Raw genomic sequence first — 71,201 nt, forward strand, 5'->3', positions numbered from 1 at the left:
CACCGAGCCTGATATCTCGGAAAGAACTGAGCCTGGGGATAATTAAAGTGAAACCTAAAAATGAGAAGGCATACTATTCAACCTACTCCTGATAATCTTCACCTCAGCAGGCCTATACTCACTAACCAATCAAACGTGTTAATTTGGCTCGTTTGTGTATACTACTCCCCTTAGTGGAGGACGTATAGTTATAGTCAGAACTTGTCCTATATCTGATGAATGGAAATGGTCAATAATAACATATGAATTATACTGTACTGCAGCAACTGTGTGGTGTGAGTGTGTTTTTGTTCAACTATCCTTGTGGGTAGCCTCACAAGGATAGTAACACAAGGACATTTTGCCATCCCCATGTGGAAAAATACTATTTTAGGGTTAGAGTTACAATTAGGGTTAGGAGTTACAGTTAGGTAAAGTTTTAGAGTTAAGGGTTTGAGGTTAAGGGTTAAGGAAAATATGATTTTGGATGGGAATCAATTATTTGGTCCCAACAAGGATAGCAATACAAAACTGTTTGTGTAATGGGGTGTTTTTAATTGCACTGTATTTGTGTAGCTTGCTTTTTGTACCAAATGCTTTAAAAAATAGTTTTCACTCAATACACAGCTACTCATTTGAGTATCATGTTATTGTTTTACCCTTTGACTATCAATCATTTCTAACATTGATAAGCCACTAGCTTTAGTGGTCAACCATAAAGTCTCGCGGAGCGTTCAGCTGCAGCTGAATATCATGTTATTGTTTTACCTTTTGACTACCAATCATTTCTAACATTGATAAGCCACTGGCTTTAGTGGTCAACCATCAAGTCTCGAGGAGCGCTCAGCTGCAGCTGAATATCATGTTATTGTTTTACCTTTTGACTACCAATCATTTCTAACATTGATAAGCCACTGGCTTTAGTGGTCAACCATCAAGTCTCGAGGAGCGCTCAGCTGCAGCTGAATATCATGTTATTGTTTTACCTTTTGACTACCAATCATTTCTAACATTGATAAGCCACTGGCTTTAGTGGTCAACCATCAAGTCTCGAGGAGCGCTCAGCTGCAGCTGAATATCATGTTATTGTTTTACCTTTTGACTACCAATCATTTCTAACATTGATAAGCCACTGGCTTTAGTGGTCAACCATCAAGTCTCGAGGAGCGCTCAGCTGCCGCAGGTGAGTCACACTAGCAAGTGCAAGAATTAAACTTACGTCCAATTCGAGTCTAAAATGTATATTTTAGTTCTTACTATACGTAAACACTGTACATTGACAATAATCTAGCTACTTAGTCTTACAAGGCTGGAAAGTGCTTTCATAAACTATTCATACCCCTGGACTTATTGCACATTTTGTTGCATTACAGCCTGAATTAAATGTTTTTTACACAATACCCCATAATGAAAGTGAAAACCTTTTTAAAAAATGTTGCTAATTTATTGCAAATGAAATACAAAAATATCTAATTTACATATGTATTCACACGTTATAATTACCTTTGATAGTGAACACAGTTGTGAGTCTTTCTGGGTAAGTCTCTAAGAGCTTTGCACACCTGGATTGTACAATATTTGCTCATTATTCTTATAAAAAGTATTCAACCTCTATCAAGCAGGCTGTTGATCATTGCTAGACAGCAATTTGTCTTGCCATATATTTTCAAGCCGGTTTAAGTGTAAACTGTAACTAGGCCCTTAGGAACATTCAAAGTCATCCCATCTATATTTGGCCTTGTGTTTTAGGTTCTTGTCCTACTGAAAAGTTCATTTGTCTCTGTGTCTTTTGGAAAGTAGACTGAAACAGGTTTTCCTCTAGGATTTTACCTGTGCTTATTAGCTCTATTCCAATAGTTTAAAAAGTTTTTTACATTTTTTTCATCTCTTGCAGATGACAAGCATATTCAAAACATGATGCAGCCACCACCATGCTTGAAAATGTGAAGAGTGGTACTACGTGATCTGTTATGTTAGATTGGCCCCAAACATAATGCTTTAATTATATGACGTAGTTAATTTCTTTGTCACATTTGTTATTCTGTACCAGCTTCCTTCTTTTCAGAATGTATTGTGTCGTAACTCCAATGTTGTTGATCCACCTTCAGTTTTCTCCTATCACAGCCATTAAACTCTAACCGTTTTAGTCACCATTGGCCTCATGGTAAAATCCCTGAGTGGTTTGCTTCCTCTCCGGCAACTGAGTTAGACCGCTGCTCCACTCGGGAGCTTCCTAAGGCAGTGCATCTCAGTGCTAGAGGCGTCACTACAGACCCTGGTTTGATTCCAGGTTATATCACAACCGGCTGTGATTGGGAGTCCCATAGGGCGGCAGACAATTGGCCCAGCATCATCCAAGTTAGGCCGTCATTGTAAATAAGAATTTATTCTTAATTAACTGACTTGCCTACTTTAAAAAATATATAATGAAAGGATGACTATTTTTGTAGTGACTGGGTGTATTGATACACCATCCAAAGTGTAATTAATAACTTCATCATGCTCAAAGGGACATTCAATATCTGCTTTCTTTATATTGACCCATCTTCCAATAGGTGCCCTTTTTTGCGAGGCATTGGAAAATCTCCCTGGTCTTTGTGGTTGAATCTGTTTGATATTCACTGCTTGACTGAGGGACCTTGCAGATAATTGTATGGGTGGGGTACAGAGATGAGGTAGTCACTTAAGCGAGATCTTCCATAATATTTGGAACCAAGGACTGATCACCCCAATCCACAAAAAATGGGAGACAAATTTGAGCCAAATAATTGTGGGATATACATCAACAGCAGACGTGTACATTTCCTCAGTGAAAATGAATTGAGAAAATTTCAAATTACCGTACGACAGACCACGTATTCACCCTGCACATCCTAATTAACAAACAAAAAAAGTTAAGGTCTTCTCATGCTTCGTTGATTTCAAAAAAGCTTTTGACTCAATTTGCATTGTAGGATAAAATCCATGTACACAAATAATGTGGTCTTTCCACAAAGCAGTGGGGTGAGACAGTGATGCAGCTTAAACCCTACCCTCTTCAACATGTACAGTACCAGTCAACAGTTGACACACCATATTCAAGTTATTTTTTTTTACTACATTGTAGAATAGTGACTACATCAACTATGAAATCGTGTAGTAACCACAAATGTTAAACAAATCAAATTGTGTATTCTTCAAAGTAGCCATCCTTGGCATTCTCAACCAGCTTCATGAGGTAGTCACCTTGAATGCATTTGAATTAACAGGTGTGCCTTAAATTAATTTGTGGAATTTCTTTCAATGCATTTGAGACAATCAGATGTGACAAAGCAGGGCTATTTCATAAAAGACATCAAGAAAAACCCTTGAGTAGGGGTGTCCAAACTTTTGACTGGTACATATATTTAAATATAATATATATATATACAGTGGGGAGAACAAGTATTTTTGATACACCGCCGATTTTGCAGGTTTTCCTACATACAAAGCATGTAGAGGTCTGTCATTTTTTTAAATCATAGATGCACTTCATCTGTAAGAGATGGAATCTAAAACAAAAATTCAGAAAATCACATTGTATGATTTTTAAGTAATTCATTTGCATTTTATTGCATGACATAAGTATTTGATACATCAGAAAAGCAGAACTTAATATTTGGTACAGAAACCTTTGTTTGCAATTACAGAGATCATACGTTTCCAGTAGTTCTTGACCAGGTTTGCACACACTGCAGCGGGGATTTTGGCCCACTCCTCCATACAGACCTCCAGATCCTTCAGGTTTGGGGGCTGTCGCTGGGCAATACAGACTTTCAGCTCCCTCCAAAGATTTTCTATTGGGTTCAGGTCTGGAGACTGGCTAGACCACTCCAGGACCTTGAGATAATTCTTACGGAGCCACTCCTTAGTTGCCCTGGCTGTGTGTTTTGGGTCGTTGTCATGCTGGAAGACCCAGCCACGACCCATCTTCAATGCTCTTACTGAGGGAAGGAGGTTGTGGCCAAGATCTCGCGATAAATGGCCCCATCCATCCTCCCCTCAATACGGTGCAGTCGTCCTGTCCCCTTTGCAGAAAAGCATCCCCAAAGAATGATGTTTCCACCTCCATGCTTCACGGTTGGGATGGTGTTCTTGGGGTTGAACTCCTCCTTCTTCTTCCTCCAAACACGGAGAGTAGAGTTTAGACCAAAAAGCTCTATTTTTATCTCATCAGACCACATGATCTTCTCCGATTCCTCCTCTGGATCATCCAGATGGTCATTGGCAAACTTCAGACGGGCCTGGACATGCGCTGGCTTGAGCAGGGGGACCTTGCGTACGCTGCAGGATTTTAATCCATGACGGCGTAGTGTGTTACTAATGGTTTTCTTTGAGACTGTGGTCCCAGCTCTCTTCAGGTCATTGACCAGGTCCTGCCGTGTAGTTCTGGGCTAATCCCTCAGCTTCCTCATGATCATTGATGCCCCACGAGGTGAGATCTTGCATGGAGCCCCAGACCGAGGGTGATTGACCGTCATCTTGAACTTCTTCCATTTTCTAATAATTGCATAACAGTTGTTGCCTTCTCACCAAGCTGCTTGCCTATTGTCCTGTAGCCAATCCCAGCCTTGTGCAGGTCTACAATTTTTTCCCTGGTGTCTAACAGGTCTGTGAGAGCCGGAATTCTTACTGGTTGGTAGGTGATCAAACACTTGTCATGCAATAAAATGCAAATTAATGTCTCACAGTTGAAGTGTACCTATGATAAAAATGACAGAACTCTACATGCTTTGTAAGTAGGAAAACCTGCAAAATCGGCAGTGTATCAAATACTTGTTCTTCCCACTGTATACACACTACCGTTCAAAAGTTTGGGGTCACCTAGAAATGTCCATTGAAATACAGTGTAGACATTGTAGATGGAAATGGTTTATTTATGGAACATCTACAGAGGCCCATTAACAACCACCACTCCTGTGTTACCTAATCTGCCATTGGAACACAACATATCATTAAATAAAGTTGTTTTTTTAAACTAGCTGTTGTAAATGTGTCAAATGCTGTGTGTGGGGGGAATACATTTAGGGGGTTGTCTGTAAATTAATTAAATGGCCAAAGCATTTAACAATAATGCCATTTGCTGAAAATGTAACATTAGCAATGTATAGAAACTACATGTTGAACTGTAATGGCTACAATTGTTGGCTGGATTAAAAAGGGTGACTTTCATGAGGTGGGTACTTAAAACAAAAATAAATCATATATATATATATATATATATATATATATATATATATATATATATATATATACACTACCATTCAAAAGTTTAGAGCCACTAAGAAATGTCCATGTTTTTTGAAATATATAAAAAAAATGTCCATTTAAAATAACATCAAATTGATTGTTGTAAGTGACTATGTCGCTGATTTAAAAAATAAATATATATATATATTTATCAACATAGGCCCATTATCAGCAACCACCACTCCTGTGTTCCAATGGCACGTTGTTAGCTATTCCAAGTTTATCCTTTTAAAAGGCTACTTGATCATTAGAAAACCCTTGTTAGCACAGCTAAACTGTTCTCCTGATTTAATGACGTGATAACTAGTTGAGTATCTGGAGCATCAGTATTTGTGGGTTTGATTATAGGCTCAAAATGGCCAGAAACAGAACTTCTGAAACTTGTCAGTCTATTCTTGTTCTGAGAAATTAAGGTTATTCCATGTGAGAAAATGCCAACAAACTGAAGATTTTGTACAACACTGTACTACTCCCTTCACAGAACAGAGCAAACTGGCTCTAACCAGAATAGAACGAGTGAGATGCTCCGGTGCACAACTGAGCAAGTACATTAGTGTCTAGTTTGAGAAACAGATGCCTCACAAGTCCTCAACTGGTAGCTTCATTAAATAGTACCCACAAAACACCTGTCTCAATGTCAACAGTGAAGAGGAAACTCCAGGATGCTGGCCTTCTAGGCAGAGTTCCTCTGCCCATCTTTTCTTTTTATAGGCCAGTCTGAGATGGCCTTTTCTTTGCAGTTATGCCTAAAAGGCCAGCATCCTGGAGTTGCCTCTTCACTGTTGACGTTGAGATTGGTGTAGGCGGGTACTACTTAATGAAGCTGCTAGTTGAGGACTTGCTTGAGACTCCTCACTAGACACTAATTTACTTGTCCTCTTGCTCAGTTGTGCACCGGGGCCTCCCACTCTATTCTAGTTAGAGCCAGTTTGTGCTGTTCTGTGAAGGGAGTAGCACACAGCATTGTACGAGATCTTCAGTTTCTTGTCAATTTCTCAGAACAAGAATAGATTGACGAGTTGCAGAAGAAAGTCCTGGCCATTTTAAGCCTGTAATCGAACCCACACATTTTGATGCTCCAGATACTCAACTAGTCAAAAGAAGGCCAGTTTTATTGCTTCTTCAATCACAACAGTTTTCATTTGTGCTAACAATTGCAAAATGGCTCTAACTTATGTCTGCATCCCTTGTTCTCAATTTCCATCTGAAGACATACCCTTATCTAACTGCCTGTAGCTCAACCCCAGAGGCAAGTACAGTGGGCAAAAAAAGTATTTAGTCAGCCACCAATTGTGCAAGTTCTCCCACTTAAAAAGATGAGGCCTGTAATTATCACCATAGGTACACTTCAACTATGACAGACAAAATGAGAAAAAAAATCCAGAAAAACACATTGTAGGATTTTTTATGAATTTATTTGCAAATGATGGTGGAAAATAAGTATTTGGTCACCTACAAACAAGCAAGATTTCTGGCTCTCACAGACCTGTAACTTCTTTAAGAGGCTCCTCTGTCCTCCACTCGTTACCTGTATTAATGGCACCTTTTAGAACTTATCAGTATAAAAGACACCTGTCCACAACCTCAAACAGTCACACTCCAAACTCCACTATGGCCAAGACCAAAGAGCTGTCAAAGGACACTGGAAACAAAATTGTAGACCTGCACCAGGCTGGGAAGACTGAATCTGCAATAGGTAAGCAGTTTGGTTTGAAGACATCAACTGTGGGAGCAATTATTAGGAAATGGAAGACATACAAGACCACTGATAATCTCCCTCGATCTGGGGCTCCACACAAGATCTCACCCCGTGGGGTCAAAATGATCACAAGAACGGTGAGCAAAAATCCCAGAACCACACCTAGTGTATGACCTGCAGAGCGCTGGGACCAAAGTAACAAAGCCTACCATCAGTAACACACTACGCCGCCAGGGACTCAAATCCTGCAGTGCCAGACGTGTTCCCGTGCTTAAGCCAGTACATGTCCAGGCCCGTCTGAAGTTTGCTAGAGAGCATTTGGATGTTCCAGAAGAAGATTGGGAGAATGTCATATGGTCAGATGAAACCAAAATATAACTTTTTGGTAAAAACTCAACTCGTCGTGTTTGGAGGACAAAGAATGCCGAGTTGCATCCAAAGAACACCATACCTACTGTGAAGCATGGGAGTGGAAACATCATGCTTTGGGGCTGTTTTTCTGCAAAGGGACCAGGACGACTGATCCGTGTAATGGAAACAATGAATGGGGCCATGTATCGTGAGATTTTGAGTGAAAACCTCCCTCCATCAGTAAGGGGATTGAAGATGAAATGTGACTGGGTCTTTCAGCATGACAATGATCCCAAACACACGCCCGGGCAACGAAGGAGTGGCTTTGTAAGAAGCATGTCAAGGTCCTTGAGTGGCCTCGCCAGTTTCGAGATCTCAACCCCATAGAAAATCTTTGGAGGGAGTTGAAAGTCTGTGTTGCCCAGCAACAACCCCAAAACATCACTGCTCTAGAGGAGATCTGCATGGAATGGGCCAAAATACCAGCAACAGTGTGTGAAAACCTTGTGAAGACTTACAGAAAACGTTTGACCTCTGTCATTGCCAACAAAGGGTATATAACAAAGTATTGAGATAAACTTTTGTTATTGACCAAATACTTATTTTCCACCATAATTTGCAAATAAATTCATTAAAAATCCTACAATGTGATTTTCTGGATTTTTTTTTTCTAATTTTGTCTGTCATAGTTGAAGTGTACCTATGATGAAAATTACAGGCCTCTCATATTTTTAAGTGGGAGAACTTGCACAATTGGTGGCTGACTAAATACTTTTTTGCCCCACTGTATATGCATATTCTTGGTATCATTTGAATGGAAACATTCTGAAGTTTGTGGAAATGTTAATTGAATGTAGGAGAATATAACAGTAGATCTGGTGGAAGAAAAGATAAAGAGCATACGTTTTCTGTGTTTTATTGTTGTAGCATCATCTTTGACATGTACTAGAATAGCCACAGGGAGATCATTTTGATGGATAACACAAGAGGGCAACTGTAGGTGTGCAAAATTTCAGACGAATAACTTCAGGAATGGGTGAGCTACATGACTGTTACGGATACAAGTATCCTGTGTGTGTGTTTCTTTTCTCTCCTTCTCCCCTCACAGGTGAAAATCATCACTCCCCAATCATCAATCAGAAGACACACCTCCTCCTGTTTCCTACCCAATCACCGTTCCTTTCCCTTTGTTTAAAAACCCTGTCAGTTGTTTGCTGTAGAGCTAAATCTCTCTGTAGATCTCTCTGTTTCACTCTCTTTATGCTATCTTTTGTTTGAGCACCGCCATATCACTTTGTCCTCAACTGTGTATTGTTTTTGGTTATGGTGTTTGTGTTTGTTTGCTGGTGGGAAAAGCAGGAACCAAGACAAGTCGCCCATTGGCATACACTACCCGTAGGTAAACTTTGTTAAATACCCTAGTTAGAACTGGGCGGACCACCCACTGTATTTTTGGTTAGTTAGCTGTTGTTGAAATAGGCTAGTCTAGCTTAGGGGTGTTTTTTTGAATACTTATTTCTTTCCTTGGGTCCAGCTCAGCCCCTTTTCCTGCTCCCCCCATTACTGTGTGTTTTCCAGTAAACCCTGAGTTTGACGGTAGATTTCAATAGTCGTGGTTATTTCGTTCTCACTTTTACTTTGTCACTATTATAAATTGCATGAGTTATGTTACGGGTCTCATTACCATCCCCCCTAGCCTGTCGGGCCAAAAGGGATTCGTAACAATGACATTTAGCATGAAGTCACCCAGGTGTCCCACACAAGTTGCCCAAATGGCCGAAATGACCTGTAACTATATACAACATATCAAAAAGCAATTCTAACACAATTATTTTTAAATAAAAATGTTTTAAAACATTTGGTTAAAAAAAAGGGGTAGACCCTTTGGAAGTCCTCTACACAATATTTGGCTGCCTGTGCCATGTCCCATAGCAGTCTCTTTCTGATGTAAAGCAGAGGCAAACTGAACAAGTGGTGCAGGTGATGGGGGACTTCATGCGACACAGAACACAACGACATCTCCATGCTGTGCCCTTTTGGCCCTGAGGCACAGTCATGCCTGCTGTAATGAACTGTGGCATATGAACACCACTGGAGGCAGGAGTAGAGGGGGAAGAGGTAGAGCGGGCAGCTTGGCACCGGGGGCTCCCAGTCGGAGTCGTATCATTGTGAAAGAAAACAAAAATAATATTTGTATTGTATGAGCCTTTTATCATCACATAAAATAAACAGATATGTATTGTATAGAGCAGAGGGAATAGTCACTAAGGTGAAGTGCTGTTACATTCAACTCTGGCCATTGTTGTGGGCCTGCCCTCCCCCAATAGCACCCAATGGCTATTTCAAATGTAAATGGAGAGGAGTAGCAGGCGCAGTAGCCATGTGTGTGTTTGCTGTTCTACTCCATTCCATTTGAATAAAAAAATGGAAAATATATATCTGACATGGAATATACACACACACACAAAGGTTATGGGTCGTACACACACTATAGCAGTGTACTTTACACATTTCATTGCAAATTGGAGAAAAAAAAATCAATATATATTTTTGCAAAAAATATTTATATTTCATACAACGGAGTTAGCACTTACCCATCCAGAAGTATGTCCTGTCCTTGCAGAAACAGCTCCTCAATGTTTGAACCATAACACTCAAAGATTCCTCAAAAAAAAAAATAATAATAATAAATAAAAAAAATAAAAAATAAAAATAACTTTCCCGATCAATCTCTTCTATAATCTGGTGCAGATCTGTATACGTAGACTTGGACTTCGCTTTTCCTGATTTATTCGCCATGATGTCTTCAATGAAATCATTGAAAAAAACACTTTCCAAAACACTGCTGTGTGTAACAAGCGTAACTGCAACTACTCTGATGGTCAATGGCGAGAATGAAGTTTGTTACATGTGCGTTTACAAACAAGGGATGGTGGTTCAAACCATAACCATCACATACTGGCGTTTACCTCAGCTCATTGGCTATCTACCCAGCTATATTTCAAAAAGATCAGTGGTCATTGGGCAGAAATACAGTCAATCAACGAAGCTTCGCTAATATTATTACATTTACATTTAAGTCATTTAGCAGACGCTCTTATCCAGAGCGACTTACAAATTGGTGCATTCGCCTTATGACATTGGTCTTTGTCTTCAAATCAGTTTACTTCGGTCAATACTCCCCGCAAAAAAAACAATCAAGTTTGGCTGTGTTTCAAACATCCAGAGGATCCAGAGGATTGCACTGAAACCAACTATGACTAGATAAATAATTGTTTACACACACTAATTACGTCAAATGCTCCGTCAAAAGTTGATAGAGATGGAATTCACGACACAAACGGTTTACAAAATGTTTCGTTTTAGGCTATAAAAATGGATTTTATCAAAGAAAACGGCACTTCATTTGATCACTCGGACCCTCAGTAAGTGATAATTTTACCTTCAGATGTGAATGTGTCAAAACTGTCATGGTGGAAAATGTTTGTTGTTGATCGCTCTTCTCAAACAAAAGCATGGTGTTTGTTCTCTGTAATAGATATTTTCAATCAGAAAACGTAGTTTGATTACCAAGATTCTAATCTTTTGAAGGATGTAAGACACTTGCATTTTCAAGAATTGTTTAATATTACAATGTTGGATTTTTAGTTAGCTATACTGAAATTTCCCCCTGATGTTGATCCCTGTAGGGTGATCGAAGCCATAAGAGGTTATTAAGTAGGCAAGTCAGTTAAGAACAAAATCTTATTTACAATGACTGCCTACCCCAGCCAAACCCAAACGACACTGGACCAATTGTGCGTCGCACTATGAGACTCCCAATCACAGCCGATTGTGATACAGCCTGGACTCAAACCAGGGTCTGTAGTGACACCTCTAGCATCGCCACTCTGGAGGCCCAAGTTTAAACATTTCACATTTATTTTATTTACTCAATCTGTTTATTAGTAGTAAAATAATAACTCATGGTCATAGGGGAATGTTGTCATTGCAGGAATGAGAAGGGACGTGTACAGATGACATTTTCTGCATTCTTTGGTCCTTGTCTGACATGTGGTCGAGTTAGTAGACGTAGTTAGCTGTGTGCAGGGACTGCATGGAGGCCTGGTCAGCGCTGCTCACCACTGTGTACTCTCCCTTGGAGGCAAGGCCATTGCTCTGAAAATGTACATTTGTGATTCAGTAATCAAGGTATGTGGTTCCAGAATGAAGCATTGAGAGCGAGAAAGGAGACCGCAAATGGGCCACTACTTCAGGATACAAGAAAACTACACCACACAATAGCATTCCAATGATATTCATGTAGCCTGCACCTGTAAGCAAGGTGTCAACCCTACCCTAAAATAGCATAGCCCCTCCATCTTACCTTTGCTCTGGAGGTGAAGGCATCCTGTGCCGCTTTCTTGTTGGCGGCCTTGCCTTTCCAGGCGGCGAGGGCGGAGGCCTGGAGTGCACGGCCGTAGGAGAAGGAGAGTTTCCAGGGCCGGTGCAGGGCCGTCTGGTTCATGGCGTTCAGGTTCTGAGTGGCCTCTTCCTCGCTCTGGCCTCCAGACAGGAAGGTGATGCCTTGGGGGGGGGGGGGGGGGGGGGGGGGTTAGAATGTTTAGCAATTTGGTGATAGTTTCATTTCGGCATCACCGATCAACCAAATATACAATTTTTACTTCAAGTTTCAAGTCTACCTGTTCACCTAACCTCACCTGTTTGGGACAATCACAGTGTTGGATCACATCCCAATACTTACATTACCATCACCACCTCGACAAACCCCCAACCCAGTCTCACCAGGCACGGCGGCAGGGACAGTGCGCCTCAGGGCAGTGACGGTGGCCATGCCGACCTCCTGGGGGGTGAACTTCTTGGGGCAGGAGTGTCCGGCGGTGACCATGTTAGGCTTCAGCAGGGTGCCCTCCAAGTAGACATGGTGATCGTTCAGGGCCTTGTACGTGGCAGCCAGAACCTGGTGAGGGGAGGGTTGGGTTTAGAGAGGCGTTTGGTTCAGGTTCAGTGATGTGAACTTAAATTGGGGCATGACTGAGAGGAGAATGAGGGATGCGTTTGTAATTCCATGCTGGTAAACCAGTACAGCACTGGCTTTGTGGAAGGGAGAGAAAATGACAGAAATGTGATGCACGAGTGTTTAACTGAAGGCCAACAAAGTATTTGAGAGGACAGCAAGGTTATGATCACCTTCTCAGTGACGTACTGAGTGCACAGCAGGTCATGGTCTCCATCAGGCAGAATCTCTGGCTCCACAATGGGCACCAGGCCATTCTGAGGAGAGGACAGTTATCACATGTGGACACAGTATATGGACAAATCTTGCCTTTGAGGAATTCAGTTCAATTCTCAGTTCATTTGTTAGTTTTGTGCGTAAAGTCAGGTAGTGTATACAGTAGCAGTACTGTGTGTCTAAGACAATTTCCCCCGGTGGGACATTATATTTGAGCCTACCCTAAACACTACAGTTTTAAAACAAAGTTCTCATGGCATGCACACACCTGTTGGCAGATACTGGCGTATCTGGCAAGTACGTTAGCGTTCTCTGCGATAGCGAGGGCTGAGGGGCAGGCGTCTGAAATCTTGAGCACACACCTCCACTTGGCGAAGTCACAACCGTCCTTCTTGTACTGAGCACAACGCCCCGAGAGTCCATCAAGACCTGATGAAAGAGGTTTTTATAATACATTGCTTCCATGGTCATGCCACCATGTCAAACTGACTAAATGTGGGCTAGGGAGATAGGAGAAGCTGGTTGATTTTAATGTATAGCTTTAATGCATTTGTTACTTAGAGTTGCAAAAGAAATGAGCTATTCTTACCCTGTGTGGTCATCTCTCCATCTGTTCCATTCAGACCAGCTGTGCCATTGTCCACCTAGAAAACAAACAGTCAAACTATAACCCCTTTCCTAGGGTTGGGTGGTATCCAGATGTTCATACAGTGGTAGCGATTTTGTACCATACCGGAGTATGTATAACCAAAAGTGCACACAAGGGGCGCTAATTTCCCCAAACTTTATTGGGGGGCGAAACAATACTATTTAAAAAAAATCTAATTTTATTAGTCACATACACATGGTTAGCAGATGTTAATGTGAGTGTAGCGAAATGCTTGTGCTTCTAGTTCCGACAATGCAGCAATAGCTAACAATTCCACATGTTGGGTTCCGAGAATGAAATATGCTTATTCAGGTCACTGAGGGAGTGCTGAGGTTTAGAGGGTCTAGTCCAGAAGTTAATGGTTATAGGAGCAAGGTATATAGTGAGATGTAAACATGAGATGCAAGATGTAAACATTATTAAAGTAACATCATTAAAGTGACTAGTGATCCATTTTTTTAAAAAGTGGTCAATGATTTCAAGTATGTATGTAGGCAGCAGCCTCTGTTCGTGATGGCTGTTTAACAGTCTGATGGCCTTGAGATAAAAGCAGTTTTTCCAGTTTCTCGGTCCCAGCATTGATGCACCTGTGCTGACCTCGCCTTGTGGATGGTAGCGGAGCGAACTGTGGTGGTTATGGTCCTTGATCTTTTTAGTCTTCCTGTGACATCGGGTGCTGTAGGTGTCCTAGAAGGCAAGTAGTTTCCCCCTGGTGATACGTTGTGCTCTGCTGTTTCCTGAAGTCCACAATCATCTTTGTTTTGTTGACGTTGAGTGAGGTTGTTTTCCTGACACCACACTCCAAGGGCCCTCACCTCCTCCCTTTAGGCTGTCTCGTGGTTGTTGGCCATCAAGCCTACTACTGTTGTCTGCAAACTTAATGATTGAGTTGGAGGTGTACATGGCCACACAGTCATGGGTGAACAGAGAGTACAGGAGGGGGCTGAGCACGAACCCTTGTGGGGCCCCAGTGTTGAGGATCAGCAAAGTGGAGATGTTTCCTACCTTCACCACCTGGGATCGGAACGTCGGGAAGTCCAGGACAAAATTGCACAGGTCGGGGTTGAAACCCAGGGCCTCAAGCTTATTGATGAGCTTTGAGGGTACTATGGTGTTGAATGCTGAGCTATAGTCAATGAACAGCATTCTTAGATAGGTATTCCTCTTGTCCCGATGGGATAGGGCAGTGTGATGGCGATTGCGTCGTCTGTGGACCAATTGGGGAGGAAAGCAAATTGAAGCGGGTCTAGGGTGACAGGTAAGGTGGTGGCGATATGATCATTTAGGCAACAGGGATCTTGATCGAGGAAGGGATTGAATGTCTCGGCTGTAACCAAGAAGCTTGAGCTTGACATTTAGACACTTCGCAAACATAAATGCATAGCTTGAGCCCTGAGCTGGAAATAATTCATTTGACACATCATAGATTTCTTAGTTATACTAAACTTAGCAATAAGTGGTGGCATAGCACACACTTTCAAAATACCCTGATACATACAGTATAGAGCCCAAGCCTACCCTTTCCCAGTAGTGTTTGATTGTTATAATGCCATTATATTACATCACACACACAATCTTGATAAGTGAAACCGGTATATACTCAAGTAGTGAGTTGTTGGCTGGATGGGCATATGATTATAATTGCCTTCACCTAATCAATCTTATCAGTTGACTATGGGAAGAGTGTGGCCATGTCCAAATACCCATGCTAGCCTACTACATAATTAAACTGCATACTAATTTCAGCGTTTGATCTAGTACAATTCACTTCCCTGATCAAGGATTGAAGGGTGGTATTGCTGGTCCTCTCACCTTGATGCCGACCACAATGCCCTTGTCCTTGATGACCTGGGGGAAGAGGACACCCTTGTCAGACTTCTGATACAGTGTCTCGTGAAAAAAGATGATTCCACCAATGCAGTTGGGGTCAACTGCAGAGAACAGGAGGTCGCGGAAAGTCCGACGGTTCTCCTCAGTGTTCTCTACGTTAATCTTCTGCAGGCGGTTACTCATGGTGCCTGGATGGAGAAATTGGCAGGGAAGAACATTAGTGTTATTTCAGGGGGGAGAACAATGCCTGCAAGAATGACAGATTCCTGCAACTTCTCAAATTAAGGCTACCTCCAACTCTTACCCTTCAGATGCCAAACCCATACAGGCCACACCACTACTTGCTGAGAAAATACAACACCCACTTCGCCAACACCCTCTCCACCCCACTCATCCAGTCCTCCATGACCAGTTTGGCCTACTCACCTGTGGACTCATCTGCTGCCAGAATGCCCTTCCCTGGAGCCACAATCCTCTGGGCTATGTCAGAGAGTTCCTTCTTCTGCACTGGAGAGAGGGATGGGAACTGGGTAGTCATCCTGTGTAGGTGAGAAAAGTCAGTTAACAGAAAAAAAAGGAATTTAATCAATTCAATCCAGTAACCTATATTTCGTTACGTAGACTAATTTGTCTTGATGGTGGTTCAAGTGTGGTTTATTCTCAGACACTAACAGTACTCAACCACCTCTGCACAGGACCTTCACCCTCCTCCCTCAGCAACTGTCAATATATGGCTTGAAGTTTGAACTTTAGTCTGAAAGCTGGGGTGTATTAATTATGCCGATTCTGTTGAAAAAAAACGTTTAGCTCAGTTGGGTCTATAAAAAAAATAAGTGGATGGATGAAGTTTGAAGGAACCGAATACTTTACTCCACTTTAGAGCATAGACGTCGCCGACTTTTCAGATTGGAATGGCAACGTGTTTAAAACATTACATTTTAACTGCTACAACTTTGTTTAATAATGCTTAGCGATTAACCGACATTTCTTTTTTGTCGATTCATTAAACAACTAATTGACCGAGTTCTGTTCAATTACTTGAATTCCATTTAGTTCGTTTTTTTCTCTCTAGAGAAATCAAATAATTTACGAGAGAAATCAAGTCAAGAACTATGTGGGACGCTGGGCTGAAAGGAGTTTGTTTTCATTAAGCAAATATTCAACCTAGTTCTGCGCAGAAGAGTGGTAATTAGCTACCATAATCAGCGCATATTTCCGGCTCGGACAGAAACTGATCAGAGATCTACATATAATGACGAGATGCTCATGTCTCCGCCCTAAAACTGTGTCGTTGTCCCAAAATAACCCATAAACGCATTTTGGCAAGAGTGAAACCTCTCGCTTCAGCTCTTCCCCTCTAGACATATACTATTATGCCTGCTACTGTCGATAGACTGCATAGACAGCATGGGAGAGGAATGTACACAACTAAATGACAGGTTGAAAGTGTGCTATATCTACTTTGAAGAACAAGTCAAATGATTGTCAATGACAGCGCTGCAGCATAGGCAGGCTAGCTACACAGGTTGGCTAAAGACAGTAAGCCTGGGGAGCACAGATGACGTTAGATTTGTCGTCTTGGCTGCCAAGACTCTACCTGAGCAGAAATGAGATGGCTACGGAATTTAAAAAAAACGAATATACACAAATAACATCTTATTTAATTTCCTATTCTATTGATGTCTACCCAACGTGGACCTGACTGAGACAATATAATAGTTTCAATGTTTTGGCAGTTACATTTTCACTTATTTCTGTTGTCTTATGTCTGTGCTTTGCAGCATTTTTTTTATCCCAGCCCCCGTCCCCACAGGAGGCATTTTGCCTTTTGATAGGCCGTCATTGTAAATAAGAATTTGTTCTTAACTGACCTAGTTAAATCAAGTTTACAAAAAACATGATTGACTTTGTAATTTCCATTAAAAGCGCCAAAATCAGTTTGTCATTATTTTATAATGCATTTAATGTTTTAAAAATAAGAATTGTAATCGAAAACAGTGATTATCCTAATAGAACTGAAAACGGCCTCGAAATACATTAATCACTCAGCACTATCGTTTATGTACCCACCAGCTTTTACGTCACCTTTAGTGTTAGGTATAAAACGTTTTGCAACAGAATCTGCGTAATGAATACACCCATGATAAATTACCCTCTCCCTGGGATAAATAGGTTCACAGTAAACCGGGAGTCAGTCGTACCATTTAAAATATAATTAAAAGAGCATTCCGGAGGACCAGAAAGGTATATTTTGCCAACACATTCGCGATAACAAGATTACCCTACATAATTAACACAAGTTAAGCCAGCCAGAACATAAGCGCAGGTAGAACGCTGATGTAAATGTACATTTTGTGGGGCATTTCAGACTAGCTAAACGCTGACAATCACGCGCTGTCGAGTTACAGGATTTCAATTACATACGTGTATATCTACATTTGAGATAAGCAAAAAAAAGTTATAGGCTTACACTTGCATTACAAAGAGTTCGCCTACACTGCTTTGACTAGACAGAAGAGGTATCTGACGCATGGGTTGCAGAGGTTCGCATACTTCATCGAGCCTAAAAAAAATGCAAACTTCCAAAGACTTTCTTGCAACATCGGACTGAAACGTTTTAACCTACTACAATTCCATTGCAACATTTCAGAGCATCTACTTTCAGCGCTGCTGTCCACCGGCAACCTTTCCCAACGTTTTAGTACGTTTAGGCTAAGCTTGAAGCTGAGAGGAAAACTTACTTAAAAATATGACAAAGTCAACACCGACAGCTGCAGAAAATGAATAGAAAATGGGTCTTCTACTTCCAAGCAACAATTATGACTCGTTGAGAAGGCCGATTCCGGCTTACAAAGCATTATTTATTGAACGGGATGACGGAGGCGGGGAGGCTGCAATTGGTCGAGAAAGTCGGACGGGGGCTTGTTAGTGTATCAATGCATCTTTTGTGGACTTTGAGTTTTATCAGAAGTTGATAGTATGACTTCCAAGATAAAAGGAAGGCCATGTATACTCAGGTAACCCTTTGTTATACATTACAGCACGCGTTGAGTGCATGATGATGGTGTGTGTGCCTTAAAATAAATCCAGATAATATTTATTATGTTGCTTTTCAGGTTTCATACTGTCTTGTCAATCCTGCTGTTGTGTGTGTGTGTGTGTGTGTGTGTGTGTGTGTGTGTGTGTGTGTGTGTGTGTGTGTGTGTGTGTGTGTGTGTGTGTGTGTGTGTGTGTGTGTGTGTGTGTGTGTGTGTGTGTGTGTGTGTGTGTGTAGGCTACATATGTACATCTGTCTGTACGTCAAATCAAAGTTAATTGGTCTCTTACACAGTTTAACAGACGATATAGCGGGTGCAGTGAAATGCGTATGTAGCTAGCTCCTTACAAAGCAGTAAAATGTCAACAACAAATACACAAATAACAAAACAATAAATACAATAAATATCTGAATGAATCCGATAAACAACACGAATAGCACTGTAACAGTAATTCAAACCAGTGGCGGCTGGTGGCACTTTAAATGGGGAGGAGGCTCATAGTAGTGGCTGGAATGGAATTTCTGCAGATCCAGTTTCTGCTGTTTTGCCTGTGGCCATTGAACCTCCCTGACCTGTTCACCAGACGTGCTACCTTGTCGTGCTGCTGCTCCAGTTTCAACTGTCCTGCCTGCGGCTATGGAACCCTGACATGTTTAACCGGATTTGCTGCATTGTCCCGGACTTGCTGTTTTCGACCCTTTCTCTCTCTACCTACCGCACCTGTTGTCTCGACCTCTGAATGATCGGCTATGAAAAGACAACGGACATTTACTCCTGAGGTGCTGACCTGTTGCACCCTCTACAACCACAATTATTACTGGTCATCTATGAACGTTTGAACACCTGGTTTCCATCATAGGAGGTTGGTGGCACCTTAATTGGGGAGGACGAGCTCGTGGTAATGGCTGGAGCAGATTCTGTGGAATGGTATCAAATACATAAAAAAAATGTAATCAAATTTTGTCACATGCACCGAATACAACATGTGCAGACCTTACAGTGAAATGCTTACTTATAAGCCCATAACCAACAATGCTTTAAGAAGTTTGAAGGGAAAAAAATTGTTCAGTAAAAAATACATGTTTAGGGCTGTCCTCTGACATTGCCTGGTATAGAGGTCCTGGGTGGCAGGAAGCTTGGCCCCAGTGATGTACTGAACCATGGTTTCCATGTGTTTGATACCATTCCATTCACTCCATTCCAATCATTATTATGAGCCGTCCTCCCCTCACAAGATATACTAAGAAGGATATGTACAGCAGTACATATATTAGAGCGAGCTATGTCAAGAATCCAGTATATAAACAAATGTGCAGTGTGTGTGTATAAACAGTGTTAACTAAAATGCAATGTACAGTAGAATGAGCTATGTCGAGAACACAGCATTTAAATACACAATACAAAACCCATTGGCATCTGAGACACCTGTCTCTACTTCTAGGTTTGTCGGTTTTAGAATGGAGTTATCGTCTACAATGGATTGGTGTCGAAATGACAGAAACCCCTAAAACTCAACTAATAAGTAATTTATGTCTGCATAGGTCAGCAGTATCTGATATATTGCTCTGATAAGGTTCATTTGGAATCATGCTATAACACTTTATAACAGTTCAGGAAGACAAAGGTCGACTGCTGTGTGCCAACCAAGTAAGTCATGTTTGAAAAATACTTATTTGGTGGAAATTGAATTGTGTTATGTGGTGCACACATTGTAATAATTTACTTGGGACATATAAGTAATTACTTTAATGGCCATGGGCAGGGACAACCTACAGTGCCTTCAGAAAGTATTCACACCCCTTGACTTTTTCCACATTTTGTTGTGTTACAGGCAGAATTTAAAATGGTTTAAATTGAGATTATTTTTGTCACTGACCTACACACAATACCTTATAATATCAAAGTGGAATTGTGTTTTTCTAAATGTTTACAAATAATTTAAAAATTAAAAGCTGAAATGTATTGAGTCAATAAGTATTCAACCCCTTTGTTATGGCAAGCCTAAATCAGTTAAAGAGAAAAAAATGTGCTTAACAAGTCACATAATATGTTTCATGGACTCACCTTGTGGGCAATGACAATGTTAATAATAACATGATTGGTTAATGACTACCTCATCTCTGACCTCACACATACAATTATCTGTAAGCTCCCTCTGTCGAACAGTGAATTTCAAAAACAGATTCACTTTAAAACAGTTACAGAGTTTAATGGCTGTGATAGGACAAAACTGAGGATGGATCAAAAACATTGTAGTTACTCCCCTGTACTAACCAAATTGGCTGCATGAAAAAAAAGGATGTGTGTACAAATATTCCAAAAATTGCATCCTGTTTGCAACTAGGCACTAAAGTAATACTGCAAAAAAATGTGGCAAAGCAATTTACTGTCATGTTTTGTCATTTATTATCATGTCTTGTCCCTGTGCTTCCCATTCTATTCGTTTCCCTCTGCTGGTCTTATTAGGTTCTTTCCCTCTTTCTAGCCCTCTCTCTCCCCCTCCCTCTCTCACTCTCTCGCTCTCTCTTCTCTCTATCGTTCCGTTCCTGTTCCCAGCTGTTCCTATTCCCCTAATCATCATTTAGTCTTCCCACACCTGTTCCCGATCCTTTTCCCTGATTAGAGTCCCTATTTCTCTCCTTGTTTCCCGTACCTGCCCTGTCGGATCCTCATTTATATTCACCGTGCTGTGTCTATGTTTTGCCCTGTCGTGTCGTGTTTCCCTCAGATGCTGCGTGGTGAGCAGGTGTCTGAGTCTGCTAGGTTCAAGTGCCTTCCCGAGGCAACCTGCAGTTCTCGATCAAGTCTCCAGTCTGTTCTCGTCTTTACGTGTAGTATTATGCTTTTTGTTTTGTAATGTTTATTCTGGATTAAATACTCTGTTTTCGCCAAGTCGCTTTTGGGTCCTCATTCACCAGCATGACAGAAGGATCCGACCGAGGAATGGACCCAGCGACTACAGACGCTCGTAACACTGCCGTCGAGATCCAAGGAGCCATGCTCGGCAGACACGAGCAGGAATTGTCTGCTGCTCGCCATGCCGTGGAGAACCTGGCCGCTCAGGTTTCCGACCTCTCTGGACAGTTCCAGAGTCTTCGTCTCGTGCCACCTGTTACTTCCTGGCCTGCCGAGCCTCCAGAACCTAGGGTTAATAACCCACCTTGCTACTCCGGGCAGCCCACTGAGTGCCGCTCCTTTCTCACCCAGTGTGAGATTGTGTTCTCTCTCCAACCCAACACATACTCTAGAGAGAGCTCGGGTTGCTTACGTCATTTCACTCCTTACTGGCCGGGCCCGAGAGTGGGGCACAGCTATCTGGGAGGCAAGGGCTGATTGTTCTAACAATTACCAGAACTTTAAAGAGGAGATGATTCGGGTTTTTGACCGTTCAGTTTTTGGTGGGGAGGCTTCTAGGGTCCTGGCTTCCCTATGCCAAGGTGATCGATCCATAACGGATTACTCTATAGAGTTTCGTACTCTTGCTGCCTCTAGTGACTGGAACGAGCCGGCGCTGCTCGCTCGTTTTCTGGAGGGACTCCACACAGTGGTCAAAGATGAGATTCTCTCTCGGGAGGTTCCTTCCAGTGTGGACTCTTTGATTGCTCTCGCCATCCGCATAGAACGACGGGTAGATCTTCGTCACCAGGCTCGTGGAAGAGAGCTCGCATCTACGGTGTTTCCCTGCTCCGCATCGCAACCATCTCCCTCCTCTGGCTCTGAGACTGAGCCCATGCAGCTGGGAGGGATTCGCATCTCGACTAAGGAGAGGGAACGGAGGATCACCAACCGCCTGTGCCTCTATTGCGGATTTGATGGACATTTTGTTAATTCATGTCCAGTAAGAGGCCAGAGCCCATCAGTAAGCGGAGGGCTACTGGTGAGCGCTACTACTCAGGTCTCTTCATCTAGATCTTGTACTACTATGTCGGTCCATCTACGCTGGACCGGTTCGGGTGCTACATGCAGTGCCTTGATTGACTCTGGGGCTGAGGGTTGTTTCATGGACGAAGCATGGGTTCGGAAACATAACATTCCTTTCAGACAGTTAGACAAGCCTACGCCCATGTTTGCCTTAGATGGTAGTCATCTTCCCAGTATCAAATTTGAGACACTACCTTTAACTCTCACAGTATCTGGTAACCACAGTGAGACTATTTCTTTTTTGATTTTTCGTTCACCTTTCACACCTGTTGTTTTGGGTCATCCCTGGCTAGTATGTCATAATCCTTCTATTAATTGGTCTTGTAATTCTATCCTATCCTGGAACGTATCTTGTCATGTGAAGTGCTTAATGTCTGCCATCCCTCCCATTTCTTCTGTCCCCACTTCTCAGGAGGAACCTGGCGATTTGACAGGAGTGCCGGAGGAATATCATGATCTGCGCACGGTCTTCAGTCGGTCCCGAGCCAACTCCCTTCCTCCTCACCGGTCGTATGATTGTAGTATTGATCTCCTTCCGGGGACCACTCCTCCTCGGGGTAGACTATACTCTCTGTCGGCTCCCGAACGTAAGGCTCTCGAGGATTATTTATCTGTGTCTCTTGACGCCGGTACCATAGTGCCTTCTTCCTCTCCGGCCGGGGCGGGGTTCTTTTTGTTAAGAAGAAGGACGGTACTCTGCGCCCCTGCGTGGATTATTGAGGGCTGAATGACATAACGGTTAAGAATCGTTATCCGCTTCCCCTTATGTCATCAGCCTTCGAGATTCTGCAGGGAGCCAGGTGCTTTACTAAGTTGGACCTTCGTAACGCTTACCATCTCGTGCGCATCAGAGAGGGGGACGAGTGGAAGACGGCGTTTAACACTCCGTTAGGGCATTTTGAGTACCGGGTTCTGCCGTTTGGTCTCGCCAATGCGCCAGCTGTTTTTCAGGCATTAGTTAATGATGTTCTGAGAGACATGCTGAACATCTTTGTTTTTGTCTATCTTGACGATATCCTGATTTTTTCACCGTCACTCGAGATTCATGTTCAGCACGTTCGACGTGTTCTACAGCGCCTTTTAGAGAATTGTCTCTACGTAAAGGCTGAGAAGTGTTCTTTTCATGTCTCCTCCGTTACTTTTCTCGGTTCCGTTATTTCCGCTGAAGGCATTCAGATGGATTCCGCTAAGGTCCAAGCTGTCAGTGATTGGCCCGTTCCAAGGTCACGTGTCGAGTTGCAGCGCTTTTTAGGTTTCGCTAATTTCTATCGGCGTTTCATTCGTAATTTCGGTCAAGTTGCTGCCCCTCTCACAGCTCTTACTTCTGTCAAGACGTGTTTTAAGTGGTCCGGTTCCGCCCAGGGAGCTTTTGATCTTCTAAAAGAACGTTTTACGTCCGCTCCTATCCTCGTTACTCCTGACGTCACTAGACAATTCATTGTCGAGGTTGACGCTTCAGAGGTAGGCGTGGGAGCCATTCTATCCCAGCGCTTCCAGTCTGACGATAAGGTTCATCCTTGCGCTTATTTTCTCATCGCCTGTCGCCATCTGAGCGCAACTATGATGTGGGTAACCGTGAACTGCTCGCCATCCGCTTAGCCCTAGGCGAATGGCGACAGTGGTTGGAGGGGCGACCGTTCCTTTTGTCGTTTGGACAGACCATAAGAACCTTGAGTACATCCGTTCTGCCAAACGACTTAATGCCCGTCAAGCTCGTTGGGCGTTGTTTTTCGCTCGTTTCGAGTTTGTGATTTCTTACCGTCCGGGTAGCAAGAACACCAAGCCTGATGCCTTATCCCGTCTGTTTAGTTCTTCTGTGGCTTCTACTGATCCCGAGGGGATTCTTCCTTATGGGCGTGTTGTCGGGTTGACAGTCTGGGGAATTGAAAGACAGGTTAAGCAAGCACTCACGCACACTGCGTCGCGCGCGCTTGTCCTAGTAACCTCCTTTTCGTTCCTGTTTCCACTCGTCTGGCTGTTCTTCAGTGGGCTCACTCTGCCAAGTTAGCTGGTCATCCCGGTGTTCGAGGCACTCTTGCGTCTATTCGCCAGCGATTTTGGTGGCCGACTCAGGAGCGTGACACGCGCCGTTTCGTGGCTGCTTGTTCGGACTGCGCGCAGACTAAGTCGGGTAACTCTCCTCCTGCCGGTCGTCTCAGACCGCTCCCCATTCCTTCTCGACCATGGTCTCACATCGCCCTAGACTTCATTACCGGTCTGCCTTTGTCTGCGGGGAAGACTGTGATTCTTACGGTTGTCGATAGGTTCTCTAAGGCGGCACATTTCATTCCCCTCGCTAAACTTCCTTCCGCTAAGGAGACGGCACAAATCATTATCGAGAATGTGTTCAGAATTCATGGCCTCCCGTTAGACGCCGTTTCAGACAGAGGCCCGCAATTCACGTCACAATTTTGGAGGGAGTTCTGTCGTTTGATTGGTGCGTCCGTCAGTCTCTCTTCCGGGTTTCATCCCCAGTCTAACGGTCAAGCAGAGAGGGCCAATCAGACGATTGGTCGCATACTACGCAGCCTTTCTTTCAGAAACCCTGCGTCTTGGGCAGAACAGCTCCCCTGGGCAGAATACGCTCACAACTCGCTTCCTTCGTCTGCTACCGGGTTATCTCCGTTTCAGAGTAGTCTGGGTTACCAGCCTCCTCTATTCTCTTCCCAGCTTGCCGAGTCCAGCGTTCCCTCCGCTCAAGCGTTTGTCCAACGTTGTGAGCGCACCTGGAGGAGGGTGAGGTCTGCACTTTGCCGCTACAGGGCACAGACTGTGAGAGCCGCCAATAAACGCAGGATTAAGAGTCCTAGGTATTGTTGCGGCCAGAGAGTGTGGCTTTCCACTCGCAACCTTCCTCTTACGACAGCTTCTCGTAAGTTGACTCCGCGGTTCATTGGTCCGTTCCGTGTCTCCCAGGTCGTCAATCCTGTCGCTGTGCGACTGCTTCTTCCGCGACATCTTCGTCGCGTCCATCCTGTCTTCCATGTCTCCTGTGTTAAGCCCTTTCTTCGCACCCCCGTTCGTCTTCCCTCCCCCTCCCGTCCTTGTCGAGCGCACCTATTTACAAGGTACATAAGATCATGGACATGCGTTCTCGGGGACGGGGTCACCAATACTTAGTGGATTGGGAGGGTTACGGTCCTGAGGAGAGGAGTTGGGTTCCGTCTCGGGACGTGCTGGACCGTTCACTCATTGATGATTTCCTCCGTTGCCGCCAGGATTCCTCCTCGAGTGCGCCAGGAGGCGCTCGGTGAGTGGGGGGTACTGTCATGTTTTGTCATTTATTATCATGTCTTGTCCCTGTGCTTCCCATTCTATTCGTTTCCCTCTGCTGGTCTTATTAGGTTCTTTCCCTCTTTCTAGCCCTCTCTCTCCCCCTCCCTCTCTCACTCTCTCGCTCTCTCTTCTCTCTATCGTTCCGTTCCTGTTCCCAGCTGTTCCTATTCCCTAATCATCATTTAGTCTTCCCACACCTGTTCCCGATCCTTTTCCCTGATTAGAGTCCCTATTTCTCTCCTTGTTTCCCGTACCTGCCCTGTCGGATCCTCATTTATATTCACCGTGCTGTGTCTATGTTTTGCCCTGTCGTGTCGTGTTTCCCTCAGATGCTGCGTGGTGAGCAGGTGTCTGAGTCTGCTAGGTTCAAGTGCCTTCCCGAGGCAACCTGCAGTTCTCGATCAAGTCTCCAGTCTGTTCTCGTCTTTACGTGTAGTATTATGCATTTTGTTTTGTAATGTTTATTCTGGATTAAATACTCTGTTTTCGCCAAGTCGCTTTTGGGTCCTCATTCACCAGCATGACATTTACTTTTTGTCCTGAATACAAACTGTTATGTTTGGGACAAATCCAATCCAATGCATTACTGAGTACCACTCTACATATTTTCAAGCATATGGGTGGTTACATCGTGTTATGGGTATGCTTGTAATCGTTAAGTACTGGGGTGTTTTTCAGGATAAAAAAAAATAAACATAATGGAGCTAAGCACAGGCAAAATACCAGAAAAAAACTGGTTGTCTGCTTTCCACCAGACACTGGGAGATTAATTCACCATTCAGCAAGACCATAACCTAAAACACAATGCCAAATCTACACTGAGGTTGCTTACCAAGAAAACAGTGAAGGTTCCTGAGTGGCCAGTTTCAGGTTTGACTTAAATCTGATTGACAATCTATGGCAAGACCTGAAAATGGTTGAATAGCAATGATCAACAACCAATTTCACAAGAGCTTGAAGAATAAAAAAAATGTAATGGGCAAATATTGTACAATCCAGAAAGAGACTTACCCAGAAAGACTCACAGCTGTAATCGCTGCCAACAGTGATTCTAACATGTATTGACCCAGGGTTGTGAATACTTATCGAAATGAGATATTTCTATATTTCATTATCAATCAATTTGCCATTTCAAAAAACATGCTTTCACTTTGCCATTATGGGGTATTATGTGGGGTATGGGGTCTTTTGAATTCATGCTATAACACAACAAAATGGAGTATGAATACTTTCTGAAGGCACTGTAAATCCCTGTTCCACTACAGATACCATTCATGAAAGAAATGCTCAGATTGATCGAGATAACAGGCCAAAACAACAACGTGGTGTGTTAATGGAGTTCTAAATTGAGCAGCTGCTGAAAAATGAGCTCCTGTATTTATTGAGATTTAAATGTTTTTTTAGAGTGAAGTACATCGAAAAAATCAAGAGAAAACTGCAAGATTCAATAGAAGACAAAACAAGGAACAAACTAAACAAGACAGGCTTTTGAAAAATTAACTATTTTTTTCATAAAATTGTACAGTTATCTTAGCTAGGTGAATTGCTAGCAGAATTGTTTACTTGTTGCTAAGCAGTTGCTAGGGACTCTCCTGGAAGAAGCTAGCTAGCTTACAAAGAATAACAACAAAAAATATCTAGTTAACAGAAGAAAGGAAGACAAAATAAGGACAAAAGAAGGACAGAAGAAAAAGGAAAAGAAAGAGGACAACAAAGTGAAACAGTCAGCACTTCTATTGCAACTTCGTATTTCGTCGTCCTAACGTAGTCTACACTGCTATCTGCCCAGCAGCTAGCCAGCTAGCAAACGTCCACCGTCTACCGAATAGCAGCACTGTAGAAACTATTACACTCAACTGAACGACTTGATTAGTGTAGTGTTAGCTAGCGACATAGTTGTCTTTGCTGTCTTCGTATCCAAGATAATTGTGTAGTTTAGAGCGTGTAGTCTTAGAGTGATTATCTTAATTTACCGAGGTTAGCTAGCCAGCTATTTGTCGTCCTTAACGTAGGAGACACTGCTAGCTAGCCAACAGCTAGCCAACGTCTACTGAATAGAACTTCCGCACTCAACAACCCGGTCGCATTCCGCTTCGCTCCACAGGTAGTATCACATTTTTCATTTCATTTCATTACAGCACAACGGTTTGATTTGTTTGATCGTAGCTAGCTACATAGCTAGCTACATAGCCGTCTGTGTATCAAAGATAATTGTGTAGTCTAGAGCGATTTTCTAGGTTAGCTAGCCAGCTATTGTCGTTCTTTTAACGCAACGTAACGTAATCAACACTGCTAGCTAGCCAGCTAGCCCCGAATAGCAGCACTGTAGAAACTACTACACTCAACGGAACGACTTGATTAGTGTAGTGTCAACAACGCAGCCACTGTCAGCTAGCCTACAAAGTCAACAACGCAGCCACTGCCAGCTAGCCTACTTCAGCAGTACTGTATCATTTTTAATAATTTTAGTCAATAAGATTCTTGCTACGTAAGCTTAACTTTCTGAACATTCGAGACGTGTAGTCCACTTGTCATTCCAATCTCCTTGCATTAGCGTAGCCTCTTCTGTAGCCTGTCAACTATGTGTCTGTCTATCCCTGTTCTCTCCTCTCTGCACAGACCATACAAACGCTCCACACCGCGTGGCCGCTGCCACCCTAATCTGGTGGTCCCAGCGCGCACGACCCACGTGGAGTTCCAGGTCTCCGGTAGCCTCTGGAACTGCCGATCTGCAGCCAACAAGGCAGAGTTCATCTCAGCCTATGCCTCCCTCCAGTCCCTCGACTTCTTGGCACTGACAGAAACATGGATCACCACAGATAACACTGCTACTCCTACTGCTCTCTCTTCGTCCGCCCACGTGTTCTCGCACACCCCGAGAGCTTCTGGTCAGCGGGGTGGTGGCATAGGGATCCTTATCTCTCCCATGTGGTCATTCTCTCTTTCTCCCCTTACCCATCTGTCTATCGCCTCCTTTGAATTTCATGCTGTCACAGTTACCAGCCCTTTCAAGCTTAACATCCTTATCATTTATCGCCCTCCAGGTCCCCTCGGAGAGTTCATCAATGAGCTTGATGCCTTGATAAGCTCCTTTCCTGAGGACGGCTCACCTCTCACAGTTCTGGGCGACTTTAACCTCCCCACGTCTACCTTTGACTCATTCCTCTCTGCCTCCTTCTTTCCACTCCTCTCCTCTTTTGACCTCACCCTCTCACCTTCCCCCCTACTCACAAGGCAGGCAATACGCTCGACCTCATCTTTACTAGATGCTGTTCTTCCACTAACCTCATTGCAACTCCCCTCCAAGTCTCCGACCACTACCTTGTATCCTTTTCCCTCTCGCTCTCATCCAACACTTCCCACACTGCCCCTACTCGGATGGTATCGCGCCGTCCCAACCTTCGCTCTCTCTCCCCCGCTACTCTCTCCTCTTCCATCCTATCATCTCTTCCCTCTGCTCAAACCTTCTCCAACCTATCTCCTGATTCTGCCTCCTCAACCCTCCTCTCCTCCCTTTCTGCATCCTTTGACTCTCTATGTCCCCTATCTTCCAGGCCGGCTCGGTCCTCCCCTCCCGCTCCGTGGCTTGACGACTCAATGCGAGCTCACAGAACAGGGCTCCGGAAGGCCGAGCGGAAATGGAGGAAAACTCGCCTCCCTGCGGACCTGGCATCCTTTCACTCCCTCCTCTCTACATTTTCCTCCTCTGTCTCTGCTGCTAAAGCCACTTTCTACCACTCTAAATTCCAAGCATCTGCCTCTAACCCTAGGAAGCTCTTTGCCACATTCTCCTCCCTCCTGAATCCTCCTCCCCCTCCCCCCCTCCTCCCTCTCTGCAGATGACTTCGTCAACCATTTTGAAAAGAAGATCGACGACATCCGATCCTCGTTTGCTAAGTCAAACAACACCGCTGGTTCTGCTCACACTGCCCTACCCTGTGCTCTGACCTCTTTCTCCCCTCTCTCTCCAGATGAAATCTCGCGTCTTGTGACGGCCGGCCGCCCAACAACCTGCCCGCTCGACCCTATCCCCTCCTCTCTTCTCCAGACCATTTCCGGAGACCTTCTCCCTTACCTCACCTCGCTCATCAACTTATCCCTGACCGCTGGCTACGTCCCTTCCGTCTTCAAGAGAGCGAGAGTTGCACCCCTTCTGAAAAAACCTACACTCGATCCCTCCGATGTCAACAACTACAGACCAGTATCCCTTCTTTCTTTTCTCTCCAAAACTCTTGAACGTGCCGTCCTTGGTCAGCTCTCCCGCTATCTCTCTCAGAATGACCTTCTTGATCCAAATCAGTCAGGTTTCAAGACTAGTCATTCAACTGAGACTGCTCTTCTCTGTATCACGGAGGCGCTCCGCACCGCTAAAGCTAACTCTCTCTCCTCTGCTCTCATCCTTCTAGACCTATCGGCTGCCTTCGATACTGTGAACCATCAGATCCTCCTCTCCACCCTCTCCGAGTTGGGCATCTCCGGCGCGGCCCACGCTTGGATTGCGTCCTACCTGACAGGTCGCTCCTACCAGGTGGCGTGGCGAGAATCTGTCTCCTCACCACGCGCTCTCACCACTGGTGTCCCCCAGGGCTCTGTTCTAGGCCCTCTCCTATTCTCGCTATACACCAAGTCACTTGGCTCTGTCATAACCTCACATGGTCTCTCCTATCATTGCTATGCAGACGACACACAATTAATCTTCTCCTTTCCCCCTTCTGATGACCAGGTGGCGAATCGCATCTCTGCATGTCTGGCAGACATATCAGTGTGGATGACGGATCACCACCTCAAGCTGAACTTCGGCAAGACGGAGCTGCTCTTCCTCCCGGGGAAGGACTGCCCGTTCCATGATCTCGCCATCACGGTTGACAACTCCATTGTGTCCTCCTCCCAGAGCGCTAAGAACCTTGGCGTGATCCTGGACAACAAACTGTCGTTCTCAACTAATATCAAGGCGGTGGCCCGTTCCTGTAGGTTCATGCTCTACAACATCCGCAGAGTACGACCCTGCCTCACACAGGAAGCGGCGCAGGTCCTAATCCAGGCACATGTCATCTCCCGTCTGGATTACTGCAACTCGCTGTTGGCTGGGCTCCCTGCCTGTGCCATTAAACCCCTACAACTCATCCAGAACGCCGCAGCCCGTCTAGTGTTCAACCTTCCCAAGTTCTCTCACGTCACCCCGCTCCTCCGCTCTCTCCACTGGCTTCCAGTTGAAGCTCGCATCCGCTACAAGACCATGGTGCTTGCCTACGGAGCTGTGAGGGGAACGGCACCTCAGTACCTCCAGGCTCTGATCAGGCCCTACACCCAAATAAGGGCACTGCGTTCATCCACCTCTGGCCTGCTCGCCTCCCTACCACTGAGGAAGTACAGTTCCCGCTCAGCTCAGTCAAAACTGTTCGCTGCTCTGGCTCCCCAATGGTGGAACAAACTCCCTCACGACGCCAGGACAGCGGAGTCAATCACCACCTTCCGGAGACACCTGAAACCCCACCTCTTTAAGGAATACCTAGGATAGGATAAAGTAATCCTTCTCACCCCCCTTAAAATATTTAGATGCACTATTGTAAAGTGGTTGTTCCACTGGATGTCATAAGGTGAATGCACCAATTTGTAAGTCGCTCTGGATAAGAGCGTCTGCTAAATGACTTAAATGTAATGTAAATGTTAATGACATTGGGAAGGGGTGCTCTGCTACACAGCAGGGGTTGTGTGAATGACTGCATCAGACAAACGTATTTGAACCCTGGGTATGAGGTAGGCAGGGTGGGACGCTAACGCACAACCTCTTGCAAATCAAGCTTACACAAGATGGACCATGAACCCCTGAACAATGGTCTTACAAACACTCGCGGTCAGAGTACATTCCCATCAGACTCTCATTCACTTGTGAGACGTGTGTGTGTGTGTGTTAGAATGGGAGAGCCACTTCTCCATCCCCATAAAACCAAGACTGTCTTCAGCTGCCCTCACTGACCTGGTCACATTCCTGGTAGCAATATGATCTCTCTCTAGTTCTCCAGTTGCAGTCTGTGGTCTAGTCTAGTCTACACTACACTGTCTATTGCAGCTTTGCCGCTCTGTCACTGCTCATCCATATATTTTATTTGTATTTTTGCTCATCGCATTCCTTTACTAGATTGTGTGTATTAGGTTTTGCTGTGGAATTTGTTAAATATTAGGTTTTGTTGTGGAATTGTTAGATATTACCTGTTAGATACTGCTGTACTGTCATTTCGCTACACTCGCAATAACATCTGCTAAGCATGTGTATGCGACCAATAAAATTTGATTTGATTTGATTAGTCTGCATGATTAGCATTTAATTGATCCCACCACGTGGTGGCGTCCTTTGAAATTATGAGAGGTTCAGCCAAAGATTTTTTTCTGGTTCGGCTCTCAGTGTCAGTGGCTACTTCCGTTTCTGGAAGACAGGCGGAACATCAACATTCACAGACAGAATCTGTAAATAACACTATTTTATCAAAATTGGTAAGGAGTTTAAATCAAGCCACTGAATATACATGAAATAACAGATCAAATGTATTGATTGAAAGTGCCCCAGTAAAGTTTCTTCCCAGAAAGGCTATTTTATAGCGTGTGGCTATTTGAATTAGCTAGCGTACTAGCTGGCTAACATTAGCTAAACGTTACTGCAATCTAAGTTACAAAGTATTTGTGAATTAGCCAATTATCTAGCTAAACGGGTTAATTGAACATGGCCAAATAGCCGAAATGGCTTTGGCATGAATTAAAACAAATGTCTGTTCTTTTGAAATTATATAGCAAGCTAATGACTAGCTAGCTAATGTACAGTTAATAACGGCGTTATGTAGCTATGTGGGGTTTCCGAAACTAATATTTGAAGGTAGACTCCGCGATATGACGTTGGTGCAAATAGTAAGCAGCATAGCGGGTAAATGTCCATAATAACTAAGAGCGTTGAAGCCAATGATGTGTATAAACCCATCGCCTACAAGTGTGATCGGGGATTTCTATTGGAGAAGCCGTTTTAGCCTATCTTCATAGCGGACTGCCTTTGTTACCACGCTCTTAACAACTTCAAGCGAACCCGTGCGTGACTATTAGAACGTCCTGCATCTCCTCGTTGCAATATCTGCGGTGCTGCTCGTGGCAACGCCATTTCGCTGATTCAAGCCAGGATGTTAATGTACTAATATATAATCTCTCCCTTTATCTACTGCAGTGGTGTGAGGATGTCGGGACAGAAGCGTATGTGTGACTCCAACATCCCCTCTTCATCCTCCAGTGCGCCCCCCGAGAAACGGAGGGAGCGAGAGGGAGGAGAGGATGGGGGTCCAGGGGTCAGCTCTACTGCAGGAGGGAGCACTGCTGTGGAAACAGTCATCAAACTCGGGGGGGTTTCCAACTCGGTGAGAGAGCTGAAAAGTGCCTAGCCTGTATTTCTCCTACTGTGTCTGTTTGTCAGTATGTCTGTCTTTACATCTAATAGTTGTTATGACTCATCAGCCGTGTCATTGATCGTGTTGATTCCATCATTTGATTGGTCTCTTTCTCTTGTGCTCAGGAAGAACAGGATGTCAAAGCTCTCCAGGTGAAGAACAGGAAGTTGGGAGAATCCCTCGATCAGAGACAGGTATATATAGTCGGTCTGTCTCACTTACTCACTCTCTCACACATACAAACACAATCCCTCTTTTCATCCCATGCATCTATAATACTCAATAAGCGGATCGATGCTTTGCAGGTGATTGAGGATGAGCTGAGAGAGAGAATCGAGAGACTGGAGACTCGTCAAGCTACTGATGACGCAAGCCTACTGATCCTGAACAGATACTGGAATCAGGTAACTAGTCACAAATAATGAACAATATGCAATTAAAACATTGCACATAGGTCAACATTTGCAAGTAAAACTATTATCTGTGTTCTTAATACCATCTACCTCCCTCTCTCTCCCCTTTCTCTTAGTTTGACGACAATGTGTGCCTGATTGGAAGGCGCTACGATGAGTCAGGGAGCGAGTCTGTGGAAACCCTGGCTGGAGAGGGGCGGAGCCTCAAGCCTGACACCCCAGAACCCGACGGTGACTCCAACCAGGAGAGAGCCAAAGACCGAGGTACAGCGGGAGAGAGAAAGATATGTAGAGATGGAGAGAGGAGAACACTAAGAGGAGAGGACATGAGTTTGGTCAGGAGCAAGAGACCGAGGAAGAGGGTACTCTGATGAGTTTGTGACAGGGTACCTAACACAAGAGGTAGAGCAGAAGAGTACAATGTACTTAATTGATTAAATTAAGCCCTTTTGGTTCAGAGTAGAGAGCTGTTATCTGTTGTTTGCCTATTACAGGGATGCAAACTCATTACTTTTCGGTGAATATCGCCGTGTTGATTTCAAAATAAGTAATCCACGTGAATCGTGTAGATCTGAAGAAAAACGTAAAACATTTTTGGTGGGGGGGTATATTTCTCATGTTGAAAATGATTGACTGAGCACAGAATGCCACCCTACTTGTTCTACAATGAGTATACCAGAATGAGTACTTCATCCAATATCATGTGTGACAGCTGATATTAGCCAGCCACTTTTATTTATTTATTTCACCTTTATTTAACCAGGTAGGCAAGTTGAGAACAAGTTCTCATTTACAATTGCGACCTGGCCAAGATAAAGCAAAGCAGTTCGACAGATACAACGACACTAGCATTAGCCCTACATTAGCCTACTCAGCTGCTTCTCTCAACCAGTCAATAGCATTAGCCCTACATTAGCCTACTCAGCTGCTTCTCTCAACCAGTCAATAGCATTAGCCCTACATTAGCCTACTCAGCTGCTTCTCTCAACCAGTCATTAGCATTAGCCCTACATTAGCCTACTCAGCTGATTCTCTCAACCAGTCATTAGCATTAGCCCTACATTAGCCTACTCAGCTGATTCTCCTAACCAGTTTTAAAATGTAATTCAGCAGTGATGTCCATCTACGGTGTGCAGATAGTGATGAGGCTTCTGTTGTTACATTTGTTTAGTTATTGGAGCGTCTCGCAGCGCAAGCAAAGTGGATGCATTGTATCTTTTAACTTTGCCTGTAAGAACAAGAGACAGTCTGACTAGGCTTCACTTTCACGCAGCCTCTGAGTGCCACTACCATAGAGGAGAAACAGAGCGCAGTGACAGTCATGCTTGTGCCTTTACATTGCTGAAAACCACATGTCTCTAGCCCAAACCACTCAAAGGTTATGCACCGTATTACCAGAGCTATATCTTCTCCCCTTTCTACCAGCATTGGCGTACATTTGATATAATTCCAGAAACCATGTCACTGTCCCCATTTTGTCACTTATGCCAAAAATTAAGGCCGGCACTGTTTATCTGAATTAGAAACCTCTTTCTTTGGGTTTCTTTCAATTCTGCTTGGTACATAACTTTTGTTTGAGAGAGAGTGTGTGTGTGTGTGTGTGTGTGTGTGTGTGTGTGTGTGTGTGTGTGTGTGTGTGTGTGTGTGTGTGTGTGTGTGTGTGTGTGTGTGTGTGTGTGTGTGTGTGTGTGTGTGTGTGTGTGTGTGTGTGTGTGTGTGTGAAACTGTGTGTGTGAGAAACTGAGTGTGTGAGAAACTGAGTGTGTGAGAAACTGAGTGTGTGAGAAACTGAGTGTGTGAGAAACTGAGTGTGTGAGAAACTGAGTGTGTGAGAAACTGAGTGTGTGAGAAACTGAGTGTGTGAGAAACTGAGTGTGTGAGAAACTGAGTGTGTGAGAAACTGAGTGTGTGAGAAACTGAGTGTGTGAGAAACTGAGTGTGTGAGAAACTGAGTGTGTGAGAAACTGAGTGTGTGAGAAACTGAGTGTGTGAGAAACTGAGTGTGTGAGAAACTGAGTGTGTGAGAAACTGAGTGTGTGAGAAACTGAGTGTGTGAGAAACTGAGTGTGTGAGAAACTGAGTGTGTGAGAAACTGAGTGTGTGAGAAACTGAGTGTGTGAGAAACTGAGTGTGTGAGAAACTGAGTGTGTGAGAAACTGAGTGTGTGAGAAACTGAGTGTGTGAGAAACTGAGTGTGTGAGAAACTGAGTGTGTGAGAAACTGAGTGTGTGAGAAACTGAGTGTGTGAGAAACTGAGTGTGTGAGAAACTGAGTGTGTGAGAAACTGAGTGTGAGAGAAACTGAGTGTGAGAGAAACTGAGTGTGAGAGAAACTGAGTGTGAGAGAAACTGAGTGTGAGAGAAACTGAGTGTGAGAGAAACTGAGTGTGAGAGAAACTGAGTGTGAGAGAAACTGAGTGTGTGAGAAACCGAGTGTGTGAGAAACCGAGTGTGTGAGAAACCGAGTGTGAGAAACCGAGTGTGCGAGAAACCGAGTGTGCGAGAAACCGAGTGAGCGAGAAACCGAGTGAGCGAGAAACCGAGTGAGCGAGAAACCGAGTGAGCGAGAAACCGAGTGAGCGAGAAACCGAGTGAGCGAGAAACCGAGTGAGCGAGAAACCGAGTGAGCGAGCAAGAGGGTGTGTGTGTTTGAGGGATGTAGAGGGGGAGGAAGGGGAGAGAGAGTGTGAAGTTGTCTGAAGAGTATGCTAAAGATGGTTTCATAGTGTGTTTTCCTCCTTACTACCACAAGGAAAATGCAGGTCATTATGCATTTCTATTCCTTAATACATTCCTCCTGCTAAATCACAGGCAGGCCTTTGGATATGATAAAATCTGCAATTTTTTGCAGTAGCCTATTCTATTGAGCAGTAAGCAGTGTGAAGTTAAATTCAATGGTTTGTAGTGGTGTGGATATCAGGGAGGTTTTTGTGCAGAACGTATTGAAAACGCTATATTGATACTTGACCTGGTATCACATCGTTAGTAAAATGTTGGTATCGTGGCAACCCCACTCTGAAAATAAGCACATTTTCTTGCAATTGACTTGTGTTTGCGCCCTCGACAGTTTGCATCCCTGCTGTTAAAAGAACCTATTTGTCCCACTATTCACATAGACTCACATAGGCTCATCCTTTGAGTTCAGTAGCCTACCTCTCCTCTCTTTTGTTGAGCATGTGAGATCATGTATTTAATATGTATTTTAATATGTATAATGTATAGCTAATATGTATTAAATAGCCTGTAGGCTATATGCATGGGCGGCAAAGCACGGTGCAGTTGTCTTTCCATGGACATTAACTTCATAAATATGATAGGCTATTATACAGGACTACACAAGACTAACATTTTTCCCTGGTGGCAGTAACTTTTTCAGTTGGTCGCACCAGCTCATCATTTGGTGGCACCGAGAAAGAAAAAAAAAATGTTTTAGCAGTGTCACACAATAGAATCAATTTGAGTCATCATCTTATACAGTAGTTTACAATCTTTTATTAAAGGGATACTTCTCATGCTAGCAGATGCCCATGGACTTCTAGTCGTTGCGCTAACGCTAGTTAGCATTGGTATGCAGAACTACCTCTAATTTCCTTCATAGTGGACACAGACATAAAAATGGTATCCACAAGTTAGTTTGACTATGGGGAAGTAGATAAAGGGCCTCGTTGCCAAAACCCCTAAGTTTTCCTTTCAGAAGTGTAATAGACTGCTGAGATGGTATTCAATCAATAACATGTCCAAGCAGGAATGCACGATTCTAAATATTTTGATATGCAACCTAATCCAGTGATTGGGTTGACAATTAGGCTATTTTTATATTAACAGTACCAGTCAAAAGTTTGGACATACATACTCATTCAAGGGTTTTTCTTTATTGTTACTGAATTATACATTGTAGAATAATAGTGAAGACGTCAAAACTATGAAATAACACGTGGAATCATGTAGTATCAGATATCTTCATTGTAAAACAGTGTGCTTTGAACTCAATAACAATCCTTGCAAAATAAATATCATACCTGCATTTTGAAATGATATACAATCACAAGGACGGAGAGAGAGTGTGAGAGGCTCGCTCATTACAGCAGTCGGCCCCAGCAAAACAGGTAGGCACAGCGGCAGGGCGGACACTTTACAGGGCGGACACTTTTATTTCAGGAATCATGAGGATAATGCACTTTACTGTTTTAACGTGTTCATGTTTTTATCTGCCCCAGAAAATAGGTTGTTTTGATTGAGGCGACCAGGTCGTGCAGCTCGCACCAGTGCGGGGAAATCAAACATTTAACTCGCACAGCCAAGTTAAAGGGACACAAAATGTGACTAAATGGTCAGTCTGGAGCCCTGCTATAATTTAGGCTCTGACATTGACTAGTAATACATATTAATAACACATTTATTTTACTCTGCCTGCAAATTGTCTCAACCCTAAAAGTTATCCAAAACATATCTCAAGTCAAGTGAAAGTGTCCGCTATGCTATTCTATTTTGCCTCAACTCTGCTCTTTCAAACTATGTCTAGCCTATTGGCTGATATAGCCCAATAATACCCATAGTCTAATATAATGGGCCACATGAGAATCGCTGGTCTTTAAACCCGATTTCTTAGGCAATATTAATTTAGGCAATATTATTTACATTTTGAGTGGATCTTGCCTGACCTGCATCACTTACACCTAAAACAACATTGTGGGACTGCGGTCGGGTTCAGGACCAGTTCTTGCAGAAGCAGGTGGGAGTTGGACAAGAAGTCAGCAGGAGCGGGCGGGAACAGGATGGAGAAATCAGTCCCACGGAGACCTTTTGTTCAGAGTAGTATTAACTCCTGTCTTCACCTTGTGGTTGTCCTCCAGGCCACCAGGGGGAGACGACCACATCTTTCCTGGCGACGCTGGCCAGCAGCAGCAGTGAGGAGATGGAGGCAGAGCTGCAAGAGAGGGTGGAGTCCAGCCAGAAGCAGGCCAACCGCGTGGTGGAGATCTACGACAGCCTGAAGACCACCGTGGAGCAGCTAAAGAAGGACCAGGACTCTGGAGCAGGTGACAGGGGAGAGAGAGGAGCTGGGGGGAAAGGGAGGCATGGAGGGGGGAGAGGGTTGAAGACTGATGTGCGGTAGGGGTTAGAGGAGTGAGGGAATGAGATGTGAAGGAGTGTAAGCAGTGAGGATTGTGGGTAGGTGTGGAGGGTAGGGTTTTCGGGATGGTGAGAGCAACAAGGGTGTTGAGTGTCTTTTGTCGGTTTGGGCAGAAGGTAGTATTCTCAGTGAGTGAGTTCCTTGAGGGAGTGAGTGAGTTCCTTGTTGTGTGGGTGAAGGAATTCCTTGAGTGAGTGAATGAGTTCCTTGAGGCAGTTCCTTGTTGTGTGAGTAAAGTCAGGAGTAGTAGTAATGTCATGACATCGAGTCTTGCACTTCCAGAGGGCTCCGTGTGGCAGGTCGCCGCCCAGCTCAACACCCTCCTGTCCAGTGAGAATGACCGGCTGCGTCAGCTGACTGAGGACCTTCAGCAGAAGCACAGTCACATGACTAGCGAGGTGATTTGATGTCTTGCATCCTGGCACGTCTGTTTTATTTATCTCCCTCTACACTATGTACATTACTAATGGATCACCACCGCGGTCATATTAACAGTGATTCTGTGTCCCTGTCCATCTGTAGTCTCGTTCTCTGGGCAGGGCAGTGGCGAGGGCAGACACGCGGGTCAGTGAGCTGCAGGGCCTCATCGAGGAGCTCCAGTGGGACATGGAGAAGATCCGACGCAGAGAGAACCGCCTCAACACACACCTGGGAGAAATCCTGGAGAGGGTAAGACGGCGGCTGTATGTTTTTGTGAGTCCACGTCAGACTGAGTCTCTCTCTCTTTGCAGTAATGTGTGTTTGACATCTACGGTGGTCTACCATTTTGTAATGAAGTATTTCTGTGTCAATGTGTTCATATACCACAGAACTATATTTATGTGAATGTAAAAGTGTTTATTCCATGGCCACTGTGTAATTCCTCCCAGGTAAACAGTAAAGGCTACAAGGTGTGTGGGGAGGCCAGCAGTGTGTGTGGAACCATTACCATCAACAAGAGAAAGGTACAAAAATATCCTATTTTTTTCTGCCATTTGTACTTGTCAGAAACTGCACGGACCTGGAGTTATAATTCTTTCATTCTCCTTCCTCTCCTTTCCCCTTTCTCTGCCCCATCCCTCGTCACCCCTCTTTTCCTCTCTCCCTGTCAGTTTGAGGAGATGAACAGTGAGTTGGAGGAGAACAGGGAGCTGGCGGAGAACCGTCTGAGCGAGCTGCAGCGGCGGCAGCAGGACCTGCAGACGTTTAACCAGGAGAACAACAACATGAAGGTGAGCCTGCAGAGCCTGACCCAGAGCCTGGGCCGCCAGAATCCTATGGCTCTCTCCCCCAACCCAGCCATTGGATTAGCTGAGGTCCCACGTCCTTATTCAGCCATCCAAACCAGTCAAATGAAGGTAAATAGATAGATGGAGGTTTTTACTGCTTTCTCTGTTGCTTTGCTCACTACCAATCTGTGTCTCCTCTCTCTCCCTCTCTTTTATGTCTCTCACTTCTATCCCTCTCTTTGATCTGTCTCTTTCTCACTTCTCTCCATCTCTTTGATCTGTCTCTTTCTCACTTCTCTCCATCTCTTTGATCTGTCTCTTTCTCACTTCTATCCCTCTCTTTGATCTGTCTCTTTCTCACTTCTCTCCATCTCTTTGATCTGTCTCTTTCTCACTTCTCTCCATCTCTTTGATCTGTCTCTTTCTCACTTCTCTCCATCTCTTTGATCTGTCTCTTTCTCACTTCTCTCCATCTCTTTGATCTGTCTCTTTCTCACTTCTCTCCATCTCTTTTCAATCCCTCTCTCACTTCTCTCTCACTCCATTTCATTTTTCTCTTGTCTCCCTTTCTCTCCTTTCTCTTTCTCTGCCTCTCTCTGTCAGGTGGAGTTGTTGAGTCGTGCTGAGGGGGTGGTGAGGGAGAGCTCAGAGTACCGCTGTCTCCAGTCCCAGTTCTCTGTCCTCTACAACGAGTCTGTGGGCCTTAAGTCTCAGCTGGACGAGACGCGCACACGCCTCAACACCACCAGAACGGCACGCCTCCGACAGCTAGAACACATGGAGGTGTGTTTGTGTGCATGCGTTAGTGCCTGTAAGCGCGCGTGTCTTGACTTTTAACGTCTTTTTAATCGAGAGGGATGTGTGTGAGTTTAGCCTCTTTATTCAACAATGACAAGGCTGTGTGTGTAACCGCCTCTCGTCTGTGTTCCAGAATGACGAGGTGTCTCTCCAGAGGAAGGTGCGTACTGAGGTGTTCCAGCTAGAGGACACTCTGGCCCAGGTCAGGAAGGAGTATGAGATGCTCCGGATCGAATTTGAACAGACCCTCGCTGCCAACGAACAAGCAGGTCAGCGTCTTCACCACAAATGAAAATAAATTTGGCCTCACGCTCACCGGCCAGTGTTTAGGCACAGTTTTGAGATACTCCTTGAAAATGTAATCACTTTTTTATTTTCTCTCTCTCTCTATCCCTCTCTCAGGTCCTATCAACAGGGAGATGCGTCACCTGATCAGCACCCTGCAGACACACAACCAGCATATGAAGGGAGAGGTTGTGAAATACAAACTGACACTCCGAGAGGCACAGACTGACCTCAGCCAGGTAAGGGAGGGAGGGAGAGAGCGAGAGAAAGAGGGCAAGAGGGAGATGGAGAGCGAGGGTGTAGGAGGCATGCAGGGAGGGAAGAAGAGAGACTGTAAGGGAGTGAAGACCATAAAGATTTATCTGTGCGATTCCCTTCTCTCATAGGCTCGTACTACGAAGGGCAGTGCTATCCTTCAATCACAATCCAGTACGGAGCTGGACCTGAAGGAAGAGACCACCTCCCCCCTGACGCCCTCTGCTGATGTCACCATCAAGATGGAGTGTGACAATGGTTCAGCCACGCCCACCAGCACTAGTACGTGTTATTAAGTGTTAATCATTCATTAACTCTTTGTTAACTCCTTATTAACTGATATTCATTCTCTCTCTCTCTCTCTCTCTCTCTCTCTCTCTCTCTCTCTCTCTCTCTCTCTCTCTCTCTCTCTCTCTCTCTCTCTCTCTCTGTCTCTCTCTCTCTCTCTCTCTCTCTCTCTCTCTGTCTCTCTCTGTCTCTCTCTGTCTCTCTCTGTCTCTCTCTGTCTCTCTCTGTCTCTCTCTGTCTCTGTCTCTGTAGGTACCTCAGTGAAGATAGAGCCTGGGACAGAAACAGAGGGAGAAATCAAAGAGGAGGAGAAAGAAAAAGAGGTGAAGAAAGAGAAGGAAAAGGAACGAGACAGGGAGAGAGAGAGGCCAACCCGTGGAGGGGGTGGGACCGAGGAGAAGGAGAAGGCTGGGACCAGCAACCAATTGGAAGAGGTTGCTCCGGAGCGCACATTTGTGATTGGAGGACCGAAGAGGAAGGAGGTGGAGCAACTGAAAATTGTCCGGGCGGAGCTAAAGTAAGTTGTATTGTGGTGACAGTCATGATTGGTGATTAATAATTGGGGTGATGATGATAATGAGGAGGACGGTAGTAGTGGCTGACGAAGGCTATGTCCCTGTAGGAAAGCCCAGGAGTCTCAGAGGGAGATGAAGCTACTGCTGGATATGTACCGTTCCGCGCCAAAAGAGCAGAGGGACAAAGTCCAGCTCATGGCTGCTGAGAAGAAGGCCAAGTCAGAGGTACACACTTGGCTGATGCTACTGACGCTACTTCGCCAGCAAGCATTGTGTGCTGTTTATGGGTTTAATTGATTGGTTAGTTGTATGATAGTGATGATGGTAATACTCTCTGTATTGGATGGTTAGTATTGAGTGGAAGTAATTGATTGATGGTATAACAGTGATGTAACCACTATGTGCTCTGCATATTGAGCTACTATTGAGTGATAATAACCCAGTGAACACACTGTCTTTTCTACCAAAAAGACATATTTTCAACCAAAAAGACATATTTTCAACATACACTGCTCAAAAAAATTAAGGGAACGCTAAAATAACATCCTAGATCTGAATGAATGAAATATTCTTATTAAATACTTTTTCTTTGCATAGTTGAATGTGCTGACAACAAAATCACACAAAAATTATCAATGGAAATCAAATTTATCAACCCATGGAGGTCTGGATTTAGAGTCACACACAATTAAAGTGGAAAACCACACTACAGGCTGATCCAACTTCGATGTAATTTCCTTAAAACAAGTCAAAATGAGGCTCAGTAGTGTGTGTGGCCTCCACGTGCCTGTATGAACTCCCTACAATGCCTGGGCATGCTCCTGATGAGGTGGCGGATGGTCTCCTGAGGGATCTCCTCCCAGACCTGGACTAAAGCATCCACCAACTCCTGGACAGTCTGTGGTGGAATGTGGCGTTGGTGGATGGAGCGAGACATGATGTCCCAGATGTGCTCAATTGGATTCAGGTCTGGGGAACGGACGGGCCAGTCCATAGCATCAATGCCTTCCTCTTGCAGGATCTGCTGACACACTCCAGCCACATGAGGTCTAGCATTGTCTTGCATTAGGAGGAACCCAGGGCCAACCGCGCCAGCATATGGTCTCACAAGGGGTCTGGGGATCTCATCTTGGTAACTAATGGCAGTCAGGCTACCTCTGGCGAGCACATGGAGGGCTGTGCGGCCCCCCAAAGAAATGCCACCCCACACCATGACTGACCATCACCAAACTGGTCATGCTGCAGGCATGCAGGCAGCAGAATGTTCTCCACGGCGTCTCCAGACTCTGTCACGTCTGTCACATGCTCAGTGTGAACCTGCTTTCATCTGTGAAGAGCACGGGGCGCCAGTGGCGAATTTGCCAATCTTGGTGTTCTCTGGCAAATGCCAAACGTCCTGCACGGTGTTGGGCTGTAAGCACAGCCCCCCCTGTGGATGTCGGGCCCTCATACCACCCTCATGGAGTCTGTTTCTGACCGTTTGAGCAGACACATGCACATTTGTGGCCTGCTGGAGGTCATTTTGCAGGGCTCTGGCAGTGCTCCTTCTTGCACAAAGGCGGAGGTAGCAGTCCTGCTGCTGGGTTGTTGCCCTCCTACGGCCTCTTCCACATCTCCTGATGTACTGGCCTGTCTCCTGGTAGCGCCTCCATGCTCTGGACACTACGCTGACAGACACAGCAAACCTTCTTGCCACAGCTCGCATTGTTTCATCCTGGATGAGCTGCACTACCTGAGCCAATTGTGTGGGTTGTAGACTCCGTCTCATGCTACCACTAGAGTGAAAGCACCACCAGCATTCAAAAGTGACCAAAACATCAGCCAGGAAGCATTGGAACTGAGAAGTGGTCTATGGTCACTGAAAGATTAGTGGAATCTGTGTGGGTTGCTGGACAGGTAGGATGACTGACAGTGAAGGTGAACAGGTGGTCACGTGTCAGGTGACAGAGGAATGTATGAGACTGAGGCAGGAATTCCTTTAACCATAAAGTGGTATATTTACTGGTAGTCTGTGCTGCATCACAAAGGAAACAAATAACATGTATACAATCAAATTCATAATCAAAGATCAAATCATAGCAGTCATTATTAACAATTCACATTACACAATATGTTTGAAGCGTGCGCTCCAAGCCGCGCTCCCGCGGTGATAACTATAAACAATAACTGAATGGCCCACTCTCCCGATCACCACAGATCATTCAGATGAAAGGTAAGAGTCGGTGGACTTACGTGGATTCATGGACGCACAGAACTTCTGGATCAGATGGATTTAGGGAAGAGAAAGCAGCGAGATCAGGCGATGGCAATTTCCTCCTTTTATAGAGTTGAGATCTGTAGGACATTTCCACCTGACCTAATTAAAGCGCCCCTGGCCCAGCTGAGTAAATGGCAATTAATTAAAGGAGTATTCCACCAACTCCATGGGCCTTTTCTACAGTCACCACCTGCAGAACCACTCCTTTATTGGGGGGGGGGTCTTGCTAATTGCCTATAATTTCCACCTGTTGTCTATTCCATTTGCACAACAGCATGTGAAATGTATTGTCAATCAGTGTTGCTTCCTAAGTGGACAGTTTGATTTCACAGAAGTGTGATTGACTTGGAGTTACATTGTGTTGTTTAAGTGTTCCCTATATTTTTTTGAGCAGTGTATTTTGCTCATAGGGAAGCGATTTATTGACTGTGATAACGGCTTTGTATTCACTGTCAGGCAGAGGAGCTGAAGCAGCGTCTAAGGGATCTGGAGGAGAGGGAGAGGAGGGAGGGGAAGAAGATGGCTGATGAGGAGGCACTCCGGAAGATCTGCTCTGTCGAGGAACAAATCAACATCCTCAACAAGAAGCTCTCCCTGGCCAAGCAGGTGTGTGTCTGGGTTGTGTGTGTGCGGGTTGTGTGTATGTGTGTGCATGTCTTTGTGTGCATTTGAGCATCATACTTTTGACTAATTTCTCTCACCGTCATTTCCCCCCCCCTCTTTGCTCCTCCCTCCTTCCATCGATCCATTCTTCAACCTACTTTTCTGTCAACCTACTTCACTCCCTCTATACCACCCCTCCATCGCTCTTCTTCTCCACCCCTCCACTACCCTCTCCATACCTCCCTATATCCTTCCACCCCTCTGCTACCCTCCCCTCGCTCTCCCTACCCTCTCTCTCTCTCTCTCTCCCTCCTTCCCCTCTCCCTCCCCCCTGTCTCCCCCCCTTCTCCCCAGGAGGAGGATGCGTTGCTGAGTGAGATGGACGTGACGGGCCAGGCCTTTGAGGACATGCAGGAGCAGAACATCCGGCTGATGCAGCAGCTCAGGGAGAAAGACGACGCCAACTTCAAGCTGATGTCGGAACGCATCAAGTCCAACCAGATCCACAAGCTGCTCAAGGAAGAGAAGGAGGAGCTCGCCGACCAGCTGCTCACGCTCAAAACGCAGGTGAGAGCAGGTGATTGGAACAGTGAAGGAAAGGGACTTGAACGTCTAAATGGCAGGTGCACAGTTCAGGCTGACTTTTGTGTTAGGGAAAGACAGTAGCTTGACACTAGCAAACAATGGAGCCCATGTCTGGCCATCTCTCATTATTTCTCTATCGCTCTCTCGCCATCTCTCTATCTATCTTACTCAGGTGGATGCCCAGCTGCAGGTGGTGAGGAAGCTGGAGGAGAAGGAGCGCCTCCTCCAGGGCACGATCGGTACTGCAGAGAGAGAGCTGGCTCTGAGGACACAAGCTCTGGACATGAACAAACGCAAGGTAGCAAAAACACACCTGTGGAAAATGACACGAGCGCACACACACACCATGGACACTCACACAATGAGTATAGATAAGTACTTAACACAAAGAACACAAACTTCCTTGGAAAAATGGCAACGTGCATTGTATCTGCTTTTTGCACACCCCCCCTCCCCCTCCAGACCCAGGAGTCAACGGTGCTGTCGGAGGAGGTGCGTAGTCAGCTGGACCAGGTGCAGCAGAGACTGGGCACCGTCAGGGAGGAGGTCATTGAGAACAGCATCTCCAAAGAGAAGCAGTCCTTCAATGCACGCCGCGCACAGGTCAGGCCACAAACACATGCCACATTTTGGTAACTGTCCATGTGCATGTGTAACCACGCACACACACACAGACAATTCAAATCCACTTGAACAAAATAACAATTCAGTTTATTTACTGATTGGAGCACCCTGCTGAACTATTTTCTTCTCTCCCCTGCTGTGTTTTAGGAGGACATCTCCAAACTGCGGAGGAAGATCGAGAAGGCCAAGAAACCCGCAGAGACCGTCCGCAACGGCGATGACATCCTCAATGAGGAAATCAACGATTACAAGGTAGTCTGGATGAACACGCTTTTTACACCAGGTGTAATACGGGTCTTTAAAAGTGCCACTATAAAGTTAAACTGGGCGAACAATACATGGTTTTAGCCTGATCTACATGTCCTGATCAGCTCTCAACGCATTTTTCCAAATGTGGAAGCAAATCGAAGCAAACCCGAAGTAAAACTTAACACTACAGCCCGTAAAGTCAAACTCATACCCGATTTGCAGTTGATGCCTGCCACACTTTCTTGAAAATGTTAAATATATTTGGCCTCTTCTGCCATTATCGCCAAGTGTGAGGAGTGCTCAAAGCAGGCATGTCCCAACGTCAGCCAAAGAGCTACTCAGAAGTATAAAGTTTCTCTTCACCTACCCCACAAGTTCATCACTCACACACACACACATACGGTGCCTTCGGGAAAGTATTCAGACCCCTTGCCTTATTCCACATTTTGTTATGTTACAGCCTTATTCTAAAATGGATTAAGTAAAACATTTTCCACAGCAATCTACACACAATACCCAATCTCTGCAGCACTCCACCAATCAGGCCTTTATGGTAGAGTGGCCAGATTGAAGCCACTTCTCAGCAGCAGGGACTGGGAGACTAGTCAGAATTGAGGCAAAGATAAACTGAGCAATATACAGAGAGATCCTTGATGAAAACTGGCTCCAGAGCACTCAGGACCTCAGACTGGGGCGACGGTTTATACCTTCCAACAGGACACCGATCCTAAGCACACAGCCAAGACGGCTCAGGAGTGGCTTCGGGACAAGTCTCTGAATGTCCTTGGGTGGCCCAGCCAGAGTCTCTGGAGACCTGAAAATAGTTGTTCAGCGACGCTCCCCATCCAACCTGACAGAGCTTGAGAGGATCTGCAGAGAAGAATGGGAGAAATTCCCCAAATACAGGTGTGCCAAGCTTGTAGCGTCATACCCAAGAAGACTCGAGGCTGTTATCCCTGCCAAGGGTGCTTCAACGATGTACTGAGTGAAGGGTCTTAATATTCATGTAAATGTAATATTTCAGTGTTTTTAGCTCAATTTGCACACACACAAAAAAAACTGTTTTTTTTTGTAGTTATGCAGTATTGTGTGTAGATTGAGGGGGGAAAAACTATTGAATCCATTTTAGAACAAGGCTGTAATGTAACAAAATGTGAGGAAAGTCAAGGATTCTGAATACTTTCCGAAGGCACTGTATACACACACACACACACACAAGTTAGCTGGTCTGCTGGGCTATGTTACAAGTTGCATTTAAGTCTGTTCTTTTCTCAAGCTCTTTTTGCAAAATCGACAATAGGCTAAGTAACCTAACTACTGTTTAATCGGATTTTAGAGCAGAGGGAGTTAAAAGCTACACTTCCACTTCTATATTATGATTTTTAAATCAAAGCATATTACGGCTGTTGAGCTCTGGCCGCATGTGATTTATTTTTTTACCATTTCATCACAATCATACAAATAAAATGTCGTAAGTAGCCTAATTACGTGGTGTTTTAGGGTCTAATGTTTAGAGGCTCGCATACTAATGAATCATTAAGAGATCTTGCGGGACATTGATTTGGAAAAAATCGAACCTTTTTATAAACGAGCACCATTCTGAGAAGTGGAGGAGCGTCGCGCACTAGACCCCTGATAACAATGTACATAAAGGAACGCAGCATTTTCCTTCGTTGCCATGATGTTTTCCTTACTACACATGCGTTAACCTGTCCAGCAAATACAGCCAATTCTGTCCCAATTGTCCAACCGTACTGCCGCGGCGGCGCCTTTACACAGATTACTAGTTAACTAGGATTTGGCTTGACTGAGTCGTTAAATGTGAGATGTTTTCTGATGTGTAGAGCCCGTAGACCCAGCAAAAAATAATGTGGTGTATTTCAGCCCTAACTCACCTGTTCTCTCTCATTGCTCTCTTTATCTTTCTGGCCTCCATTTCTCTTTCCCCCTCTCTTTCTCTCTCCTTCTCTTTCTCCCTCCCCCTCTCTTTCTCCCTCCCCCAGGCTCGTCTGACCTGCCCGTGCTGTAACTCTCGGGTAAAGGACGCCGTCCTGACCAAGTGTTTCCACGTCTTCTGCTTCGAGTGCGTCAAGACACGCTACGACACGCGCCAGAGGAAGTGCCCCAAGTGCAACGCCGCCTTCGGCGCCAACGACTTCCACCGCATCTACATCGAATAGAGAGGGGGGGGGGGGGCTAAATGCAGGGAGCATAGGGGGTAGGATAGTAGTGCCTGGAGGTCAGCAGTGTCCACACAGGCTTTCTCTCCAGCTGAACAAAACTGTATTTTATCACCCCCGCTACTAGCGTGTGAGATGGAATGAGACTGGACACGTGTGGAAATCTGTGAATATCGGCTGGACATGTAATAAATATGGACACCTTGCGCTCTGATTGGCTAGGTGGAATTTCCGCCATGTTGCTGGGGGGGGGGGCTGCTTAGGGTTGTTTCTGGACTGGTCCTACATTACATTGTCTTATAGAGATCATTATCATGGTTATATCTGCTGGCTGTGCTCTGCCTGGCTGGCTGGCTGGCTGGAAGGAAAGCCTATAGGAGACACTGTGCCTGTGGCTCAATACTAGGGTTACAGTACATATGGCCTTTTGTGGGGGAAAAGTGAGGTTTGACTTGAAGGGTTTGACTTGAAGCTTTTCCATAGTTGACTGTAGCTATTGGTGTTTATTTTAAAAATACTATCGCCCTCTCCCTTTTTTTTGGATGGACTAGATCATTACAGACCTTTCACTGAATTCTAGTCCTGAAGGGCTGCAGTGATGCACTGAAGACCCTCATAACCTTTTTATAATAACTGATATTTTCAGCTTCTCTCTCCTCAGTACTCCTACGGGTCCTGCCCCATGGAACTAAACACCAGATAACCTTCTGGGGGCCCCTCTGGCTCTAGTTTTAGACTGGTGTGGTGTCTGTCCGTCGGCTTACACGTGTGTGTGTGTGTGTGTGTGTGTGTGTGTGTGTGTGTGTGTGTGTGTGTGTGTGTGTGTGTGTGTGTGTGTGTGTGTGTGTGTGTGTGTGTGTGTGTGTGTGTGTGTGTGTGTGTGTGTGTGTGTGTGTGTGTGTGTGTGTGTGTGTGTGTGTGTGGGAGAAAGAAAAACGGACTAACCGTTTGCTTAGATGGTTAGAAAATCAACGGTCAGTCCCTTGATCAGCATGCACCCTTGTGTGACCAGTCAATGTTTCCCATGCATTTGTATGCATGTATTTAAAAAAATAAAAAATTGAAAGCTGCCTCTTCGGGGACACACTGACGGGCTACAAATACCATGAATTGATGCTAATGTGTAATGTTGCTGCTCCACAAGTTATTAAACTGCCATCAAAACGAGATACTTGTCTTGCGATTAGTTATTTTTCAGTCTAGTTTTGTGCATTTTATAAGCTACATAGCCTATTCATTATCATCAAAATCATATTTCTGTTTTAACCTTTAACATGTGTTGAGACCACAAATTCCAGTGTGCAAATCTCAACCTTTCTTATTATACAGTGCCTTCTGAAAGTAATCACACCCCTTAACTTTTTCCACATTTTGTTGTTACAAAGTGGGATTATAATTTATTTAATTGTCATTTTTGTTGGAACAATCTACACCAAATACTCTGAAATGTGAAAGTGGGAGAAAAATTCAGACTTTTATGAAATATTAAACTAATATATCTTGATTAGATAAGTATTCACCCCCTGAGACAATACATTAGAAACACCTTTGGCAGTGATTACAGCTGTTTAAGTCTTGCCATGCATAGTCAAGTGCTAGTGCTTAGCTGTATTTTGTTTATTTTCATCCACCCAAAAAATCTCCTTAGTCCTTGCCAAAGACAAGCATACCCATAACATGATGCAGCCACCCCTATGCTTGAAAATAAGACATGGTACTCAGTGATGTGCTTTGTATTCAGGACAAAAAGTGCATTTCTTGGCTACATTTTTGTAGTGTTACTTAAGTGTGTTGTAAGAAACAGGATGCATGTTTTGGAACATTTTTATTCAGTACAGGATTCAATCTAGGTTAGCATTGTGGAGTAGCTTATATGTTGTTGAACCATCCTCAGTTTTCTCATATCACAACCATTAAACTCAATGTTTTAAAATCATCATTGGCCTTATGGTAATCTCAGTTACCCAAAATTCTTGCAAAGTTGTCACTTCACTTGCCGTTTACATGTGAATCTGTCCACGAGAGATTAGCCTCATGGTGAAATCCATGAGCAGTTTCCATTCTCTCTGGCAACTGAGTTAGGAAGGACGCCTGTATCTTTGTAGACTGGTTGTATTGATACACCATCCAAAGCCTAATTAATAAACACCATACTTAAAGGGATATTCAGCTTATGCTTTTTTATTTGTACACATCTACCAATCAGTGCCAATTGAGGCATTGAAAAACCTCCCTGGTCTTTGTGGTTGAATCCGTACTTGAAATTTACTGCAAGATTGAGGGACCTTACAGATAATTGTAAGAGATGGGGTTAAACATTAATGTTAACCACTTATTTGTATACAAAATAAGTCCATGCAACTTGTGATTTGTTAACCACATTTTTACTCCTGAACAGAGTATTAGGCTTGTCATAACGAGGTTGAATACATTTGACTCAAGACATTTAAGCTTATTTTTAATTCATTTGAAAAAAAAAATCAAAAAGCATTATTCCAATTTAACATTACGGGGTGACACTAAAATCCAAATGTAATCAATTTTAAATTCGGGCTGTAACAACAAAATGTGGGAAAAATCTAGGGGTGTGAATGCTTTCTGAAGGCACCAAAACGCCCCCTCCCTCCTCCCCCTCCTCCTCGTCTCCCAGACCGGTTTGAAGGAAGAGCTGTCGCATTGTACTAAACCAGAAGCCAGCATCGCTTGACGGAAAGGAGCGCCTATAGGGCAGCAGCATCTACGGCGTAGTATACCTATAAAAACAAGCTTTTATGCAAGACAATCCATCGTGGTGTTGAACTTGATGCAAACCCTGGAACAAAGGAATTATATACCAACATCCGTGTGGAGTACTGAAGCCCAAAACGAAAAATTGAGGACCCGCGCATGGTCAAGACAACGTCATCGCGCCTTTTTTTTGTTGTTGTGCGAACCGAAAAAGAAACTTTACTAAAGTAAATCAACAACCTTGACCTTAAAATATACTGTATCCACCGCAGAGAAAGGATACATTTCCAGAAATTAACGTCATTCTATTCTTAACCAGTTCAATACCAAATATAGGCATTGTGTTAATATTACATGTCCTTGAACGGTGCCCTGGTTTGTGGTAACATTGCCAAAGTTTATAATTTAAAAAATAAAAATAACCGCTGAGCTGATATTAAGTGATTTAATAACGTGCATGTTTGATCATACAACCAACGAGTAGCCTACTAGACTATAGGGCCCAGCTAATTATGTTTTCTCAAGAAGTTTGCAATATTTTATTACCCCTGCAGAGCAAGTCCATAATATGTCTAAGTAGCTACAGCTCGGTCGCTTTGTTTGAATGACTGACTGACATCAGAAGCCATCTTTAAACCTGCTTTTTAATACGCCGTTTGAAACATTTGCACATCGATCTGGGCTCTATGGATCAAGGCGCTGATTCTCAAGAACCCGTTTTTTAAATATAATTGCATCTTCTATTATCACTTGAATGAGCGTACATTTTGATTTCCCAACATGACTTCCTACAACCGTGCAGATTCATCCTCAATACCCGTTTTATTATCCACGCTTGTTTTGATGCTTGGCTTGGCAGCGCGATGCGTCGTGCAGGCCATGCCTTCGGAGGATAGCCCTCAAACGGCCCAGGCATCAGTCAGCCTCCGGTCCCTGGTCACGGGGACCTGCAAAGATGTCCACAAATACGTGGAGTCTGTGGTGGGAACCAATGTAATCGAATCGACTGTTGAGGTAAGGAGGATAGGAAAATATGTCATAAAATGTATGCTACCTAATAGTAGACTATTTGAGTAAATCTAACCAGCACTTAATCCCGGGGCGTATTTATTACGCCGTTTCTTTTCTTAGCGGTACGAGACGGGGAGGGACCTACCAGAATTTGTGTAATAAAAACTCTCGTTTGGACTAATGATTACACCCCTGTTTCCTGTGTTATTCTATTCATTAATCAATTAACTATACTTAATTTATCTATTCTAACTATCTTCCTTTTAAGGGTGACATTTGCTCAATTTTAAAGCATTGCTTAATTGTGGTTTTCTGTCAACTAAAATTCTTTCTCCAATCTTACTGTATTCCTTACTTCCTCACCACCTCCACTCACTTCCCCTCCCCATCTCCTTTTCTTCTCTGACCCATATCTCCCTCTCTTCCCTTGCCCCACTACCCGATAATCTCTCCTCTAATCTCCCCTCTACTCTGCCCTAATTTCATGTATGCTTATATCCATGCACCCTCTCCCTTGCTGCCACTACTCTGTGCGCCCTACCCCAGAGTGTGCTGTTGTATCTAGAGTCAGTACTTGGTCAAGAGAACGTCTATACCATGGCCATGGTAAGAAACCACCAGGTTCCTCATCTAACTAACCTCTCCTCTGACAATCGGCCCAAAACAAAGCTCCTTATAGCTCTGTTTGCAGGGCACATGTCAGTCACTTCATACAGCATGTGTGTTATACAGATAGGCAAATGACTGCATCACTCTTTAATTTTATGCCAATTGTGGGTATGGTTTGTGTAACTGTACATAGCCACATTCATGCCCATGTTTTAGATTTTCAGATGGCCTTTTTAAACGTTCCATGCGGACACATTACAAGGTGACCGAGATGGACAGTTGTCTCTGGCCTGCTCTGACACACTAAACAGTGCTGCTTGTGTAGGGTAGCAACAGGTGCAGCGGAGTCAGGCTGTCCTACTATGACTACCCTTGACCTCAGCTAAGCCGTGTGTGTGTGTGTGTGGGGGGGGGTTATCAGTCCAACCTTCAGCTGTCTTTTAAAAAAATTTAAAAAAATACCAGGACAGCTTCGATCTCACACACCACACACACACACACACATCATCAACAACACCCCCATGATGCCAGCTGGGAACGCCATTTGAACATAGGGACTCAATCATTTCGCTCAATACAAGTGGATTGCACTTGTATGGTGACCGACTGGCCATTGGGTTTAACTAAACTAACTAATGGCATGATCAAAGACAACCTGTATTGTAGGAATCAAACATGCCTGGCACTCATAAAAAAGATCTAGGTCAGTGTTGAGTGGGACGATTGAATCAGTGACCCACACCTGCAAACACCACCTGTTTTATACTGAATGACAGCTGACCTTGTAGCAACAGCTGTGGTCGTTCTAATTGGTATTACTTGTCACTGTCAGTTGTGCTGCTCTATCACTCACTACAGGATCATGGTAAGAAATACATTTTACTGTACATAAAGTAAGCTATACAGGCAGGGGAAAAGTGGGCTGACTTCGTTGGCCACTTTAAAGTGAATGTATGGCCCTCTACTCTAGAATAGGACTAGAATATTTCTTTCACCGGAGTAACCGTTTTAATTCTCCCCTTACAGTACAAATATGTAAGCTGTACTGTAAGCCATGTCAAAATTCTTCTCACCCTCCCCTCCTCTTAGTTCTTTGAGATGTTGATCCGGTTTCTGGCTGAAGGAGCTGCCAGCGGCCTGAATGTCATCGCGGTTTACGTCACAGAGATCCTCAGGGTCACAGGGGTTGATGGTGGGTGACCGTATGTGTGTGTGTGTGTGTGTGTGTGTGTGTGTGTGTGTGTGTGTGTGTGTGTGTGTGTGTGTAGGTTCATCCTTTCTACATCACATCTACTTTGGGTTTAGAGAGCTAAAATCATCATGTATCAATCTCACTTGCACACATTAAATGCTCACGTTTAGTCCGTCAAAGCTGTATCTGAAGAAGAGCTTCCATTCCCTCTCTGTAATATGGGAACTGGGAAGTGTGGGTTTGAATTCTTCCTCTTGTGTCTGTGATTTGATCTCTCTAATAGGATCTAAACCGCACACAGGCTATTGGTTTTCAAAGAGATTGCTCTTCGAATTCACTCAAGTTCAAGAGTAAAGATAGACAAAATAATTGAATTACCCCCGGCAATATTTAAACACGTGTCCTCTCTCTCTCCCTCCATCTCTCAGTCCAGCTGCCGTTCCCTCACTTCACACCAGAGGGCGTGGCATCGGTAGGTCAATGGGCTCTGCTGGCTCTGATTGGCTACTGGGTGCTGTCCATTGTCCTGCGCCTATTGGTGGGCGTGGTGAGGAGGGTGTTCTGGATGCTGAAGGCGGGCACAGCGCTGTGGCTCTTCGGCCTGATCGTCAGCGATGTCAAGGCTGGTTCAGACACCACAGCTGTCCGGTTGGCAGGCCTGGTGCTCGGGTGTGCTCTTCTGGGGCTTGCCAGCTACGGGTCAGAAAAGACAATCCACATGGAAGACCGCCTGAGCATCCTGGAAGGAAGGGTGAAGGCAGTGGAGAGGAGGAAGGGTGATGAGTGATGGGATGGGAGGATAGTTGGAAGGATGATGGTCTGTTTCTCAAGTGAAAATAAAGCAACCTCTGGGATTTTATGATTGGAAATGCATGTAAGAAAGTGGTTTCTCATTTCTTATCCCTTTAGGTGTGTTTGTTACATATAATAACATCTGAAATCTATGATACATGGAGAATATATATTTTTTTTTTACAAAAAAAACGTAATGGACAAGTATTCAAGTTGTTTAATACGTTTTGTTTTACTCCAAGATATGTCACACAGTGGTTTTAAATGGTTTATATTCTCTCTTGCAAGGCTGTCTGTTTGCATTTACAGTATCTTGCTTAGATTGATTCTAAATTACTCACAGAAGACATTAAAACAGTGCAATACATGAAACCACAAAGCCAAGATACACAAGGAAAAAGTACATCTCTACAGTACATAGTATTTGTTAAATGTAAGGACACTTCCACACTGGTCTGCTCATCAGTTTCAGCCTGCCACAACAAGCATACATACAGCGTGGTGCATTTTGCTGAGGTAATGCACCATAGAACATTTGCACCATTGGAACATTTGACATAATACAAATAGACAAACCTTTTAAAATAGTGTGTATATATATATATATATATATATTAAAAACCTAGTTTGTCAAAAGAAACCTGATAACAACAGTTTTAATTCATGTTGAAAACAGACAAGTTTGACCTGTGTTTCGCTGTGAATTTTGAATGGTGGTGATGAGATAATTGGGGGAGGAGTTGCCCCGGAATCTCAGCTCTAGGATCAGTTGGATGAAGCATCTCTGTTACAAGTGCTTCTTTAGTCCTAGTCAAGACAATGTACGGAGTGGTAGCAGGCCTAATAAGTGTCATAGAGACATCCACTCAACTTTGCTGGTAGAGAATACACTCAGCGGGATCCAGAGGAGCGTGATCTACATGGGATACAGTATAGAATGTTTATTATTCGAGATGGGCATTATTTGCAGGCAGTCAAATGTGTGCAGTTGGTGGGAAAAGGTGTAACGTTAGTGGTTAGGATGTTGGAAATGTATATATATTTTTTTAATTCTTGAAGCGCCATTTCAATTTAACAGAGAGCGAGATATGAAATAGAATTTGTCTCAATACAGGGGGGCTCTACAAATTTGTAGCTTAATTTAAAATCACTGTATACTGTACCGTTTCAAACTTTTAGGGTACAGTTGAAGTCGGAAGTTTACATACACTTAGGTTGGAGTCATTAAAACCTATTTTTCAACCACTCCACAAATTTCTTGTTAACAAACTATAGTTTTGGCAAGTCGGTTAGGACATCTATTTTGTGGATGACAAGTAATTTTTCCAACAATTGTTAACAGACAGATTATTTCACCAATAACTCACTGTATCACAATTCCAGTGGGTCAGAAGTTCACATACACTAAGTTGACTGTGCCTTTAAACAGCTGGAAATGATGTCATGGCTTTAGAAGCTTCTGATAGGCTAATTGACATCATTTGAGTCATTTGCAGGTGTACCTGTGGATGTATTTCAAGGCCTACCTTCAAACTCATTGCCTCTTTGCTTGACATCATGGGAAAATCTAAAGAAATCAGTCAAGACCTCAGAAAAATAATTATAGACCTCCACAAGTCTGGTTTATCCTTGGGAGCAATTTCCAAACGCCTGAAGGTACCACGTTCATCTGTACAAACAATAGTATGCAAGTATAAACACCATGGGACCACGCAGCCGTCATACTGTTAGGTTCTTATTTTTCAAAGTAAATAACTCACGGACACTGGAGAAGCTTTAACCAAGTTTAATTCTTCCCAAAGGTTCTGTACAGCTGTATTCAGACAGAAAATTACAGGCCTCTCTCGTCTTTTTAAATGGGAGAATTAGCACAATTGGTGGCTGACTAAATACTTTTTTGCCCCACTGTATACATATATCCCACTTAAGACCCTCATCCTTCTCTCTAATGGTTACATCTTATGGTTTAACAGGAATTGAATAAAGAGGGTAACAGGATACCAAACCTTTATTACTCCCAGATGAGAATCTGTCCTCACCTCCTGACATCAACCCTTCATTCATCTAATCCACAGATGTCCATCTGTCTCCCCTGTATCAACACGTTGCTCTCCTCTTGTCATCCACACATTGTCATCCACACATTGTCATCCACACATTCCACAGCTATCTGTCTTTCTACAGAGACCCAGTCTCTTTCACCCCTTAATATACTATGTGTCTGATCTGTCATGTCTTTAATATCTCAATGTTTAAAATGTCGAATCCAACACCGCTCAAGAAGGAGACGCGTTCTGTCTCCTAGAGACGAACGTACTTTGGTGCGAAAAGTGCAAATCAATCCCAGAACAACAGCAAAGGACCATGTCAAGATCCTGGAGGAAACGGGTACAAAAGTATCTATATCCACAGTAAAACCAGTCCTATGTCGACATAACCTGAAAGGCCGCTCAACAAGGAAGAAGCCACTGCTCCAAAACCGCCATAAAAAAGACATACTACGGTTTGCAACTGCACATGGAGACAAAGATCATACTTTTTGGAGAAATGTACTCTGGTCTGATGAAACAAAAATATAACTGTTTGGCCATAATGACCATCGTTATGTTTAGAGGAAAAAGGGGGGGACTTGCAAGCCGAAGAACACCATCCCAACCGTGAAGCACAGGGGTGGCAGTATCATGCTGTCGGGGTGCTTTGCTGCAGGAGGCATTTTTGCTCTTCACAAAACAGATAGCATCATGAGGAAGGACAATTCTGTGGACATATTGAAGCAACATCTCAAGACATCAGTCAGGAAGTTAAAGCTTGGTCGCAAATGGGTCTTCCAAATGGACAATGACCCCAAGCATACTTCCAAAGTTGTTGCAAAATGGCTTAAGGACAACAAAGTCAAGGTTTTGGAGTGGCCATCACAAAGCCCTGACCTCAATCCTATAGACAATTTGTGGGTAGAACTGAAAAAGCATGTGCGAGCAAGGAGGCCAACAAAACTGACTGAGTTACACCAGCTCTGTCAGGAGTAATGGGCCAAAATTCACCCAATGTCACGACTCCCGCCGAAGGTAGCTCCCCTGCCTGTTCGGGGGGTGCTCGGCGGTCGTCGTCGCCGGTCTACTAGCTGCCACCGATCCCTTTTTCCTTTTCTGTATGTTTAGTCTTATTAGTTGCACCTGTTCCTTTTGTGTTTCTTGATTTTGGTCTATTTAAGCCTGTTCGGCCCACCTGGGTTTGTGCGGGATTATGTTGTGTTCTCTGTCGATTGTGGATGTGTTTTGTGTTGTGTTGCCCTGTGTTTTGGGTTGGTCAGTGTGTATGCGCCCTGTGTTTGGCGTGACTGTTTTCTCCGGGGAATTAAATTATTAGGAATCATTGAACTCTCTGCGCCTGACTCCTACCTTCCACTCCTAGTAACCCGTGACACCCAACTTATTGTGGGAAGCTTGTGGAAGGCTGCCCGAAAAGTTTGACCCAAGTTAAACAATTTAAAGGCAATGCTAGCAAATACTAATTGAGTGTATGTAAACTTCTGACCCACTGGGAATGTGATGAAAGAAATAAAAGCCGAAATAAATCATTCTCTCTACTATTATTCTGACATTTCCCATTCTTAAAATAAAGTGGTGATCATAACTGACCTAAAATAGGGAATTTTTACTAGAATTAAATGTCAGGAGTTGTGAAAAACTGAGTTTAAATGTATTTGGCTAAGGTGTATGTAAACTTCTGACTTCAACTGTAGCTAACACATTCAGACCAGGAAGAAATCGAAATACATCCTGCTCTGATCTAGCTGAGGAACACCCAACTCCATTCTATCAAGGCGGATATAAGACATTTAAGCAATAAGGCATGAGGGGGTGTGGTATATGGCCAATATACCACGGCTAAGGGCTGTTACATTTACATTTACATTTAAGTCATTTAGCAGACGCTCTTATCCAGAGCGACTTACAAATTGGTGCATTCACCTTATGACATCCAGTGGGACAGTCACTTAACAATAGTGCATCTAAAACTTAGGGGGGGGGTGGGGTGAGAGGGATTACTTAACCTATCCTAGGTATTCCTTAAAGAGGTGGGGTTTCAGGTGTCTCCGGAAGGTGGTGATTGACTCCGCTGTCCTGGCGTCGTGAGGGAGTTTGTTCCACCATTGGGGGGGCCAGGGCAGCGAACAGTTTTGACTGGGCTGAGCGGGAGCTGTACTTCCTCAGTGGTAGGGAGGCGAGCAGGCCAGAGGTGGATGAACGCAGTGCCCTTGTTTGGGTGTAGGGCCTGATCAGAGCCTGGAGGTACTGAGGTGCCGTTCCCCTCACAGCTCCGTAGGCAAGCACCATGGTCTTGTAGCGGATGCGAGCTTCAACTGGAAGCCAGTGGAGAGAACGGAGGAGCGGGGTGACGTGAGAGAACTTGGGAAGGTTGAACACCAGACGGGCTGCGGCGTTCTGGATGAGTTGAAGGGGTTTAATGGCACAGGCAGGGAGCCCAGCCAACAGCGAGTTGCAGTAATCCAGACGGGAGATGACAAGTGCCTGGATTAGGACCTTCGCCGCTTCCTGTGTGAGGCAGGGTCGTACTCTGCGGATGTTGTAGAGCATGAACCTACAGGAACGGGCCACCGCCTTGATGTTAGTTGAGAACGACAGGGTGTTGTCCAGGATCACGCCAAGGTTCTTGGCGCTCTGGGAGGAGGACACAATGGAGTTGTCAACCGTGATGGCGAGATCATGGAACGGGCAGTCCTTCCCCGGGAGGAAGAGCAGCTCCGTCTTGCCGAGGTTCAGCTTGAGGTGGTGATCCGTCATCCACACTGATATGTCTGCCAGACATGCAGAGATGCGATTCGCCACCTGGTCATCAGAAGGGGAAAGGAGAAGATTAATTGTGTGTCGTCTGCATAGCAATGATAAGAGAGACCATGTGAGGTTATGACAGAGCCAAGTGACTTGGTGTATAGCGAGAATAGGAGAGGGCCAAGAACAGAACCCTGGGGGACACCAGTGGTGAGAGCGCGTGGTGAGGAGACAGATTCTCGCCATGCCACCTGGTAGGAGCGACCTGTCAGGTAGGACGCAATCCAAGCGTGGGCCGCGCCGGAGATGCCCAGCTCGGAGAGGGTGGAGAGGAGGATCTGATGGTTCACGGTATCGAAGGCAGCCGATAGATCTAGAAGAATGAGAGCAGAGGAGAGAGAGTTAGCTTTAGCAGTGCGGAGCGCCTCCGTGACACAGAGGAGAGCAGTCTCAGTTGAATGACTAGTCTTGAAACCTGACTGATTTGGATCAAGAAGGTCATTCAGAGAGAGATAGCGGGAGAGCTGGCCAAGGACGGCACGTTCAAGAGTTTTGGAGAGAAAAGAAAGAAGGGATACTGGTCTGTAATTGTTGACATCGGAGGGATCGAGTGTAGGTTTTTTCAGAAGGGGTGCAACTCTCGCTCTCTTGAAGACGGAAGGGACGTAGCCAACGGTCAGGGATGAGTTGATGAGCGAGGTGAGGTAAGGGAGAAGGTCTCCGGAAATGGTCTGGAGAAGAGAGGAGGGGATAGGGTCAAGCGGGCAGGTTGTTGGGCGGCCGGCCGTCACAAGACGCGAGATTTCATCTGGAGAGAGAGGGGAGAAAGAGGTCAGAGCACAGGGTAGGGCAGTGTGAGCAGAACCAGCGGTGTCGTTTGACTTAGCAAACGAGGATCGGATGTCGTCGACCTTCTTTTCAAAATGGTTGACGAAGTCATCTGCAGAGAGGGAGGAGGGGGGGGGGAGGGGGCGGAGGATTCAGGAGGGAGGAGAAGGTGGCAAAGAGCTTCCTAGGGTTAGAGGCAGATGCTTGGAATTTAGTGTGGTAGAAAGTGGCTTTAGCAGCAGAGACAGAGGAGGAAAATGTAGAGAGGAGGGAGTGAAAGGATGCCAGGTCCGCAGGGAGGCGAGTTTTCCTCCATTTCCGCTCGGCTGCCCGGAGCCCTGTTCTGTGAGCTCGCAATGAGTCATCGAGCCACGGAGCGGGAGGGAGGACCGAGCCGGCCTGGAGGATAGGGGACATAGAGAGTCAAGGGATGCAGAGAGGGAGGAGAGGAGGGTTGAGGAGGCAGAATCAGGAGATAGGTGGGAGAAGGTTTGAGCGGAGGGAAGAGATGATAGGATGGAAGAGGAGAGAGTAGCGGGGAGAGAGAGCGAAGGTTGGGACGGCGCGATACCATCCGAGTAGGGGCCGTGTGGGAGGTGTTGGATGAGAGCGAGAGGGAAAAGGATACAAGGCAGTGGTCGGAGACTTGGAGGGGAGTTGCAATGAGGTTAGTGGAAGAACAGCATCTAGTAAAGATGAGGTCGAGCGTATTGCCTGCCTTGTGAGTAGGGGGGAAGGTGAGAGGGTGAGGTCAAAAGAGGAGAGGAGTGGAAAGAAGGAGGCAGAGAGGAAAGAGTCAAAGGTAGACGTGGGGAGGTTAAAGTCGCCCAGAACTGTGAGAGGTGAGCCGTCCTCAGGAAAGGAGCTTATCAAGGCATCAAGCTCATTGATGAACTCTCCGAGGGAACCTGGAGGGCGATAAATGATAAGGATATTAAGCTTGAAAGGGCTAGTAACTGTGACAGCATGGAATTCAAAGGAGGCGATAGACAGATGGGTAAGGGGAGAAAGAGAGAATGACCACTTGGGAGAGATGAGGATCCCGGTGCCACCACCCCGCTGACCAGACGCTCTCGGGGTGTGCGATAACACGTGGGCGGACGAAGAGAGAGCAGTAGGAGTAGCAGTGTTGTCTGTGGTGATCCATGTTTCCGTCAGTGCCAAGAAGTCGAGGGACTGGAGGGAGGCATAGGCTGAGATGAACTCTGCCTTGTTGACCGCAGATTGGCAGTTCCAGAGGCTACCGGAGACCTGGAACTCCACGTGGGTCGTGCGCGCTGGGACCACCAGAGTAGGGTGGCCGCGGCCACGCGGTGAGGAGCGTTTGTATGGTCTGTGCAGAGAGGAGAGAACAGGGATAAACAGACACATAGTTGACAGGCTACAGAAGAGGCTACGCTAATGCAAAGGAGATTGGAATGACAAGTGGACTACAAGTCTCGAATGTTCAGAAAGTTAAGCTACGTAGCAAGAATCTTATTGACTAAAATGATTAAAATGATACAGTACTGCTGAAGTAGGCCAGCTGGCAGTGGGTGCGTTGTTGACACTACACTAATCTTAGGCACAATGCAACGCAGAGTGCCTGGGTACAGCCCTTTGCTGTGGTATGTTGGCCATATACCACAAACCCGAGATGCCTTATTGCTATCATAAACTGGTTACCAACGTAATAAGAGCAGTAAAAATACATGTTTTGTCATAACTGTAGTATACAGTCTGCTATACCACGGCTGTCAGGCAATCAGCATTCAGGGCTCAAACCACACAGTTTATAAATAGAAGATATACACTGAGTATACCAAACATCAATAACACCTTCCTAATATTGAGTTACACCCCCTTTTGCCCTCAGAACAGGTTCAATTTGTCGAGGCCTAGACTCTACAAGGTGTCGAATGTGTTCCATAGTATTTCTGGCCTATGTTGACTCCAATGCTTCCCACAGTTGTGTCAAATTGTCTGGATGTGCTTTAGGTGGTTGACCATTCTTGATACACACTGGAAACTGTTGAGCGTGAAAAACCCAGCAGCGTTGCAGTTCTCGACACAAACTGGTGCGCCTAGCATCTACTACTACCATACCCTCTTAAAAGGCACTGAAATATTTTGTCTTGCCCAATCACCCTCTGAATGGCACATATACAAAATCCATGTCTCAATTGTCTCAAGGCTTAAAAATCCTTTAACCTGTATCCTCCCCTTCATCAACACTGATTTAAGTGGATTTAACAAATTACATCAATATCATAGTTTTCACCTGAATTCACCTGGTCAGTCTATGTCAATGTTTTGTATACATACAGGTATATACGTTTATTCGGTACACCCCATCTAGTACCATGTTGGACCCCCTTTGCCTCTAGAACAGCCTGGTGTTTAAGCCAAATCCTGACTATGCCACTGTTCGATTGAACATTAGAATGGGCAAAATTAGTGATCTACGCCAGGGGTTTCCAAACTTTCACTCGGGCCCCTCTTCCCGAGCATTGGGGAACATCCCGTTTGGGCATATATCTATGGGCACAAGCACTGTTCATGACACAAACTGTTCGTTCCCCTCTTGTTGGTGGAGAAAAGTTTTAAAGCACATTTTATTGCAATTCTATACATTTGGCCACGTCTAATGTGTATTCATGTGATATTTGAGTGACAAAAAAAATGACAACAATATCTATGGGTTAAAAAAAAACGAAATAAATAAAAAGTTAGCGAACATTGGCTAGTTGATCGGGGCATTTCTGACAAGTTATAAATAGCTCTCTAAGGTATGCAATCACTAACATGACAAGAGGAACTGATGATGCACTACCCAATTTCGAAATTGCACCTTGTGCATTCTACGATTACAACTTTCAAGAGTAAGTTTAAAGCAGGACTGAGTTCCTTTAAAAAAAAAAAGAGAAATAAGAGACTCCTATGGTAGGTACACCTATAGCTCATCTCTTGGCAGTAGTACTGTAGACTACTTTATCACTGACCTCAACCCAGAATCTCTCAGAGCGTTCACAGTCAGCCCACTGACACCCCTATCAGACCACAGCAAAATCACAGTCTACTTAAACAGAGCAATACTCAATCATGAGGCATCAAAGCCAAATGAACTGAGTAACATTAAGAAATGCTATAGATGGAAGGAATGCAGTTTGGAAACCTACCAAAAAACAATTAGGCAACAACAAATTCAATCCCTTTTAGACAATTTCCTGGGTAAAACGTTCCACTGTAATAGTGAAGGTGTAAACCTGGCAGTAGAAAATCTTAACAGTATATTTGACCTCTCAGCTTCCCTATCAAATCTAAAAATCTCAAATAGAAAACCGAAGAAAATTAACAATAATGACAAATGGTTTGATGAAGAATGCAAAAATCTAAGAAAGAAATTGAGAAACCTGTCCAACCAAAAACATAGAGACCCGGAAAACCTGAGTCTACGCCTTCACTATGGTGAATCACTAAAACAATACAGAAATACACTACGGAAAAAGAAGGAACAGCATGTCAGAAATCAGCTCAATGCAATTGAAGAATCCATAGACTCTAACCACTTCTGGGAAAATTGGAAAACACTAAACAAACAACAACACGAAGAATTATCTATCCAAAATGGAGATGTATGGGTAAACCACTTCTCCAATCTTTTTGGTTCTATAACAAAGAACAAAGAGCAAAAACATATACATGATCAAATACAGATCTTAGAATCAACTATTAAAGACTACCAGAACCCACTGGATTCTCCAATTACATTGAATGAGTTACAGGACAAAATAAAAACCCTTCAACCCAAAAAGGCCTGTGGTGTCGATGGTATCCTCAATGAAATGATCAAATATACAGACAACAAATTCCAATTGGCTATACTAAAACTCTTTAACATCATACTTAGCTCTGGCATCTTCCCCAATATTTGGAACCAAGGACTGATCACCCCAATACACAAAAGTGGAGACAAATTTGACCCCAATAACTACCGTGGAATATGTGTCAACAGTAACCTTGGGAAAATCCTCTGCATTATTATTAACAGCAGACTCGTACATTTCCTCAATGAAAACAATGTACTGAGCAAATGTCAAATTGGCTTTTTACCAAATTACCGTACAACAGACCATGTATTCACCCTGCACACCCTAATTGACAACCAAACATACCAAAACAAAGGCAAAGTCTTCTCATGCTTTGTTGATTTCAAAAAAGCCTTCGACTCAATCTGGCATGAGGGTCTGCTATACAAACTGATGGAAAGTGGTGTTGGGGGTAAAACATACGACATTATAAAATCCATGTACACAAACAACAAGTGTGCGGTTAAAATTGGCAAAAAACACACACATTTCTTCACACAGGGTCGTGGGGTTAGACAGGGATGCAACTTAAGCCCCACCCTCTTCAACATATATATCAACGAATTGGCGCGGGCACTAGAAAAGTCTGCAGCACCCGGCATCCCCCTGCTAGAATCAGAAGTCAAATGTCTGCTGTTTGCTGATGATCTGGTGCTTCTGTCACCAACCAAGGAGGGCCTACAGCAGCACCTAGATCTTATGCACAGATTCTGTCAGACCTGGGCCCTGACAGTAAATCTCAGTAAGACCAAAATAATGGTGTTCCAAAAAAGGTCCAGTCACCAGGACCACAAATACAAATTCCATCTAGACACTGTTGCCCTAGAGCACACAAAAAACTATACATACCTTGGCCTAAACATCAGCGCCACAGGTAACTTCCACAAAGCTGTGAACGATCTGAGAGACAAGGCAAGAAGGGCATTCTATGCCATCAAAAGAAACATAAATTTCAACATACCAATTAGGATTTGGCTAAAAATACTTGAATCAGTCATTGAGCCCATTGCCCTTTATGGTTGTGAGGTCTGGGGTCCGCTCACCAACCAAGACTTCACAAAATGGGACAAACACCAAATTGAGACTCTGCACGCAGAATTCTGCAAAAATATCCTCAGTGTACAACGTAAAACACCAAATAATGCATGCAGAGCAGAATTAGGCCGATACCCACTAATTATCAAAATCCAGAAAAGAGCCGTTAAATTCTACAACCACCTAAAAGGAAGCGATTCACAAACCTTCCATAACAAAGCCATCACCTACAGAGAGATGAACCTGGAGAAGAGTCCCCTAAGCAAGCTGGTCCTGGGGCTCTGTTCACAAACACAAACACACCCTACAGAGCCCCAGGACAACAGCACAATCAGACCCAACCAAATCATGAGAAAACAAAAAGATAATTACTTAACACATTGGAAAGAATTAACAAAAAAACAGAGCAAACTAGAATGCTATTTGGCCCTACACAGAGAGTACACAGCGGCAGAATACCTGACCACTGTGACTGACCCAAAATTAAGGAAAGCTTTGACTATGTACAGACTCAGTGAGCATAGTCTTGCTATTGAGAAAGGCCGCCGTAGGCAGACATGGCTCTCAAGAGAAGACAGGCTATGTGCTCACTGCCCACAAAATGAGGTGGAAACTGAGCTGCACTTCCTAACCTCCTGCCCAATGTATGACCATATTAGAGAGACATATTTCCCCCAGATTACACAGATTCACAAAGAATTCGAAAACAAATCCAATTTTGAAAAACTCCCATATCTTTTGGGTGAAATTCCACAGTGTGCCATCACAGCAGCAAGATTTGTGACCTGTTGCCACGAGAAAAGGGCAACCAATGAAGAACAAACACCATTGTAAATACAACCCATATTTATGCTTATTCATTTTATCTTGTGTCATTTAACTATTTGTACATTGTATATATATATAAAATATGACATTTGTAATGTCTTTACTGTTTTTTAAACTTCTGTATGTGTAATGTTTACTGTTATTTTTTGTTGTTTTTCACTTTATATATTCACTTTGTATGTTGTCTACCTCACTTGCTTTGGCAATGTTAACACATGTTTCCCATGCCAATAAAGCCCTTGAATTGAATTGAATTGAATGGAGGTGAGCATTCCTCAACTAGCTCCAATCAGGCGTAGCCTATCCAACTGTAAACAAAACGTTAGCACATTATGTGATTGAATATTCCAATCAACTCCAGCCCAACACACAAATACAATAGATTCTGGCTCTTTGATTGGACCTTCAATATCCCATTTATTTCCTACATTCCGTAACCAAGACCCAGTACAGAGCAGATGTGCTGTAGCGTGAACAGCAATTAGTGGTTGCTCTTTATCTGTTTCTTTTGAAGGTCGTACCAAAAACAGTACAGTATGAAGATAGGCCTTATTTTACCTTTACATCATAATGTAAACAACATGTTGCATTCTGCGATCGATAGGGGGGTACATTCCGTCAAATTCAAAAGGACCCACTGTACCTGTGTGGCTGGGGCAGGTGAGAAGTGCAGTCATGTGGCTGGATTTCTGTTTGGCCTTCTGGATCCAATCAGCACCGGCATCAAACCTGCACCCCCAAGCTGCTGTTCCCAGGAGCAGAGATAGCACCAGCCCTCCAGAAAGGCCAATACAAAATTCTTAGACCTGTAAGAATAGGTAAGTGCCCTGACCTGTGTCAGTGATTTTCTATACAGTAAATATAGTAATATTGAACACTCTTGGCATTCTCTCAACCAGCTTCACGAGGTAGTCACCTGGAATGAATTTCAATTAACAGGTGTGCCTTGTTAAAAGTTAATTTGTGGAATTTCTTTCCTTCTTAATGTGTTTGAGCCAATCAGTTGTGTTGTGACAAGGTAGCGGTGGCATACAGAAGATAGCCCTATTTGGTAAAAGACCAAGTTCTTCTTATTATCTGATAGAGGAATTTTAGATTCCTATGTATTTTGTTGCCAAAACCAAATTCGCACTCGTTTCTAATTCATTAATGAGGTGTAAGTTCATTAATTATGCATGAAGTAGATCGAGACCAGCCTTAAAAGCCAGGTAAGAGCGTTTAATTCCAGAGAGTACTAAATGCATACACACATTTCCACAGGTTATAAACTGAAAATGACGTCAGCGTTTACCAAACGTTCTATTTCACAAGCAGAGGGGCCCTCTAGCTCTTGAGACTTCGCGTTATCAGCACGAAGTCAAAGCCAGTCAGTATAAATCAACATTCTAGACAATCTGGAGATGGCCCGTTCCCACCACCTGGAGATTTGTACAACTGAATGAACTAAGGAACAGACCTTCATTGTTACTAAACTCCTGACTACATTATATACAATTGGGAAAGGGAGCAAGAGAGAAAATTCACATGTACAGTACATTATAGCATTTGGACTAGTTAGTTCTGATTGGAATGTATACATAATTAGTCATTTCAACCATAATTTCCTCTATCATTATCAAATAAGCAAAGAGAAATGACAGTCCATCATTACTTTCAGAAATGAAGGGCAGTCAATACGGAAGATGTCAGGAACTTTGAAAGAGTCTTCAAGTGCAGTCCCAAAAACCATCAAGCGCTTTGATGAAACTGGCTCTCATGAGGACCGCCACAGGAAAGGAAGACCCAGTTATCTCTGCTGCAGAGGATAAGTACATGAGAGTTACCATCCTCAGAAATTGCATCCCAAATAAATGCTTCACAGAGTTCAAGTAACAGACACATCTCAACATCCACTGTTCAGAGGATATTGCGGGAATCAGGCCTTCATGGTTGAATTTCTGCAAAGAAACCACTACTAAAGGACATCAATAAGAAGAAGAGACTTTCTTGGGCTAAGAAACACGAACAATGGACATTAGACCGGTGGAAATCTGTTCTTTAGTCTGACGAGTCCAAATGTGAGATTTTTGGTTCCAACTGCGGTGTCTTTGTGAAACGCAGAGTAGGTGAATGGATGATCTCAGCATGTGTGGTTCCCACCGTGAAGCATGCTGGGGGGGGGGGTGCTTTGCTGGTGACACTGTCAGTGATTTATTTAAAATTCAAGGCACACTTAACCAGCATGGCTACCACAAGATTCTGCAATGATACGCCATCCCATCTGGTTTGGGCTTAGTCAAAATCAAATCAAATCAAATTTATTTATATAGCCCTTCGTACATCAGCTGATATCTCAAAGTGCTGTACAGAAACCCAGCCTAAAACCCCAAACAGCAAACAATGCAGGTGTAAAAGCATGGTGGCTAGGAAAATCTCCCTAGAAAGGCCAAAACCTAGGAAGAAACCTAGAGAGGAACCAGGCTATGTGGCGTGGCCAGTCCTCTTCTGGCTGTGCCGGGTAGAGATTATAACAGAACATGACCAAGATGTTCAAATGTTCATAAATGACCAGCATGGTCGAATAATAATAAGGCAGAACAGTTGAAACTGGAGCAGCAGCACAGTCAGGTGGACTGGGGACAGCAAGGAGCCATCATGTCAGGTAGTCCTGGGGCACGGTCCTAGGGCTCAGGTCCTCCGAGAGAGAGAAAGAAAGAGAGGAGAGAATTAGAGAACGCACACTTAGATTCACACAGGACACCGAATAATATAACAGGAGAAGTACTCCAGATATAACAAACTGACCCTAGCCCCCTGACACATAAACTACTGCAGCATAAATACTGGAGGCTGAGACAGGAGGGGTCAGGAGACACTGTGGCCCCATCCGAGGACACCCCCGGACAGGGCCAAACAGGAAGGATATAACCCCACCCACTTTGACAAAGCACAGCCCCCACACCACTAGAGGGATATCTTCAACCACCAACTTACCATCCTGAGACAAGGCCGAGTATAGCCCACAAAGATCTCCGCCACGGCACAACCCAAGGGGGGCAACCCAGACAGGGTGACCACAACAGTGAATCAACCCACCCAGGTGACGCACCCCCCCCCCCCCAGGGACGGCATGAGAGAGCCCCAGCAAGCCAGTGACTCAGCCCCGTAACAGGGTTAGAGGCAGAGAATCCCAGTGGAAAGAGGGGAACCGGCCAGGCAGAGACAGCAAGGGCGGTTTGTTGCTCCAGAGCCTTTCCGTTCACCTTCCCACTCCTGGGCCAGACTACACTCAATCATATGACCCACTGAAGAGATGAGTCTTAGTGGGATTATCATTTATTTTTCAACAGGATAATGACTCAACACACCTTTAGGCTGTGTAAGGGATTTTTGACCAAGAAGGAGAGTGATGGAGTGCTGCATCAGATGACCTGGTCTCCACAATCACCCGACCTCAACCCAATTGAAATGATTTGGGATGAGTAGGACCGCAAAGTGAAGGAAAAGCAGCCAACAAGTGCTCAGCATATGTGGGAACTCCTTCAAAACTGTTGGAAAAGCATTCCAGGTTAAGCTGGTAGCGAGAATGCCAAGAGTGTGCAAAGCTGTCATCAAGGCAAAGGGTAGCTATTTTGAAGAATCTCAAAAATAAAATATATTTTGATTGGTTGAACACTTTTTTGGGGGTTACTACATGATTCTATATGTGTTATTTCATAGTTTTGATGTATTCACTATTATTTTACAATGTAGAAAGTAGTCAAAATAAAACCCCTGGAATGAGTAGGTGTGTCCAAACTTTTAACTGGTACTGTATAAATGTATATAGTGTACAGAATGTTTCAGTCAATATCCAAATGTTACATTTTACATCTTCACAAGCAATATCACAGCTTTGTGAAAACAGTTAACCCTATCTGAGCAGAATAGATGCATGTATCTGTAACCTATCCTACGATAGCCGGGGAGATCCTGCATTTAAGTAAGGTTTTGATCCCCTCATCTACCACCAGGTTACTGTCTCTCCAACAACAATGACGAATTAAACTGTTCGCAGCAAAATATTGATAAACAAGATTGCATGGGAGACCTTAGAGATGTGAAATCATTGTGTTTAGTTATAGCTACCTTGGGTAGGGGTATATCCATACATGCCAGAGACTGTAGTCCTGAATGATGTGTAATCATGCACATCACACCTTCAGTCTACAAAAGGAGTCCATAATAGTATTAGCAGAGCACACAGTTGAAAGATGATGTGCTTCCAGTAAGTGAGTGGGACTTTCCTTCCAAGTATATGCCACCGCTTAAGCCTGCCCATTAAACTGCGTACCCTTGCAATGGCCACGGACTCTACCAACTCTGGTATGCCCATTTTGCCACTGGGGTGCAGAAAATGAGATATCACAAGGCAAATTTTCTGCTTTCTGCTTTGCAAGCGCCTCCCTCACACTGAAACCTCTATCTGCCATGATGACATCATTTGCCTCAATTTTTCTTACACTTTCAAACACTATTTGGTTGTCTGAGATGCTACCCTCGAAGAGGTCAGAGATTAATGTGGGTATACTGTTTGGACTCATACCAATGAGACCTTTCGTTGTATTGCAGCAGCCTTTCATAGTTTGATTATGAGGATGTTTGAACCTGAAAGTATGATGGTCTCTCCAGGGCTATTTATGTACACTCAATTAGCACTCTCGCACCCTTATATAGCTTTTAAAAGACCTGAGGGCTATGTTTGCAAACTTTACCCGTTGACATCCAAATGTATATGCTACTTAAAACACTGTTCATGAAGTTTACCCAGGTGACAAATATCCTGGTAACTTGGGTATTGCTTATTCCAAACCGATCATGGAGGTATTGCTTATTCCAAACCGATCATGGAGGTATTGCTTATTCCAAACCTATCATGGAGGTATTGCTTATTCCAAACCGATCATGGAGGTATTGCTTATTCCAAACCGATCATGGAGGTATTGCTTATTCCAAACCGATCATGGAGGTATTGGTTTGCTGTGAACCCTGCTTCGATTTAACAAGAGTCAGAAACATCTCATCAACTCGGGGGAAACAGCGTTTTCCCCACACTTCAGTGAATCCTACTGATTTGTCCTCCTGACAGTTTTTAGATCGCCAGTAGACCAAGTTGGAAGCTTCAGACTAACATATGTGTAGAAGGTTTTCAGTGCCCCATAGCTGTAAAAAAACCTGCCCAAAATCTAATATCATCATGGCCCTGAAATCTGTCTAAAGAAAACCTGCTATCCAAGTTAAGCTCCATGACAGTGTCAAGCTGTTCTTCTACCCCTGTTAATAGCTCGGTTACCACCATCAACAGTTCTTTTGGTTTTGTAATGTCATTTCGACACTGTGGCATTCAAGGAGGTCGTGATGCTGTTCAGCAGCTGGTGTTGGTCGTTGTCGACCCGTGGCTTTGTGGAGGGGTAGTAGTGTACATCAGCCTGAGAAAAAGAGCACAGATTAAGGGCCTT

At 44.3% G+C, this 71,201-nt stretch overlaps 3 protein-coding genes across 8 annotated transcripts; 2 read left to right on the plus strand and 1 right to left on the minus strand.

Moving 5' to 3' along the window:
* Positions 1-10,900: 10,900 nt before the first annotated feature.
* Positions 10,901-17,905, minus strand: LOC123993273 (fructose-bisphosphate aldolase B-like). Its single transcript, XM_046295209.1, has 9 exons — positions 17,751-17,905; positions 15,436-15,548; positions 14,992-15,197; positions 13,120-13,174; positions 12,799-12,959; positions 12,488-12,571; positions 12,083-12,257; positions 11,664-11,863; positions 10,901-11,455 (listed from the first exon to the last, which is right to left on the minus strand). The coding sequence occupies exons 2-9, from the start codon at positions 15,545-15,547 to the stop codon at positions 11,360-11,362; spliced, it is 1,089 nt and encodes a 362-aa protein (XP_046151165.1). The 5' UTR covers position 15,548; positions 17,751-17,905; the 3' UTR covers positions 10,901-11,359.
* A 1,767-nt stretch (positions 17,906-19,672) lies between these two features.
* Positions 19,673-49,228, plus strand: LOC123993271 (E3 ubiquitin-protein ligase BRE1A-like). 5 transcript variants are annotated; one of them, XM_046295206.1, is made up of 22 exons: positions 19,673-19,694; positions 32,452-32,638; positions 32,794-32,862; positions 32,974-33,072; positions 33,198-33,345; positions 37,934-38,119; positions 38,497-38,612; positions 38,737-38,883; positions 39,084-39,158; positions 39,306-39,551; positions 40,026-40,205; positions 40,354-40,489; positions 40,623-40,744; positions 40,892-41,042; positions 41,301-41,565; positions 41,671-41,788; positions 44,277-44,426; positions 44,778-44,990; positions 45,181-45,306; positions 45,471-45,611; positions 45,780-45,884; positions 47,885-49,228. In XM_046295206.1, exons 2-22 carry the CDS (start codon positions 32,462-32,464, stop codon positions 48,059-48,061), a joined length of 3,147 nt encoding a protein of 1,048 aa, XP_046151162.1. In that variant the 5' UTR covers positions 19,673-19,694; positions 32,452-32,461; the 3' UTR covers positions 48,062-49,228. The 5 variants fall into 5 exon arrangements, with proteins under 5 accessions (XP_046151162.1, XP_046151160.1, XP_046151163.1 ...); XM_046295204.1 differs by lacking the exon at positions 19,673-19,694 and adding an exon at positions 31,619-31,736; XM_046295207.1 differs by lacking the exon at positions 19,673-19,694 and adding an exon at positions 31,619-31,736 and having other exon boundaries at positions 44,781-44,990.
* A 1,481-nt stretch (positions 49,229-50,709) lies between these two features.
* Positions 50,710-54,478, plus strand: LOC123993274. 2 transcript variants are annotated; one of them, XM_046295211.1, is made up of 4 exons: positions 50,710-51,802; positions 52,346-52,405; positions 53,498-53,600; positions 54,029-54,478. In XM_046295211.1, exons 1-4 carry the CDS (start codon positions 51,569-51,571, stop codon positions 54,385-54,387), a joined length of 756 nt encoding a protein of 251 aa, XP_046151167.1. In that variant the 5' UTR covers positions 50,710-51,568; the 3' UTR covers positions 54,388-54,478. The 2 variants fall into 2 exon arrangements, with proteins under 2 accessions (XP_046151167.1, XP_046151168.1); XM_046295212.1 differs by lacking the exon at positions 52,346-52,405.
* Positions 54,479-71,201: the final 16,723 nt, after the last annotated feature.

Source organism: Oncorhynchus gorbuscha, linkage group LG13 (genome assembly GCF_021184085.1).
Source record: "Oncorhynchus gorbuscha isolate QuinsamMale2020 ecotype Even-year linkage group LG13, OgorEven_v1.0, whole genome shotgun sequence".
Taxonomy (NCBI): Eukaryota; Metazoa; Chordata; class Actinopteri; order Salmoniformes; family Salmonidae; genus Oncorhynchus; species Oncorhynchus gorbuscha.

Excerpts from the sequence above, each read along its gene's own strand:
- LOC123993273 (XM_046295209.1), bottom strand. The coding sequence starts at position 15,547 with ATGACTACCCAGTTCCCATCCCTCTCTCCAGTGCAGAAGAAGGAACTC. Across the intron at positions 13,175-14,991 it reads GCATTGTGGTCGGCATCAAG|GTGGACAATGGCACAGCTGG; the intron begins GTGAGAGGACCA and ends TTTGTTTTCTAG. Across the intron at positions 11,456-11,663 it reads CCTTCACCTCCAGAGCAAAG|AGCAATGGCCTTGCCTCCAA; the intron begins GTAAGATGGAGG and ends GTACATTTTCAG.
- LOC123993271 (XM_046295206.1), top strand. The coding sequence starts at position 32,462 with ATGTCGGGACAGAAGCGTATGTGTGACTCCAACATCCCCTCTTCATCC. Across the intron at positions 38,120-38,496 it reads GGACCAGGACTCTGGAGCAG|AGGGCTCCGTGTGGCAGGTC; the intron begins GTGACAGGGGAG and ends TTGCACTTCCAG. Across the intron at positions 41,043-41,300 it reads AGCCACGCCCACCAGCACTA|GTACCTCAGTGAAGATAGAG; the intron begins GTACGTGTTATT and ends CTGTCTCTGTAG.
- LOC123993274 (XM_046295211.1), top strand. The coding sequence starts at position 51,569 with ATGACTTCCTACAACCGTGCAGATTCATCCTCAATACCCGTTTTATTA. Across the intron at positions 51,803-52,345 it reads TAATCGAATCGACTGTTGAG|AGTGTGCTGTTGTATCTAGA; the intron begins GTAAGGAGGATA and ends GCCCTACCCCAG. Across the intron at positions 52,406-53,497 it reads ACGTCTATACCATGGCCATG|TTCTTTGAGATGTTGATCCG; the intron begins GTAAGAAACCAC and ends CCCTCCTCTTAG.